Genomic DNA, 72,089 nt, shown 5'->3' on the forward strand with positions numbered 1-72,089 from the left:
TAAATTCATAAAAAATCCTACAATGTGATTTTCTGGATTGTTTTTTCTTCTCATTTTGTCTGTCATAGTTGAAGTGTACCTATGATGATGGTGGCTGACTAAATACTTTAAAACCCCACTGTAAATACATCATGTATGTAAAAAAAATGGGTGGCCGTTGGTGGAGTGCTGCAGAGATGGTTTTCCTTCTGGAAGGTTCTCCCATCTTCACAGAGGAACTCTAGAGCTCTCTGAGTGACCATCGGGTTCATTGTCACCTCTCTGACCAAGGCCCTTCTCCCCTGATTGCTCAGTTTGGCCGTGTGGCCAGCTCTAGGAAGAGTCTTGGTGGTTCCTAACTTCTTACATTGGGGTATTGTGTGTAGATTGCTGAGGATGTTTTTTTACATTTATTGAATCCATTTTAGAATAAGGCTATAAGGTAACACACTGGGTAACAAGTCAAGAGGTCTGAATACTTCCTGAAGACAATGTGTAGCGTATGTTTTTTTTTAACACATTGATGGGTTCATTTCAATCCTGATCTTTATTCTGTAATGATATCTACTGTCTTTCACTTTGTTTTTCCATTCCACACGACCTCCCTCTAGGTGGCTGACGTTGGCCTGAGTAAGATGAGTGTTGAGGGGGACCAGGGGATGGAAGGAGACACCAGTCTGACCAGACAGCACTTCTCCTCTACGTGTGGCTCTGACTTCTACATGGCTCCAGAGGTGTGGGGCGGCCTCAGCTACATGGCCCAGGCAGACATCTTCTCCCTGGGGGTGATGTTCTGGGCCGTCCTGGAGAGACACCTTACGATACGTATTGCCATTCAATACTATGATTTTTTTATTTATTGCGATTCGATGTTCCAAACCTTCTGCAATGTGGACAAAACATTAAGAACTCCTTTCTAATATTGAGTTAAACCACCCCCTTTTGTCCTCAGAAACGCCTCAAATTCTTCGGGGCATGGGACTCTACAAGGTGTCGAAAGCGTTCCACAGGGATGCTGGCCCACGTTGACTCCAATGCTTCTCACAGTTGTGTCAAGTTGGCTGGATGTCCTTTGGGTGGTGGACCGTTCATGATACACACAGGAAACTGTTGAGCTTTTTTTTTTTTTTTGTCTGTGGATGATGAAGCTGTTTAATACAGCCTGCTTTAATACAGACTGCTTTAATACAGACTGCTTTAATACAGACTGCTTTAATACAGACTGCTTTAATACAGACTGCTTTAATACAGACTGCTTTAATACAGACTGCTTTAATACAGACTGCTTTAATACAGACTGCTTTAATACAGACTGCTTTAATACAGACTGCTTTAATACAGACTGCTTTAATACAGACTGCTTTAATACAGACTGCTTTAATACAGACTGCTTTAATACAGACTGCTTTAATACAGACTGCTTTAATTCCGAGTAGCTCTGTTGGACGGAACCACTCTGCTACATAAAATACCTTCCTTCCCCGACCTCGTTTGTTTGTTTCTTTTCATTTTTATGAACCTGAATTGAAACGGCTCTGATACCGGAAGGGAATACTGGATTTGAATATTAAGATGGGGGCTCCATCTTGTTACTCCATGGTCTGGTAGGTGACTTACGGAAGGAGGGAGGGACACTTCCCAGGCTGTTGAAGTAGTGGCTCATTACTCCCCTGCTTCCTGTCGTTTTGTCTTCCCAGAGCCCATGGATGGATGGACGATAGTAATTAATACAGTCGATCATGGTCTCCTGGTTGAAGGATCAACTGATTGTAGGTCGACATACAAAGACTGTCGTCTCACAGACAGTAATACTGATATCTGTGCCTGTCTCCCTACAGATTGTCGTCTCACAGACAGTAATACTGATATCTGTGCCTGTCTCCCTACAGATTGTCGTCTCACAGACAGTAATACTGATATCTGTGCCTGTCTCCCTACAGGTGCGTATGTGTGATACCCCTGGGCGAGGCGTTGTGTGAGAGCCCAGACCTCTAGGTGTGTATCCCCTGGTCTAAAGTAGTGCACTATGTAGGGAATAGGGTGGTTATGGGTCCTGGTCTAAAGTAGTGCACTATGTAGGGAATAGGGTGGTTATGGGTCTTAACCACCCTATTTCCTACAGATTGTCGTCTCACAGACAGTAATACTGATATCTGTGCCTGTCTCCCTACAGGTGCGTATGTGTGATACCCCTGGGCGAGGCGTTGTGTGAGAGCCCAGACCTCTAGGTGTGTATCCCCTGGTCTAAAGTAGTGCACTATGTAGGGAATAGGGTGGTTATGGGTCCTGGTCTAAAGTAGTGCACTATGTAGGGAATAGGGTGGTTATGGGTCTTAACCACCCTATTTCCTACAGATTGTCGTCTCACAGACAGTAATACTGATATCTGTGCCTGTCTCCCTACAGGTGCGTATGTGTGATACCCCTGGGCGAGGCGTTGTGTGAGAGCCCAGACCTCTAGGTGTGTATCCCCTGGTCTAAAGTAGTGCACTATGTAGGGAATAGGGTGGTTATGGGTCCTGGTCTAAAGTAGTGCACTATGTAGGGAAATAGGGTGGTTATGGGTCTTAACCACCCTACTCCCTACATGGTGCACTACTTTGACCAGGGCCCATAACCACCCTATTCCCTGCATAGTGCACTACTTTAGACCAGGGCCCATAACCACCCTATTCCCTACCTAGTGCACTACTTTAGACCAGAGCCCCCATGGTATTTTTGTCAAAAGTAGTTAATTGTATTTGTATTTATTAGGGATCCCCATTAGCTGTTGCCAAGGCAGCAGCTACTCTTCCTGGGGTTAGTTCCCCATTAGTTCCTGCCGAGGCAACAGCTACTCTTCCTGGGGTTTATTATGGATCCCCATTAGTTCCTGTCGAGGTAGCAGCTACTCTTCCTGGGGTTTATTATGGATCCCCATTAGTTCCTGTCAAGACAGCAGCTACTCTTCCTGGGGTTTATTATGGATCCCCATTAGTTCCTGTCAAGGCAGCAGCTACTCTTCCTGGGGTTTATTATGGATCCCCATTAGTTCCTGTCAAGGCAGCAGCTACTCTTCCTGGGGTTTATTATGGATCCCCATTAGTTCCTGTCAAGGCAGCAGCTACTCTTCCTGGGGTTTATTATGGATCCCCATTAGTTCCTGTCAAGGCAGCAGCTACTCTTCCTGGGGTTTATTATGGATCCCCATTAGTTCCTGTCAAGGCAGCAGCTACTCTTCCTGGGGTTTATTATGGATCCCCATTAGTTCCTGTCAAGGCAGCAGCTACTCTTCCTGGGGTTTATTATGGATCCCCATTAGTTCATGTCAAGGCAGCAGCTACTCTTCCTGGGGTTTATTATGGATCCCCATTAGTTCCTGTCAAGGCAGCAGCTACTCTTCCTGGGGTTTATTATGGATCCCCATTAGTTCCTGTCAAGACAGCAGCTACTCTTCCTGGGGTTTATTATGGATCCCCATTAGTTCCTGCCGAGGCAGCAGCTACTCTTCCTGGGGTTTATTATGGATCCCCATTAGTTCCTGTCAAGGCAGCAGCTACTCTTCCTGGGGTTTATTATGGATCCCCATTAGTTCCTGTCAAGGCAGCAGCTATTCTTCCTGGGGTTTATTATGGATCCCCATTAGTTCCTGTCAAGGCAGCAGCTACTCTTCCTGGGGTTTATTATGGATCCCCATTAGTTCCTGTCAAGGCAGCAGCTACTCTTCCTGGGGTTTATTATGGATCCCCATTAGTTCCTGCCGAGGCAGCAGCTACTCTTCCTGGGGTTTATTATGGATCCCCATTAGTTCCTGCCGAGGCAGCAGCTAAAACAGTGAACTGTGTTTGTACTGAATGAGCTAAAGAATTAAGAGTACATCATATAACGTCTCTACACCACCACACATCCACAACACAACATGTTCAATACCACCATACAACAATATCACCATGCGTGCCTATGCATATGTCTGTACCTCTGTGTGTGTGTCTCTTCACAGTCCCCATTGTTCCATAAGGGGTAGGGAATGAGGGGTGGCATTTTGGGATACAACGATGGCGACAGGGCATCTATATCCAAAGCTACTCATATCCAATCTTATCTACTAGCTGTGGGAAGAACCATGAGGGAGTTGAACCCACAACCTTGGGTTGGTGTTGCCATGCTAACTAACGGTGGCTCTTTTTGTCTTTTTCAATATATTCAGTCGTACGTGGCCCTTTCGGGAGTTGAACCCACAACCTTGGTGACCGATGCCCTTGTCGTCTAATAGTCAAAAGAAACACTCATGCATTTGCACCAAGTCATCAACAACAGACAGTACTGTACTAGTCTCCTGACTGAGGGGAAACTACTGTTGTTTTAGGCACGCCATTTATTTATTTTTACCTTTATTTTACTAGGCAAGTCAGTTAAGAACAAATTCTTATTTTCAATGACGGCCTAGGAACAGTGGGTTAACTGCCTGTTCAAGGGCAGAACGACAGATTTTGTACCTTGTCAGCTCGGGGATTTGAACTTGTAACCTTTCGGTTACTAGTCCAATGCTCTAACCACTAGGCTACACTGCCGCCCCTGACCTAATGTATCAGGGAGTCCGTGGACTTCTGTCCTCCATGACACAAACGGTATGTATGCTTTTACTGTCTAGCTTATAGGTTTACGTTGTGGTCAAAAAATTAAATCTAAATCTGCACAACAAATATTTAATCTTTCATCAACTATTTAATTAATCATGGCGTACATGTATAAAACTGTAACATTCTATTTTAAGGCAACGTGATTTAAGAAATACATATTTATGGAGCTTGACTGTCAGTCATTTTAATCAATATGATCCTCAGCTCGTTCTTGCATTCAAAATATTTAGAATGGTTTTATTATGTCAATTGAGCAGGTGAGATTTTTTTTTTTTTTGTCTTTTTCAATGTATCAGTTTAGATCGAGTACATTGTCGGTCCTGTCATGAACTCTTGTTGCTCAGCAACAACCCAGACATTGTGAGAGTCCACCAGCGTTTCATGGGATATTGCGATTGGCCGAATCATAGAAACTAAAGCCTGGAGGGTTCTGATGGCAGCCAGCTCCAGAGGACATTGTGTGCAATAATCACCCAGATGTTATCACCACCAATTTACACAAATCCTCAACTCATCCAAACCAAAAGGATGAAAAGGATGTTTTCTCTCTCTGTTTGATTTGTGTGTGTGTGTGTGTGTGTGTGTGTGTGTGTGTCTCCAATGTACTGTACTGCAGTGGTTCACTGGCTGTATTTTAAAAAGCATTCCATCATCAACAGGAAATGAAACCCATCCATTCGTCTGGATGATATATCCGTTGTGTGTCTAAAGATGTTTCTAATGGACATCAGTCTAGTCGTGAACAGAGCAGAGATGAACATCAAGCAAACACTAATTAGTAAAATAAATAAATAAATATATATATATATATATATACAGTACCAGTCAAAAGTTTGGACACACCTACTCAAGGGATTTTCTTTATTTTCTACATTGCAGAATAGTAGTGAAGACATCAAAACTATGAAATAACACATGGAATCATGTAGTAAGCAAAAAAGTGTTATATATTTGAGATTCCTTTACATTGATGACAGCTTTGCACACTCTTGGTATTCTCTCAACCAGCTTCATGAGGTAGTCACCTGGAATGCATTTCAATTAACAGGTGTGCCTTGTTAAAAGTTCATATGTGTAATTTCTTTCCTTCAAAATGCGTTTGAGCCAATCAGTTGTGTTGTGTCAAGGTAGGGGTGGTTTACAGAAGGTAGCCCTATTTGGTAAAAGACCAAGTCCAAATTATAGCAAGAACAGCTCAAATAAACAAAGAGAAACAACAGTCCATCATTACTTTAAGACATGAAGGTTAGTCAATACGGAAAAATTCAAGGACTTTAAAAGTTTCTTCAAGTGCAGTCGCAAAAACCATCAAGCGCTATGATGAAACTGGCTCTCATGAGGACCGCCACAGGAAAGGAAGACCCAGAGTTACCTCTGCTGCAGAGGATAAGATCATTAGAGTTAACTGCACCTCAGATTGCAGCCCAAATAAATGCTTCACAGAGTTCAAGTAACAGACACATCTCAACATCAACTGTTCAGAGCGGACTGCATGAGTCAGGCCTTCATGGTCGAATTGCTGCAAAGAAACCACTACTAAAGGACACCAATAATAAGAAGAGACTTGCCTGGACCAAGAAACATGAACAATGGACATCAGACCAGTGGAAATCTGTCCTACCACAGCATTCTGCAGCGATATGCCATCCCATCTGATTTGCGCTTATTGGGACTATCATTTGTTTTTCAACAGGACAATGATCCAAAACACACCTCCAGATTGTGTAAGGGCTATTTGATGGAGTGCTGCATCAGGTCACCTGCCCTCCACAATCACCTGACCTCAACTTTGGTATGAGCTGAACTCCAGAGTGAAGGAAAATCAGCCAACAAGTGCTCAGCATATGTGGGAACTCCTTCAATACTGTTGGAAAAGCATTCCAGGTGAAACTGGTTGAGAGAATGCCAAGAGTGTGCAAAGCTGTCATCATGGCAAAGCGTGGCTACTTTGAACAATCTGAAATATGACATATTTTGAATTGTTTAACACTTTTTTGGTTACTACATGACTCCATATGTGTTATTTCATAGTTATGTCTTCACTACTATTCTACAATGTAGAAAATAGTACAAATAAAGAAAACCCCTTCAATGATGAGGTGTGTCCAAACTTTTAACAGGCACGGTATATGTTTTATCGTCAAATACACCAGATCGGTGCAGTGAAATGTGTTTTACAGGGTCAGCCTTAGTAGTACAGTGTCCCTGGAGCAAATTAGGGTTAAGTGCCTTGCTCAAGGACAGCTCAGGTATTCGTACCAGCAACCTTTCGGTTATTGACCCAATGCTCTGCGTGCCACCACACTTGGTGACATTTACAGTAAATGATTTACTGAATTGAATTTACTGTAAAAATACCAGTAACATCTTTTCTAAACGTATTTTGCCTAGAATTCCTTACAATCAAATGCCGACCGTATTATCTACCAAGAGAATTGTCTTTGATTATAATCACAGTCGTGTATATCCCTCCACCCCAAGCAGACACCTCGACGGCCCTGAAAGAACTTCACTGGACTCTATGTAAACTGGAAACCATATATCCTGAGGCTGCATTCGTTGTAGCTGGGGATTTTAATAAAAAGGCTCATCTGAAAACAAGGCTCCCTAAATTTTGTCAGCATATCGAATGTGCGACTGGGGCTGGCAAAATTCTGGATCATTGCTACTCTTAATTCCGCAACGCATACGAAGCCCCCCCTCGCCCTCCTTTAGGCAAATCTGACCACGACTCCATTTTGTTGCTCCCAGCCTATAGACAGAAACTAAAACAGGAAACGCCCATGCTCAGGGTCTATTCAACGCTGGTCCGACCAATCTGATTCCATGTTTCAAGATTGCTTCGATCACATTGACTGGGATATGTTCCGGATAGAATCAGACAACAACATTGATGTATAGGCTGATTCGGTGAGCGAGTTAATTAGCAAGTGCATCGGTGATGTTGTACCCATGGTGACTACCAACCAGAAACCGTGGATTGATGGCAGCATTTGCGCAAAACTGAAAGCGCAAACCACTGCTTTTAATCATGGCAACGCGACTGGAAACATGACCGAATACAAACAGTGTAGCTATTCCCTCCGCAAGGCAATCAAACAAGCTAAGCGTCAGTATAGAGACAAAGTAGAGTCGCAATTCAATGTCTCAGACACAAGATGTGTGTGGCAGGGTCTACAGTCAATCACGGACTACAAGAAGAAAACAAGCCCTGTCATGGACACCGACGTCTTGCTCCCAGACAAACTAAACAACTTCTTTGCTTGCTTTGAGGACAATACAGTGCCACCGACACGGCCCACTACCAAAACCTGCGGGCTCTCCTTCACCGCTGCCAAAGTGAGTAAAACATTTAAACGTGTTAACCCTCGCAAGGCTGCAGGCCCAGACGGCATCCCCAGCCGGGTCCTCAGAGCATGCGCAGACCAGTGTTTATGGACATATTCAATCAACCCTTATCCCAGTCTGCTGTTCCCACATGCTTCAAGAGGGTCACCATTGTTCCTGTTCCCAAGAAAGCTAAGGTAACTGAGATAAGGTAACTGAGACTAGTCAAGGATCATATCACCTCCACCCTACCTGACACCCTAGACCCACTCCAATTTGCTTACCGCCCCAATAGGTCCTCAGACGACGCAATCGCAATCACGCTGCACACTGCCCTATCCCATCTGGACAAGAGGAATACCTATGTAAGAATGCTGTTCATCGATTACAGCTCAGCATTCAACACCATAGTACACTCCAAACTCGTGATTAAGCTCGAGACCCTGGGTCTCGACCCCACCCTGTGAAACTGGGTCCTGGACTTTCTGACGGGCCGCCCCCAGGTGGTGAGGGTAGGTAACAACATCTCCACCCCGCTGATCCTCAACACTGGGGCCCCACAAGGGTGCATTCTCAGCCCTCTCCTGTACTCCCTGTTCACCCATGACTGCGCGGCCATGCACGCCTCCAACTCAATCATCAAGTTTGCAGACGACACTACAGTGTTAGACTTGATTACCAACAGCGACGAGACGGCCTACAGGGAGGAGGTGAGGGCCCTCGGAGTGTGGTGTCAGGAAAATAACCTCACACTTAACGTCAACAAAACAAAGGAGTTGATCGTGGACTTCAGGTAACAGTAGAGGAAACACCCCCCCCCCCCCTCCACACGTGAAAAGGTGGAAAGTTTTAAGTTCCTCACCGTTCACATCACGGACAAACTGAAATGGTCCACCCACACAGACAGAGTGGTGAATAAGGCGCAGCAGCGCCTCTTCAACCTCAGGAGGCTGAAGAAATTTGGCTTGTCACCAAAAACACTCACAAACTTTTACAGATCCACAATCGAGAACATCCTCTCTGGCTGTATCACAGGCTGATACTGTAACTGCTCCGCCCACAACCGTAAGGCTCTCCAGAGGTCTAAACAACGCATCACCGGGGGCAAACTACCTGCCCTCCAGGACACCTACACCACCCAATGTCACAGGAAGGCCAAAAACATCATCAAGGACAACAACCACCCGAGCCACTGCCTGTTCACCCCGCTATCATCCAGAAGGCGAGGTCAGTACAGGTGCATCAAAGCTGGGACCGAGAGACTGAAAAACAGCTTCTATCTCAAGGCCATCAGACTGTTAAACAGCCATCGCTAACATTGAGTGTCTGCTGCCAATAGACTGACTCAATCTCTAGCCACTTTAGTAATTAAAAATTGGATGCAATAACCCTGGTCCCTGTCCCTGGTCCTGGTAAATACATCACTAGCCACTTTAAACAATGCTACTTAATATCATGTTTACATACCCTACATTACTCATCGCATATGTATATACTGTACTCTATACCATCTATTGCATCTTGTCTTTCGGCCATCGCTCATCTATATATTTATATGTACATATTCTTATTCATTCCTTTACACTTGTGTGTATAAGGTAGTTGTTGTGGAATTGTTAGATTACTTGTTAGATATTACTGTACGGTCGGAACTAGAAGCACAAGCATTTCGCTACACTCACATTAACATCTGCTAACCATGTGTATGTGACAAATAAAATGTTATTTTATCTGAGTTTCATATTCCTTGCTAGAATCTTTCCATTCACTGTGAATTTGTGAATGTTGTTTGAATCCCCATTAGCTAACGCTGTAACGTTAGCTAATCTTCCTGGGATCCAACACCAATTAACAAGTAGACAATACAGACAATTAAAATATCTGACAGGAAACGCATTTAACATTCAGTTGATGCTTTCTGTGCTTTCAGACACAGTAAATACAGTTCCTAATGCCTTATCAATGAGGAATATGACTTGGACTTCTCCAAGTCTCCAGTAGCATGTTATGTCTAAATGACTTGGGCCATTCTCCAAGTCTCCAGTAGCATGTTGTTCAGTCTAAATGACTTGGGCCATTCTCCAAATCTCCAGTATCATGTTGTTATGTCTCAGGAACTATATCACTATACTCATAATCCAAGCTGACTAATATTTCTAGCCTGGTCCCAGATCTGTTTATGCTGTCATTCCACTCTTTGTCATGCCATGATGGCACAAACTGACTGGTACTGTACCCAGGATATAATTTCCAATGTATTTTATGGCAAATGTACTTGAGACTCAGCCCAGCTGGAGATGACCCTCGTAAAAACGTACAGAGTTCAGAAATCTGGAACCCTGAAATATGTTTTGCCCTTCGTGCACACTCCCATACCCTATAATTCTGTATTTCTTTCTGACTAATTTGTATACAGCTAGACCAGAAAAGCAACATCTCTGATTGGCAGATGAATGGCAACCCTGATTAGAAGCACCTGCTGCTCATCTGTTGTTCTTTACAAATGCTGTGTTGAATTCAAATTAAATTGTACCTACACATTGAAGAAGGCTGTAAAGCTGAAATGTTTGTGTACGCTCTTCCCTGATGCAGTAAAATAATGAAGTAAGCTTTATGCGACATCTTTTTGAGTGCGAACCAATTACACCTCTTAGTTCCCCTGAAATAGGGCCTCATTAACCAGAGGAGTCAGAGGAGGCTGGTGGGATGAGCTATAGGAGGATGGGTTCATTGTAATGGATGGAATGGAATTCGCGGAACGGTATTAAACACCTGGAAACCACATGTTTGACTCCATTCCATTGATTCCATTCCAGCCATTACAATGAGCCCATCCTCCTATAGCTCCTCCCACCAGCCTCCACTGGTCTGCATCCAAAAATCACTGAAGCTGGAGACTTATATTTCCCTCACTAACTTTAAACATCAGCTGTACATAGCCCATCTGTAAATAGCCCATCCAATCTACCTACCTCATCCCCATACTGGTTTGATTTACTTTTCTTCTCTTTTGCACACCAGTATCTCTACTTGCACGTCATCATCTGCTCATCTATCACTCCAGTGTTAATCTGCTCAATTGTAACTACTTCGCTACTATGGCCTATTTATTGCCTTACCTACCTTACCTACCTTACCTACCTCTTACCTCATTTGCACACGCTGTATATAGACTTTTCTATTGTGTTATTGACTGTACGCTTGTTTATTCCATGTGTAACTCTGTGTTCTTGTTTGTGTCGCACTGCTATGCTTTATCTTGGCCAGGTCACAGTTGTAAATGAGAACTTATTCTCAACTAGCCTACCTGGTTAAATAAAGGTGAATTAAAAAAATATAATATAAAATCCCATAGTGCACTATTTTTGACCATAGCCCATTGAGACCTGGTCCAATGTAGTGCACTAAATAGGGTATTATTTGGAATACAGGACAGCCAGTAGCTGAGAGTGGAGAGAGGATGGAGAGAGACTAATGGCAGGGGACAGGGACCAGGGACCAGGGACAGCCAGTAGCTGAGAGTGGAGAGAGGATGGAGAGAGACTAATGGCAGGGGACAGGGACCAGGGACCAGGGACAGCCAGTAGCTGAGAGTGGAGAGAGGATGGAGAGAGACTAATGGCAGGGGCAGGGACAGGGACCAGGGACCAGGGGCAGGGACCAGGGACCAGGGGCAGGGACAGGGACCAGGGACAGGGACCAGGGGCAGGGACCAGGGACCAGGGGCAGGGGCAGGGACAGGGACCAGGGGCAGGGACAGGGACCAGGGGCAGGGACAGGGACAGGGACCAGGGACCAGGGGCAGGGACAGCCAGTAGCTGAGAGTGGAGAGAGACTAATGGCAGGGACCAGGGACAGGAACCAGGGACAGGAACCAGGGACCAGGGACCAGGGGGTGAAAGAGAGCAAGCTTTGCGTTAACGCTGACCCGTTACCCACTGAATTCTGTGCATTAATTTAAATTGAAAAACTTGAAGTGTTGAATGTTGCATTGTTTTGTACGTCAGCTCATGCACCTCGTTCCATGGAATAGATACATGTTCAAATCTGTTGTCAGTGTTACCAAAGCCCGATGTGTAACGTAGACGCTGGGAGTCAGGAAGTGATGAGTTCAACAACAAACTAATCATGGCACAATAAACAAAACAAGAGTCACGTACAAAACAAAACAAGAGTCACGTACAAAACAAAACAACATCAATACCGCCTGGGGAATTAACCTAAGGGAGTGCCAGATATAGGGGAGGTCATGAGAGAGGAAATGGAGTCCAGGTGTGACTCATCATGAGGAGCAGGTGCGCGTAATGATTGATGCCAGGTGCGCGTAATGATTGATGCCAGGTGCGCGTAATGATGGTTGCCAGGACTGGCGGTCTAGTAAACCGTCAACGTCGAACACAGGAGAGGGGGAGCAGGAGCAGACGTGACACAATGCCAGCTGTGGATACGTGTGGTTGCCTTTTGTAATTATCATACTTCAATCGTATGGTCTTTTGTTCTGATGATGCCACAGTTAAATTAGCATTGGACTTGGCCCTTCCACTGTATTGTAAATCCCATAATTTTTGTGTCCAACCACTCTCCACTGTTAATAGTGTTGATCCCAGGGCAGCCTAAAACATTATTCTAGTCAAGTCTAGATTATAATACATCACATTTTGTGTTGTGGGCATGTGGTGGTGTGACAGTGTTATATGATGTACTGTGTTATCTCTTGTTTTATATGTAATGGAAGTGTCTTAATGTGTTTGGACCCCAGGAAGAGCAGCTGCTGCCTTGTCAGAAACTAATGGGGGTCCATAATAAACCACAGGAAGAGTAGCTGCTGCCTTGGCAGGAACTAATGGGGATCCATAATAAATACAAATACAAATAAGCTCAGTGATTAATAACATAAATAAATCACACATTTTCCAGTCATGAATAATTCAAGTATTAGATTGCATGTAGCACATGATTGGCCGTTTTCCCAGACACAGATATTCCTTCTCAATAAAGATTCTAAAACCAGTCAGAGACATAGTATTTATTGTAATGTACTGTATTTTTTAGTGGGGACAAAACAGCATAATAATAATAATACCTTATTAATAATCCCTTTATTATTTCTAAATGTCACACTTCAAGAAGCACGTCAGTCTGGTGTGTTGGTGGGCTGCGGTGAGTAGGGGTTCTGATTCTAATCAATAGTCAGTCTGGTGTGTTGGTGGGCTGCGGTGAGTAGGGGTTCTGATTCTAATCAATAGTCAGTCTGGTGTGTTGGTGGGCTGCGGTGAGTAGGGGTTCTGATTCTAATCAATAGTCAGTCTGGTGTGTTGGTGGGCTGCGGTGAGTAGGGGTTCTGATTCTAATCAATAGTCAGTCTGGTGTGTTGGTGGGCTGCGGTGAGTAGGGGTTCTGATTCTAATCAATAGTCAGTCTGGTGTGTTGGTGGGCTGCGGTGAGTAGGGGTTCTGATTCTAATCAATAGTCAGTCTGGTGTGTTGGTGGGCTGCGGTGAGTAGGGGTTCTGATTCTAATCAATAGTCAGTCTGGTGTGTTGGTGGGCTGCGGTGAGTAGGGGTTCTGATTCTAATCAATAGTCAGTCTGGTGTGTTGGTGGGCTGCGGTGAGTAGGGGTTCTGATTCTAATCAATAGTCAGTCTGGTGTGTTGGTGGGCTGCGGTGAGTAGGGGTTCTGATTCTAATCAATAGTCAGTCTGGTGTGTTGGTGGGCTGCGGTGAGTAGGGGTTCTGATTCTAATCAATAGTCAGTCTGGTGTGTTGGTGGGCTGCGGTGAGTAGGGGTTCTGATTCTAATCAATAGTCAGTCTGGTGTATTGGTGGGCTGCGGTGAGTAGGGGTTCTGATTCTAATCAATAGTCAGTCTGGTGTGTTGGTGGGCTGCGGTGAGTAGGGGTTCTGATTCTAATCAATAGTCAGTCTGGTGTGTTGGTGGGCTGCGGTGAGTAGGGGTTCTGATTCTAATCAATAGTCAGTCTGGTGTGTTGGTGGGCTGCGGTGAGTAGGGGTTCTGATTCAAATGAATAGTCAGTCTGGTGTGTTGGTGGGCTGCGGTGAGTAGGGGTTCTGATTCAAATGAATAGTCAGTCTGGTGTGTTGGTGGGCTGCGGTGAGTAGGGGTTCTGATTCAAATGAATAGTCAGTCTGGTGTGTTGGTGGGCTGCGGTGAGTAGGGGTTCTGATTCTAATCAATAGTCAGTCTGGTGTGTTGGTGGGCTGCGGTGAGTAGGGGTTCTGATTCTAATCAATAGTCAGTCTGGTGTGTTGGTGGGCTGCGGTGAGTAGGGGTTCTGATTCTAATCAATAGTCAGTCTGGTGTGTTGGTGGGCTGCGGTGAGTAGGGGTTCTGATTCTAATCAATAGTCAGTCTGGTGTGTTGGTGGGCTGCGGTGAGTAGGGGTTCTGATTCTAATCAATAGTCAGTCTGGTGTGTTGGTGGGCTGCGGTGAGTAGGGGTTCTGATTCAAATGAATAGTCAGTCTGGTGTGTTGGTGGGCTGCGGTGAGTAGGGGTTCTGATTCAAATGAATAGTCAGTCTGGTGTGTTGGTGGGCTGCGGTGAGTAGGGGTTCTGATTCTAATCAATAGTCAGTCTGGTGTGTTGGTGGGCTGCGGTGAGTAGGGGTTCTGATTCTAATCAATAGTCAGTCTGGTGTGTTGGTGGGCTGCGGTGAGTAGGGGTTCTGATTCTAATCAATAGTCAGTCTGGTGTGTTGGTGGGCTGCGGTGAGTAGGGGTTCTGATTCAAATGAATAGTCAGTCTGGTGTGTTGGTGGGCTGCGGTGAGTAGGGGTTCTGATTCTAATCAATAGTCAGTCTGGTGTGTTGGTGGGCTGCGGTGAGTAGGGGTTCTGATTCAAATCAATAGTCAGTCTGGTGTGTTGGTGGGCTGCGGTGAGTAGGGGTTCTGATTCTAATCAATAGTCAGTCTGGTGTGTTGGTGGGCTGCGGTGAGTAGGGGTTCTGATTCAAATCAATAGTCAGTCTGGTGTGTTGGTGGGCTGCGGTGAGTAGGGGTTCTGATTCAAATGAATAGTCAGTCTGGTGTGTTGGTGGGCTGCGGTGAGTAGGGGTTCTGATTCTAATCAATAGTCAGTCTGGTGTGTTGGTGGGCTGCGGTGAGTAGGGGTTCTGATTCTAATCAATAGTCAGTCTGGTGTGTTGGTGGGCTGCGGTGAGTAGGGGTTCTGATTCTAATCAATAGTCAGTCTGGTGTGTTGGTGGGCTGCGGTGAGTAGGGGTTCTGATTCAAATGAATAGTCAGTCTGGTGTGTAGGTGGGCTGCGGTGAGTAGGGGTTCTGATTCTAATCAATAGTCAGTCTGGTGTGTTGGTGGGCTGCGGTGAGTAGGGGTTCTGATTCTAATCAATAGTCAGTCTGGTGTGTTGGTGGGCTGCGGTGAGTAGGGGTTCTGATTCTAATCAATAGTCAGTCTGGTGTGTTGGTGGGCTGCGGTGAGTAGGGTTCTATTGTTGTAGAAGCAGCACCAACATTCTATTGTTGTAGAAGAAGCACCAGCATTCTATTGTTGTAGAAGCAGCACCAACATTCTATTGTTGTAGATGCAGCACCAACATTCTATTGTTGTAGAAGCAGCACCAACATTCTATTGTTGTAGAAGAAGCACCAGCATTCTATTGTTGTAGAAGCAGCACCAACATTCTATTGTTGTAGATGCAGCACCAACATTCTATTGTTGTAGAAGCAGCACCAACATTCTATTGTTGTAGAAGCAGTAGCACATAATAGATTGAGTGTGTGTGTGTGTGTGTGTGTGTTTGATAAGAGTAAATTTTGTGTGTGTGCGTGTGCGTGTGTGTCTGGGCATGTGTGTGAGACAATGCACAGAGATGTTTGTGATCTGTAGCACTTCTAAGCAAGCCTCTGATCGCGAATACAGTTAACTACCTGCATAAGATGAGTTCTGTCACACTTCACTAGTATTTATCTATCAGGAAAGGCCCACCAAGGCCCACCATGTTCCATGTTCACATCCCATTGATAGAGACACTACGTGATCAGAAGTATGTGGACACCTGCTCCTTTGCTGCTATAACAGCCTCATCAGGATGGCTTTCTACTAGATATCTGCATTCACATACAGTGGAATAATACTGGGTATTATTAATATCAGTACATAGTAGCTAGGATTTATTGTCATGACTTTTGGTCACCACTGGAGTGGGCGAAAATTCAGTCCCCCAAAGACACGTGTGTGTGTCTGTGTGTGTGTGTGTGCGTGTGTGCGTCTACAGTACCAGTCAAAAGTTTGGATACACCTACTCATTGAAGGGTTTTGTGTAGAATAATAGTGAGGACATCAGAACTATGAAATAACACACATATGGAATCATGTAGTAACCAAAAAAGTGTTAAACTAATCAAAATATATTTTAGATTAGCCACCCTTTGCCTTGATGACAGCTTTGCACACTCTTGGCATTCTCTCAACCAGCTTGACCTGGAATGCTTTCCCAATGTTCTTGAAGGAGTTCCCACATATGCTGAGCCCTTGTTGGCTGCTTTTCCTTTACTCTGCGGTCCAACTCATCCCAAACCATCTCAATTTGGTTGTGGTTGGGTGATTGTGGAGGCCAGGTCGTCTAATGCAGCACTCCATCACTCTCCTTCTTGGTCAAATAGTCCTTACACAGCCTGGAGGTGTGTTGGGTCATTTTCCTGTTGGAAAACAAATTATAGTCCCACTAAGCACAAACCAGATTAGATGGCGTATCGCTGTAGAATGCTGTGGTAGCCATGCTGGTTTAGTGTGCCTTGAATTCTAAATAAATCACAGACAGTGTCACCACCAAAGCACTATCACACCTCCTCCTCCATGCTTCACGGTGGGAACCACACATGCGGAGATCATCCGTTCACCTACTCTGCATCTCACAATGGCACGGCAGTTGGAACCAAAAATCTCAGATTTGGACTCCTCAGTCCAAAGGACAGATTTCCACCGGTCTAATGTCCATTGTTCGTGTTTCTTGGCCAAAGCAAGTCTCTTCTTATTATTGGTGTCCTTTAGTAGTGGTTTCTTTGCAGCAATTCGACCACTTGAACTCTGTGAAGCATTTATTTGGGCAGCAATTTCTGAAGCTGGTAACTCTAATGAACGTATCCTCTGCTGCAGAGGTAACTCTGGGTCTTCCTTTCCTGTGATAGTCCTCATGAGAGACAGATTCATCACTGCGCTTGATGGTTTTTGCGACTGCACTTGAAGAAACTTTTAAAGTTCTTGAAATTTTCCGATTGACTGACCTTCGTGTGTCACAAACCGTCTCAAAGCCCGTAACAAAAGGTAGACAACGTGGAGATAAGGAGTAACAAAATATATTTTTATTAAATAAGTAACTAAGTATAATATACAATGGTGTGTGTAATCAGTAGTGTGAGTGAGTGTTTTGCATGAATGTGATAATGCAGGGTGTTGAAAGGTGCCAAAGCAAACAACCAAAAAAACACCAAGAAACACAACAAAATCTATAAAGGTGTCTGCATGGAGAGAGTCTCCTCTATGAATGGGGAAGAGGTCTATTTATCCTGGGAGACACCGGGCCCAGGTGTGTCTGCATGGAGAGAGTCTCCTCCATGAATGGGGAAGTGGTGTATTTGTCCTGGGAGACACCGGGCCCAGGTGTGTCTGCATGGAGAGAGTCTCCTCCATGAATGTGGAAGTGGTGTATTTATCCTGGGAGACACCGGGCCCAGGTGTGTCTGCATGGAGAGAGTCTCCTCCATGAATGGGGAAGAGGTCTATTTATCCTGGGAGACACCGGGCCCAGGTGTGTCTGCATGGAGAGAGTCTCCTCCATGAATGGGGAAGTGGTGTATTTGTCCTGGGAGACACCGGGCCCAGGTGTGTATCTGCATGGAGAGAGTCTCCTCCATGAATGGGGAAGTGGTGTATTTGTCCTGGGAGACACCGGGCCCAGGTGTGTCTGCATGGAGAGAGTCTCCTCCATGAATGGGGAAGTAGTGTATTTGTCCTGGGAGACACCGGGCCCAGGTGTGTCTGCATGGAGAGAGTCTCCTCCATGAATGGGGAAGTAGTGTATTTGTCCTGGGAGACACCGGGCCCAGGTGTGTCTGCATGGAGAGAGTCTCCTCCATGAATGGGGAAGTGGTGTATTTATCCTGGGAGACACCGGGCCCAGGTGTTTCCCATGTAGCTGACGACCCTCCCAACTCCGCCCACCGGCATCCTAATAAGGAAACAAGAACAAAGAGAGGATACAGCAGACAGAGTGGGAGGGTCATCACACATGTCTTAAAATAATGATGGACTGTCATTTCTATTTGCTTATTTGAGCTGTTCTTGTCATAATATGGACTTGGTCTTTTACCAAATAGGGCTATCTTCTGTATACCCACCCTACCCTGTCACAACACAACTGATTGGCTCAAACGCAGTAAGAATGAAAGAAACTCCACAAATGAACTTTTTTAACAAGGTACACCTGTTAATTGAAATGCCTTCCAGGTGACTACCTCATGAAGTTGGTTGAGAGAATACCAAGTGTGCAAAGCTGTCATCAATATAAAGGGTGGCTACTTTGAAGAGTCTCAAATATAAAATATATTTTGATTTGTTTAACACTTTTTTTGGTTACTACATGATTCCATGTGTTGTTTCATAGTTTTGTGATGTCTTCACTATTATTGTACAATGTAGAAAATAGTAAAAATAAAGAAAAACCCTGGAATGAGTAGATGTGTCCAAACTTTTGACCGGTACTGTGTGTGTGTGTGTGTGTGTGTGTGTGTGTGTGTGTGTGTGTGTGTGTGTGTGTGTGTGTGTGTGTTAGATAGGAGGATGCTAATGATGTAATGACCCTCCAATAAGAGTTACGGCTTTAATCACCTCTTCTGTTTTTTAACTGAATGGTGTTTCTGTGAGGTTGCTGTTCCGTTGCTAATTATCAAAACGGCTCTTGTAATTATCTCTGATTGGGGTCAGAGCCTCTCGTTTAGTTGCAAAGTCTGTGAGTCAGAACCTCTCACAGAGAGAGAGAGACATTCTCCACAGCGTTTCAGTTCTTTCTCCATTTAATAAATAGCAGACTCTTTTCATGAATCATTATTTGTTTGTGGACTGGAGCTGAGCTTCATTTGAAGTCCAAAGCGTTCTTTTTTCTCCCCCCCCCCCCCCCCCCCCCCCCCCTTCCTTATCTTTTAAAGCTTAGCAAACAGGAAAGAGGCTGACATATCGATACATCGGTCTCCTGGGCTGACCTATGTTCAGTCCACAGTCAGTTTCTTCATGCTTTTTATTGTATCAACAAGGAGCTATTTAAAGGAGTGTGTGTGTGTGTGTGTGTGTGTGTGTGTGTGTGTGTGTGTGTGTGTGTGTGTGTGTGTGTGTGTGTGTGTGTGTGTGTGTGTGTGTGTGTGTGTGTGTGATTGTTTGTGTGTGTGTTTGTGTGTGTTTGTGTGTGTGTGTGTGATTGTTTGTGTGTGTGTGTGTGTGTTTGTGTGTGTGATTGTTTGTGTGTGTGTTTGTGTGTGTGTGTGTGTGATTGTTTGTGTGTGTGTGTGTGTGTGTGTGTGTATGTGTGTGTGTGTGTGTGTGTGTGTATGTGTATGTGTATGTGTGTGTGTATGTGTGTGTGTATGTGTGTGTGTGTGTGTGTGTGTGTGTGTGTGTGTGTGTGTGTGTGTGTGTGTGTGTGTGTGTGTGTGTGTGTGTGTGTGGTAGATGTAAGACAGGCTGGAAGTGAGGATGAGGGTGAGGGCGGGGGTGAGGGAGGTGATAGGACATTGGGAAAGCTCGCTGAGTTTAATGAGTCCATCATAAAAGTGAACAGACCGTAAGGTTAGGCCACTCTGTTGAATATCTTTGTAATTTGTCCATTTGTCATTGGAATCCTATCTAAAAGTCAACTAAAACTACTGCATTTCTCTTCACATTTGTTCCTATGTATTATTTCCATAGGACTTTATGTGTGACTGTGTGACGTCAGAGAGTTCCATCGGGTTCTTATGAGGTGAATTAGAACGCAGTGTTCATTCTCATAGTGCCTCCGGGAGAATTACATATCCACTGACATAGATTATTAGATAGTGTAGTCTGTGAAGTTTTGTTTGTGTTATTGGGTCGGATGGGTTGGATGTTGGGTGGAAAGCAATTACACGTTGAAGGTTTGCTTATTTGTGTTCCTTCATAATTCTAATTTAGCAAAGATTCATAAGATCATAAATCATGAAAACTCGTTTTTTCAACCACTCCACAAATTTCTCGTTAACAAACTATAGTTTTGGGACATCCACTTTGTGCATGACACAAGTCATTTTTCAACAATTGTTTACAGACAGATTATTTCACTTATAATTCACTGTATTACAATTCCAGTGGGTCAGAACCCTATATACACTAAGTTGACTGTGCCTTTAAATAGCTTGGAAAATTCCAGAAAATTATGTCATGCCTTTAGAAGATTCTGAGAGCCTAATTAACATAATTTGAGTCAATTGGAGGTGTACCTGTGGATGTATTTCAAGGCCTACCTTCAAACTCAGGGCCTCTTTGCTTGACATCATGGGAAAATCAAAAGAAATCAGCCAAGACCTCAGAAAAGAAATTGTAGACCTCCACAAGTCTGGTTCATCCTTGGGAGCAATTTCCAAACAACTGAAGGTACCACATTCATCTGTACAAACAACAGTATGCAAGTATGAACACCATGGGACCTCGAGATGAACGTATTTTGGTGCGGAAAGTGCAAATCAATCCCAGAACAACAGCAAAGGACCTTGTAAAGATGCTGGAGGAAACAGGTACAAAACTATCTTTATTCACAGTAAAACAAGTCCTATATCGACATAACCTGAAAGGTCGCTCAGCAAGGAAGAAGCCACTGCTCCAAAACTGCCATAAAAAAGCCTGACTATGGTTTGCCACAAAGATCGTTCTTTTTGGCGAAATGTCCTCTGGTCTGATGAAAAAAAAGTAGAACTGTTTGGCCACAATGACCATTGTTATGTTTGGAGGTAAAAGGGGGAGGCTTGCAAGCCGAAGAACAGGAGGGACTGGTCCACTTCAGAAAATAGATGGCATCATGAGGGTGGAAAATTATGTGGATATATTGAAGCAACATCTCAAGACATCAGTCAGGAAGTTAAAGCTTGGTCGCAAATGGGTCTTCCAAATGGACAATGACCCCAAGCATACTTCAAAAGTTGTGGCAAAATGACTTAAGGACAACAAAGTTAAGGTATTGGAGTGGCCATCTCAAAGCCCTGACCTCAATCCTATAGAAAGTTTATGGGCAGAACTGAAAAAGCATGTGCGAGCAAGGAGCCCTACAAACCTGACTCAGTTACACCAGCTCTGTCAGGAGGAATGGGCCAAAATTCACCCAACTTATTGTGGGATGCTTGTGGGAGGCTACCCGAAATGTTTGACCCAAGTTAAACAATTTAAAGGTAATGCTACCAAATACTAATTGAGTGTATGCAAACTTCTGACCCACTGGGAATGTGATGAAAGAAATAAAAGCTGAAATAAATCAATCATTCTCTCTACTATTATTCTGACATTTCACATTCTTAAAATAAAGTGGTGATCCTAACTGACTTAAGACAGGGAATTTTTTACTAGGATTTAATGTCAGGAATTGTGAAAAACTGAGTTTAAATGTATTTGGCTAAGGAATATGTAAACTTCTGACTTCAACTGTATCTATCTCGCTCTCTCTCAGAGATAGAAGTGAGCAGAGAGCAGAGATGACACAGGTAGCAGAGAGCAGAGATATTCGAGAGTAGAGATAGTAGAGAACAGAAATAGCAGAGATGGCAGAGATAGAAGAGAGCAGAGATAGTAGAATGCAGGGATAGCAGAGAACAGAGATAGTAGAATGCAGAGATAGCAGAGAGCAGAGATAGAGAATGCAGAGATAGCAGAGAGTAGAGTTGGCAGATAGGGGAAAGGGGGATACCTTGTCAGTTGTCAAACAATGTATTCAACTGAAATGTTGAATACAGATAGCAGAGAGCATAAATATAGATAACAGAAAGAATATATAGCAGAGAGCAGAGATGGCAGAATGCAGAGATAGCAAAGAGCAGAGATAACAGAGAGCAGAGAGGAGAGATAGCAGAGAGCTGATATAGTAGAGAGCAAAGATAGCAGAGATAGTAGAGAGCAGATATATCAGAGATAGCAGAGAGCAGAGATAGTGTAGAGCACATATAGCAGAGAGAACAGATAGCAATGAGGAGAGATAGTAGAGAGCATATGCTAGAGATAGTGGCGAACAGAGAGACCATATATCAGAGTGTAGAGATAGAAGAGATAGCGGATAGCAGAGATAGCAGAGATGGAATAGAGTAGAGATAGTATATTACAGAAATAGCAGATAGCAGAGATAGCATAGCAGAGATAGCAGATAGCAGAGATAACATGGATAGCACAGCGCTTATATATTAGAGTGTAGATAGTAGAGATAGCAGAGATAGTGGAGATAGCATAATGTGGAGTGCAGAGATAGTAGAGAGCAGAGATATCAAAGAGAGCAGAGATAGCGGATCGCAGCGATAATGTAGAGACAGAGATAGCAGACAATAGATATAGCACATAGCAGAGTAGAGATAGCAGGGACCAGAGATAGCAGAGAGTAGAGATAGTAGAGAGCAGAGATAGCAGAGAGTAGAGATACTGATAGCTGAGAGTTGATATAACAGAGATAGCAGAGAGTAGAGATACTGAAAGCTGAGAGCAGATATAACAGAGATGGCAAAGAGTAGAGATACTGAAAGCTGAGAGCACATATAACAGAGATAGCAGAGAGTATAGATACTGAAAGCTGAGAGCACATATAACAGAGATGGCAGAGATTAGAGATAGCAGAGAGTAGAGATACTGAAAGTTGATATAACAGAGATAGCAGAGAGTAGAGATACTGAAAGCTGATATAACAGAGATAGTAGAGAGTAGAGATACTGAAAGCGGATATAACAGAGATAGCAGAGAGTAGAGATACTGAAAGCTGATATAACAGAGATAGTAGAGAGTAGAGATACTGAAAGCTGATATAACAGAGATAGTAGAGAGTAGAGATACTGAAAGCTGATATAACAGAGATAGTAGAGGTCTCCTAAACTAATGTTTCCACTGCACTGGCTCTTATCTGAGCTGTCCCAGAGCTACCCCAAATGTGTGTGTGTGTGTGTGTGTGTGTGTCAAGTTGGGAGACAGAGGACAACTCTTCATTCTGTATCAGACCACACAGAAACCCTTCACGAGTTATTCAGGACCAGTCTCCACTAGGGTTGCAAAATTCTGGTATTTTCCCCAAACTTCTCAGGTTCCTTATTTTTTATTTATTCGTTATTTTACCAGGTAAGTTGACTGAGAACACGTTCTCATTTACAGCAACGACCTGGGGAATAGGCGCTGCTGCGCCTTCTTCACGACGCTGTCTGTGTGGGTGGACATATTCAGTTTGTCAGTGATGTGTACGCCAAGGAACTTAAAACTTACTACCCTCTCCACTACGGTCCCATCAATGTGGATAGGGGGGTGCTCCCTCTGCTGTTTCCTGAAGTCCACAATCATCTCCTTTGTTTTGTTAACGTTGACTGTGAGGTTATTTTCCTGACACCACACTCCGAGGGCCCTCCCCTTCTCCCTGTAGGCCGTCTCGTCGTTGTTGGTAATCAAGCCTAACACTGTAGTGTCGTCCGCAAACTTGATGATTGAAACTTGATGAGTGCAGGGCCACGCAGTCATGGGTGAACAGGGAGTACAGGAGAGGGCTCAGAACGCACCCTTGTGGGGCCCCAGTGTTGAGGATCAGCGGGGTGGAGATGTTGTTACCTACCCTCACCACTTGGGGCGGCCCGTCAGGAAGTCCAGTACCCAGTTGCACAGGGCGGGGTCGAGATCCATGGTCTCGAGCTTGATGACGAGTTTGGAGGGTACTATGGTGTTAAATGCTGAGCTGTAGTCGATGAACAGCATTCTCACATTCCTATTCCTCTTGTCCAGATGGGTTAGGGCAGTGTGCAGCGTGGTTGAGATTGCATTGTCTGTGGACCTATTTGGGTGGTAAGCAAATTGGAGTGGGTCTAGGGTGTCAGGTAGGGTGGAGGTGATATGGTCCTTGACTAGTCTCTCAAACCACTTCATGATGACGGAAGTGAGTGCTACGGGGTAGTAGTCGTTTATCTCAGTTACCTTAGCTTTCTTGGGAACAGGGACAATGGTGGCCCCCTTAAAGAATGTGGGAACAGCAGACTGGGATAAGGATTGATTGAATATGTCCGTAAACATACCAGCCAGCTGGTCTGCACATGCTCTGAGGACGCGGCTGGGGATGCCGTCTGGGCCTGCAGCCTTGCGAAGGTTAACACGTTTAAATGTTTTCCTCACGTAGGCTGCAGTGAAGGAGAGTCCGCAGGTTTTGGTTGCGGGCCGTGTCAGGGGCACTGTATTGTCCTTAAAGCGGGCAATCAGCCCGTGACGGGGCTGGTTTTCTTTTTGTAATCCGTGATTGATTGTAGGCCCTGCCACATACCTCTTGTGTCTGAGCCGTTGAATTGTGACTCTACTTTGTCTCTATACTGATGCTTAGCTTGTTTGATTGCCTTGCGGAGGGAATAGCTACACTGTTTGTATTCGGTCATGTTTCCGGTCACCTTTCCCTGGTTAAAAGCAATGGTTCGAGCTTTCAGTTTCACGGGAATGCTGCCATCAATCCACGGTTTCTGATTTGGGAATGTTTTAATCGTTGCTATGGGAACGACATCATCAATACACTTTCTAATGAACTCGCTCACCGAATCAGCGTATTCGTCAATGTTGTTGGACGCAATGCGGAACATACAGTATCCCAATCCACGTGATCGAAGCAGTCTTGAAGCGTAGAATCAGATTGTTCGGACCACCGTTGAACAGACCTGAGCGCGGGAGCTTCTTGTTTTAGTTTCTGTCTGTAGGCAGGAAGCAACTAAATGGAGTCGTGGTCAGCTTTTCCGAAAGGAGGGCGGGCGAGGGCCTTATATGCATCGCGGAAGTTAGAATAGCAATGGTCCAAGGTTTTACCAGCCCTGGTTGCCCAATCGATATGCTGATACAATTTAGGGAGCCTTGTTTTCAGATTAGCCTTGTTAAAATCCCCAGCTACAATGAATGCAGCCTCAGGATATGTGGTTTCCAGTTTGCAAAGAGTCAAATAAAGTTTGTTCAGGGCCATCGATGTGTCTGCTTGGGGGGGAATATATACGGCTGTGATTATAATCGAAGATAATTCCCTTGGTAGATAATGCGGACAACATTTGATTGTGAGGAATTCTAAATCAGGTGAACAGAAGGACTTGAGGCATACGGCATAAGGCATACGCCCCCGGCCCTCTTCTTACCAGAAAGATGTTTGTTTCTGTCGGCGCGATGCGTGGAGAAACCAGCTGGCTGCACCGACTCCGATAGAGTCTCTCGAGTGAGCCATGTTTCTGTGAAGCAAAGAACATTACAGTCTCTGAATGCTACCCGTGCTCAGATTTCATCAACCTTGTTGTCAAGAGACTGGACATTGGCGAGTAGTATGCTAGGGAGTGGTGCACGATGTGCCCGTCTCCGGAGTCTGACCAGAAGACCGCTACGTTTCCCTCTTTTACTACGTCTTTGTTTTGGGTCGCAGGCTGGGATCCATTCCGTTGTCCTGGGTGAAAGGCAGAACACAGGATCCGCTTCGGGAAAGTCATATTCCTGGTCGTAATGATGGTGAGTTGACGTTGCTCTTATATTCAGTAGTTCTTTTCTGTATGTAATGAAACCTAAGATGACCTGGGGTACCAATTTAAGAAATAACACGTAAAAAAACAAAAAACTGCATAGTTTCCTAGGAATGCGAAGCGAGGCGGCCATCTCTGTGGGCGCCGGAAGCTCTCTCCCAGCAGCATCTGGTCTCCCATCCAGGAACTGACCAGGACCAACCCTGCTTAGCTTCAGAAGCAAGCCAGCAGTGGAATGCAGGGTGGTATGCTGCCGGCTGCCTTGTTTTTTTTTTACCAGAATTTTGTAACCCTAGTCTCCACAAAATGTGATTATCAAACTTCATACAATAGTAGCTTCCGTAATTAAAAAAGGTCTAATGATTCAAACATTCATCACCATAACAACAGCTTCTCTGCTCTTCTCCCCTCCCATCTGGTGAGGTGAGGCGAGGTGCCTTAGCAACTTTTGCACCAGAGTCCTCTGAGGTGCCACTGTGCCTCAGGGGGACTTAGTGGTGTTTTTCTTTCCAGAGTTGAAATGACTCTGGTTTTCTGGCTCTACATTGTCTTTGTCTAGCAAAGTATTAAGGATATATATATATATATTTTTTTTTAATTTCACCTTTATTTAACCAGGTAGGCTAGTTGAGAACACCTTTATTTAACCAGGTAGGCTAGTTGAGAACACCTTTATTTAACCAGGTAGGCTAGTTGAGAACACCTTTATTTAACCAGGTAGGCTAGTTGAGAACACCTTTATTTAACCAGGTAGGCTAGTTGAGAACACCTTTATTTAACCAGGTAGGCTAGTTGAGAACACCTTTATTTAACCAGGTAGGCTAGTTGAGAACACCTTTATTTAACCAGGTAGGCTAGTTGAGAACACCTTTATTTAACCAGGTAGGCTAGTTGAGAACACCTTTATTTAACCAGGTAGGCTAGTTGAGAACACCTTTATTTAACCAGGTAGGCTAGTTGAGAACACCTTTATTTAACCAGGTAGGCTAGTTGAGAACACCTTTATTTAACCAGGTAGGCTAGTTGAGAACACCTTTATTTAACCAGGTAGGCTAGTTGAGAACACCTTTATTTAACCAGGTAGGCTGGTTGAGAACACCTTTATTTAACCAGGTAGGCTGGTTGAGAACACCTTTATTTAACCAGGTAGGCTAGTTGAGAACACCTTTATTTAACCAGGTAGGCTAGTTGAGAACACCTTTATTTAACCAGGTAGGCTAGTTGAGAACACCTTTATTTAACCAGGTAGGCTAGTTGAGAACACCTTTATTTAACCAGGTAGGCTAGTTGAGAACACCTTTATTTAACCAGGTAGGCTAGTTGAGAACACCTTTATTTAACCAGGTAGGCTAGTTGAGAACACCTTTATTTAACCAGGTAGGCTAGTTGAGAACACCTTTATTTAACCAGGTAGGCTAGTTGAGAACACCTTTATTTAACCAGGTAGGCTAGTTGAGAACACCTTTATTTAACCAGGTAGGCTAGTTGAGAACACCTTTATTTAACCAGGTAGGCTAGTTGAGAACACCTTTATTTAACCAGGTAGGCTAGTTGAGAACACCTTTATTTAACCAGGTAGGCTAGTTGAGAACACCTTTATTTAACCAGGTAGGCTGGTTGAGAACACCTTTATTTAACCAGGTAGGCTAGTTGAGAACACCTTTATTTAACCAGGTAGGCTAGTTGAGAACACCTTTATTTAACCAGGTAGGCTAGTTGAGAACACCTTTATTTAACCAGGTAGGCTAGTTGAGAACACCTTTATTTAACCAGGTAGGCTAGTTGAGAACACCTTTATTTAACCAGGTAGGCTAGTTGAGAACACCTTTATTTAACCAGGTAGGCTAGTTGAGAACACCTTTATTTAACCAGGTAGGCTAGTTGAGAACACCTTTATTTAACCAGGTAGGCTAGTTGAGAACACCTTTATTTAACCAGGTAGGCTAGTTGAGAACACCTTTATTTAACCAGGTAGGCTAGTTGAGAACACCTTTATTTAACCAGGTAGGCTGGTTGAGAACACCTTTATTTAACCAGGTAGGCTAGTTGAGAACACCTTTATTTAACCAGGTAGGCTAGTTGAGAACACCTTTATTTAACCAGGTAGGCTAGTTGAGAACACCTTTATTTAACCAGGTAGGCTAGTTGAGAACACCTTTATTTAACCAGGTAGGCTAGTTGAGAACACCTTTATTTAACCAGGTAGGCTAGTTGAGAACACCTTTATTTAACCAGGTAGGCTAGTTGAGAACACCTTTATTTAACCAGGTAGGCTAGTTGAGAACACCTTTATTTAACCAGGTAGGCTAGTTGAGAACACCTTTATTTAACCAGGTAGGCTAGTTGAGAACACCTTTATTTAACCAGGTAGGCTAGTTGAGAACACCTTTATTTAACCAGGTAGGCTAGTTGAGAACACCTTTATTTAACCAGGTAGGCTAGTTGAGAACACCTTTATTTAACCAGGTAGGCTAGTTGAGAACACCTTTATTTAACCAGGTAGGCTAGTTGAGAACACCTTTATTTAACCAGGTAGGCTAGTTGAGAACACCTTTATTTAACCAGGTAGGCTAGTTGAGAACACCTTTATTTAACCAGGTAGGCTAGTTGAGAACACCTTTATTTAACCAGGTAGGCTAGTTGAGAACACCTTTATTTAACCAGGTAGGCTAGTTGAGAACACCTTTATTTAACCAGGTAGGCTAGTTGAGAACACCTTTATTTAACCAGGTAGGCTAGTTGAGAACACCTTTATTTAACCAGGTAGGCTAGTTGAGAACACCTTTATTTAACCAGGTAGGCTAGTTGAGAACACCTTTATTTAACCAGGTAGGCTAGTTGAGAACACCTTTATTTAACCAGGTAGGCTAGTTGAGAACACCTTTATTTAACCAGGTAGGCTAGTTGAGAACACCTTTATTTAACCAGGTAGGCTAGTTGAGAACACCTTTATTTAACCAGGTAGGCTAGTTGAGAACACCTTATTTAACCAGGTAGGCTAGTTGAGAACACCTTTATTTAACCAGGTAGGCTAGTTGAGAACACCTTTATTTAACCAGGTAGGCTAGTTGAGAACACCTTTATTAACCAGGTAGGCTGGTGAGAACACCTTTATTTAACCAGGTAGGCTGGTTGAGAACACCTTTATTTAACCAGGTAGGCTAGTTGAGAACACCTTTATTTAACCAGGTAGGCTAGTTGAGAACACCTTTATTTAACCAGGTAGGCTAGTTGAGAACACCTTTATTTAACCAGGTAGGCTAGTTGAGAACACCTTTATTTAACCAGGTAGGCTAGTTGAGAACACCTTTATTTAACCAGGTAGGCTAGTTGAGAACACCTTTATTTAACCAGGTAGGCTAGTTGAGAACACCTTTATTTAACCAGGTAGGCTAGTTGAGAACACCTTTATTTAACCAGGTAGGCTAGTTGAGAACACCTTTATTTAACCAGGTAGGCTAGTTGAGAACACCTTTATTTAACCAGGTAGGCTAGTTGAGAACACCTTTATTTAACCAGGTAGGCTAGTTGAGAACACCTTTATTTAACCAGGTAGGCTAGTTGAGAACACCTTTATTTAACCAGGTAGGCTGGTTGAGAACACCTTTATTTAACCAGGTAGGCTGGTTGAGAACACCTTTATTTAACCAGGTAGGCTAGTTGAGAACACCTTTATTTAACCAGGTAGGCTAGTTGAGAACACCTTTATTTAACCAGGTAGGCTAGTTGAGAACACCTTTATTTAACCAGGTAGGCTAGTTGAGAACACCTTTATTTAACCAGGTAGGCTAGTTGAGAACACCTTTAATTTAACCAGGTAGGCTAGTTGAGAACACCTTTATTTAACCAGGTAGGCTAGTTGAGAACACCTTTATTTAACCAGGTAGGCTAGTTGAGAACACCTTTATTTAACCAGGTAGGCTAGTTGAGAACACCTTTATTTAACCAGGTAGGCTAGTTGAGAACACCTTTATTTAACCAGGTAGGCTAGTTGAGAACACCTTTATTTAACCAGGTAGGCTGGTTGAGAACACCTTTATTTAACCAGGTAGGCTGGTTGAGAACACCTTTATTTAACCAGGTAGGCTAGTTGAGAACACCTTTATTTAACCAGGTAGGCTAGTTGAGAACACCTTTATTTAACCAGGTAGGCTAGTTGAGAACACCTTTATTTAACCAGGTAGGCTAGTTGAGAACAACTTTATTTAACCAGGTAGGCTAGTTGAGAACAACTTTATTTAACCAGGTAGGCTAGTTGAGAACACCTTTATTTAACCAGGTAGGCTAGTTGAGAACACCTTTATTTAACCAGGTAGGCTAGTTGAGAACACCTTTATTTAACCAGGTAGGCTAGTTGAGAACACCTTTATTTAACCAGGTAGGCTAGTTGAGAACAAGTTCTCATTTGCAACTGCGACCTGGCCAAGATAAAGCATAGCAGTGTGAGCAGACAACAAAGAGTTACACATGGAGTAAACAATTAACAAGTCAATAACACAGTAGAAAACAAAGGGGGGGGTCTATATACAATGTGTGCAAAAGGCATGAGGAGGTAGGCAAATCATTACAATTTTGCAGATTAACACTGGAGTGATAAATGATCAGATGGTCATGTACAGGTAGAGATATTGGTGTGCAGAAGAGCAGAAAAGTAAATAAATAAATAAATATATATATATATATTTCAAACCACGACCAAGTCTATTGATCACTGATTTTTATTTTATTTAACCTTTATTTAACCAGGCAAGTCAGTTAAGAACACATTCTTATTTTCAATGACGGCCTGGGAACAGTGGGTTAACTGCCTGTTCAGTGGCAGAACGACAGATTTGTACCTTGTCAGCTCGGGGGTTTGAACTCGCAACCTTCCGGTTACTAGTCCAACGCTCTAACCACTAGGCTACGCTGCCGCCCCAGCAGCGGGGCGGCTTGTACTTCCTAATTTGCATCTTCAGAATATATGTTGCTTTGTTTGCCTTAGATTGTGGTTTTAGTAGTTATGGAAACCATATACAGTTGGGCAAAAAGTATTTAGTCAGCCCCCAATTGTGCAAGTTCTCCCACTTAAAAAGACGAGAGAGGCCTGTAATTTTCATCATAGGTACACTTCAACTATGACAGACAAAATTTGGAGAAAAAAATCCAGAAAATCACATTGTAGGATTTTTAATGAATTTATTTGCAAATTATGGTGGAAAATAAGTATTTGGTCACCTACAAACAAGCAAGATTTCTGGCTCTCACAGACCTGTAACTTCTTCTTTAAGAGGCTCCTCTGTCCTCCACTCGTTACCTGTATTAATGGCACCTGTTTGAACTTGTTATCAGTATAAAAGACACCGTCCACAACCTCAAACAGTCACACTCCAAACTCCACTATGGCCAAGACCAAAGAGCTGTCAAAGGACACCAGAAACAAAATTGTAGACCTGCACCAGGCTGGGAAGACGGAATCTGCAATAGGTAAGAAGCTTGGTTTGAAGAAATCAACTGTGGGAGCAATTATTAGGAAATGGAAGACATACAAGACCACTGATAATCTCCCTCGATCTGGGGCTCCACGCAAGATCTCACCCCGTGGGGTCAAAATGATCACAAGAACGGTGAGCAAAAATCCCAGAACCACACGGGGGGACCTAGTGAATGATCTGCAGAGAGCTGGGACCAAAGTAACAAAGCCTACCATCAGTAACACACTACGCCGCCAGAGACTCAAATCCTGCAGTGCCAGACGTGTCCCCCTGCTTAAGCCAGTACATGTCCAGGCCCGTCTGAAGTTTGCTAGAGAGCATTTGGATGATCCAGAAGAAGATTGTGAGAATGTCATATGGTCAGATGAAAGCAAAATATAACTTTTTGGTAAAAACTCAACTCGTCGTGTTTGGAGGACAAAGAATGCTGAGTTGCATCCAAAGAACGCCATACCTACTGTGAAGCATGGGGGTGGAAACATCATGCTTTGGGGCTGTTTTTCTGCAAATGGACCAGGACGACTGATCCGTGTAAAGGAAAGAATGAATGGGGCCATGTATCATAAGATTTTGAGTGAAAACCTCCTTCCATCAACAAGGGCATTGAAGATGAAACGTGGCTGGGTCTTTCAGCATGACAATGATCCCAAACACACCGCACGGGCAACGAAGGAGTGGCTTCGTAAGAAGCATTTCAAGGTCCTGGAGTGGCCTAGCCAGTCTCCAGATCTCAACCCCATAGAAAATCTTTGGAGGGAGTTCGTGTTGCCCAGCAACAGCCCCAAACATCACTGCTCTAGAGGAGATCTGCAAGGAGGAATGGGCCAAAATACCAGCAACAGTGTGTGAAAACCTTGTGAAGACTTACAGAAAAGGTTTGACCTCTGTCATTGCCAACAAAGGGTATATAACAAAGTATTGAGTTAAACTTTTGTTATTGACCAAATACTTACTTTCCACCATAATTTGCAAATAAATTCATAAAAAATCCTACAATGGGATTTTCTGGATATTGTTTTTCTCATTTTGTCTGTCATAGTTGAAGTGTACCTATGATGAAAATTACAGGCCTCTTTTTAAGTGGGAGAACTTGCACAATCGGTGGCTGACTAAATACTTTTTTGCCCCACTGTACATACAGTCTGTAGATATATTTTATATCCCATTAGTTTGTTTCTAGAGGACTAGAGATAGTAAGTGACTTAGACCATGCCTCATAAATTGCGTCAGCGTTGATCACGGAATGAGTGTATGGGTAGCTCCACTTTGTGCGTAACAGGGCATACCCCCACCTGCCTCGCTCTCTCCCCGCCGCGGGCTATGTGAATGGTGAGTGAGGGGAAGGCGGGCGGGGTGGGTCGTTGTGCGAGGAGGAAAAGGGGGGTGTCTCGCTATAAGAAGCCAAAAGAGACCGATGCAGTCAGTTGGTTCTGTCAAACTCTCCAAGCGTTAATAAGGATAAGACCTAACTACTGTCTACCACTCTGCATCTACAAGAGACTGAGATACGGTTTTATAAGCCACACATACGGGTAAGTGAGAGACTTCTCCGCTAGCACATACTGTTCTGAGAACCATATGTTTCTTAGGGCTTGGTGAGAGTGTGGTCGTCCTATGGTTATTATGTATACAACCTTCCCGACAATGTTCCGGGAATGGTGCAGGATGGGTGCTTGGCTTTGGAACATTATTATTAAATAATGTAATTTTCCTGATATTTCATGACTTCAACAGTGTTTATTTTGTTATTTTCTAAAAGTTCACACAGGGTTACATTCTAGGAACGTTCTTCGGCTGGTTTGGCATTGGGAATGTTGTCAAATAGTTTGGAAAATGTTAAGAAACAACTGTCTCCTGTGAGAAATTCAGTTCTTCAACATAACGTGTCCTACAGGTTTCCTCGTGGTTCTATTTAAAGTCAAGTTTTCAGCTCGTTCAGAGAACACAACAAGATAAAGGAGAGAGAGAGCGTTTTGTTGCTGCTGAGAACGGTATACGTTTTTAAATAAAACTCTTATGAAGTTGTTCTAGTGTTTTTTTATGCAAAGTTTTCATAAGGTTTTCAAGAGGTTTAATATTCTCGGGGAAAAAAACAATTTGAGAACATGACATTAAATAAAACCACGAGAAAACCTGTAGGAAATATTATTCTCAAGTACTGAAATTCTCACAGAAGAACATTTGTTTCTAAACGCTCTTGGAACAAACAGAAGAAAAAAAGCTCTGACGAAAGGCGGTGAGGCCGATACATGAAGCTTATTATTGTATCAGTGATACTATCAAGAGCAGTGTGCGGTTTCCTTTTTCATTCATCTTGTTCAACTGTTGCCTTGCACCTGCAAAAAAAAAAATCTTGCTCAGATGTGCGAGTGCCTTTTGAATTTTGAAGAACCCTAAATAGAACCATGAGGAAACCTGTAGGAAACGTTATGTTGAAGTACTGAAATTACCCACAGAAAAATGTCAAACCAATTGGAGAATATTCCCTAGAACGTTACGATAATGTATAACTTTTAGGAAACGTTTTTGTTAAAGTAATAAAATACCAAGAAAATAACGTTATTTTGTCCAAGTTCCTTAAATGTGCTGAGGATGTTCTGAAAACCAAGCAACTATCCCGCACCATTTCCAGAAAGTTTTGGCAAGGTTGTATGCAAAATAGCCAGAGGACAATCACACGCTCACCAATCTCTAAGAATGTTAATATCAGTTTAACGCCTTTACCTGGCATTACCCTGTTCACTTAATCATGATGGCGATGGTGATGGTAGTAGTTATGAATATGCATAATCTCTTCTACTGATCGGGAGAGAGAAAACTCTAATATAGATTGAACTAAATCAGCAATAAGCTAAGTAACGGCTGGCTAGAGTTGATCAAACGTTTAAACAATGCGCACAACATGTTACATTTATACTAACGCAACAGTAATATTTCTAGTTGGTTTATTAGGTCAAAATAGTAACTAGAAATCCACATAGAAATCCATGTCCGCAAGTAGGAATCTGGTGAACAGGAGTACCGTTTGTAGGGTATTAGGGTGATATTGTGAGTGTGTAATGTGCCCAATCAATGATGTAAGCGTGCAGAATTTATTTGCTCACCATAAGCCCTTACAGAAGGTAAACGCTAGCTTTAATTAGTTACTGCTAGCAGTGTCATTACCGGATTACCGGGGGGGGGGGGGGGGGGGGGGGGGTGTATCGTAGTGTTTTAATTTACATGCACTGGACCATGTACTTTACGAAGTTTGTAACAAGTGTTCTCTGAATGACGTACACATTTTATGCAGTGTTTTATGTAGTGTTTTATGTAGTGTTTTATGTAGTGTTTATGTAGTGTTTTAAGTAGTGTTTAAGTAGTGTTTTATGTAGTGTTTTATGTAGTGTTTTATGTAGTGTTTTATGTAGTGTTTTATGTCGTTTTATGTAGTGTTTTATGTGGTGTTTTAAGTGTACAACTGTGCACTCCATTATGTAGTTTTATGCCGATAGGTCTAGGTTCATTAAGTTAGCTAGCTCTAACAGAGGGGTTATTAAGGTAGCTAGCTCTAACAGAGGGGTTATTAAGGTAGCTAGCTCTAACAGAGGGGTTATTAAGGTAGCTAGCTCTAACAGAGGAGTTATTAAGGTAGCTAGCTCTAACAGAGGAGTTATTAAGTTAACGAGCTCTAACAGAGAGGTTATTAAGGTAGCTAGCTCTAACAGAGGGGTTATTAAGTTAACGAGCTCTAACAGAGGGGTTATTAAGGTAGCTAGCTCTAACAGAGGGGTTATTAAGTTAGCTAGCTCTAACAGAGGGGTTATTAAGTTAGCTAGCTCTAACAGAGGGGTTATTAAGTTAACGAGCTCTAACAGAGGGGTTATTAAGGTAGCTAGCTCTAACAGAGGGGTTATTAAGGTAGCTAGCTCTAACAGAGGGGTTATTAAGGTAGCTAGCTCTAACAGAGGGGTTATTAAGTTAACAAGCTCTAACAGAGGGGTTATTAAGGTAGCTAGCTCTAACAGAGGGGTTATTAAGGTAGCTAGCTCTAACAGAGGGGTTATTAAGGTAGCTAGCTCTAACAGAGGGGTTATTAAGTTAGCTAGCTCTAACAGAGGGGTTATTAAGGTAGCTAGCTCTAACAGAGGGGTTATTAAGTTAGCTAGCTCTAACAGAGGGGTTATTAAGTTAACGAGCTCTAACAGAGAGGTTATTAAGGTAGCTAGCTCTAACAGAGGAGTTATTAAGGTAGCTAGCTCTAACAGAGGAGTTATTAAGGTAGCTAGCTCTAACAGAGGGGTTATTAAGTTAGCTAGCTCTAACAGAGGAGTTATTAAGGTAGCTAGCTCTAACAGAGGAGTTATTAAGGTAGCTAGCTCTAACAGAGGAGTTATTAAGGTAGCTAGCTCTAACAGAGGAGTTATTAAGGTAGCTAGCTCTAACAGAGGGGAGTGCCCCCACACTGTCTATCTGTCCATCTGCAACCTTATGAGATCTCTGTGTCATAATGTCATATCAGAAATAGTTACGACAGTTATAGACATGCTAATTAAGGAACCAATTGAGGGTTCAACAAGCTAGCCATTCAAAAGAGCATGTTAAACACTCTTTTTGAACACAGAGTGAGTCCATGCAACTTATTATGTGATGTGTTAAGCACCATTTTTTAAATTCCTGAACATATTAAGGCTTGCCATAGCAAAGGGGTTCAATACTTATTGATTCAAAGCATTTAATCTTTTCTGTTTTTTTTTATACATTTTTTGATAAATTTGCAATAATTTAGAAAAACATCATTCCACTTTATTGGGTGTGTTGTGTCAGTAACACAAAATAAACTCTCAATTTAATCCAGTTCAAATTCAGTCTGTAACACACCAACATGTGGAAACAGTCAAGGGGTGTGAATACTTTCTGAAGGCCCTGTACATACCTATCCCTTATCCCTAGCGTCTGCTCTGTGACCCTGAATGACCTGCTTTCTGATGGCACTGCACATACCTATCCCTTATCCCCAGCCTCTGCTCTGTGACCCTGAATGACCTGCTGCTGTGTGATACCACAGCTGTGTGGATCCACACTGCAGGATGTGATACCACAGCTGTGTGGATCCACACTGCAGGATGTGATACCACAGATGTGTGGATCCACACTGCATGATGTGATACCACAGCTGTGTGGATCCACACTGCCGGATGTGATACCATAGCTGTGTGGATCCACACTGCAGGATGTGATACCACAGCTGTGTGGATCCACACTGCAGGATGTGATACCACAGCTGTGTGGATCCACACTGCAGGATGTGACACCACAGCTGTGTGGATCCACACTGCCGGATGTGATACCATAGCTGTGTGGATCCACACTGCAGGATGTGATACCACAGCTGTGTGGATCCACACTGCAGGATGTGATACCACAGCTGTGTGGATCCACACTGCAGGATGTGACACCACAGCTGTGTGGATCCACACTGCAGGATTATGGTGTATGTATGTGGTGTTTTTTGTTTAACTCTCCTTGTGGTGACCATGAAGTCTTTACAAGGATAGTAAAACAAGAAATATTTGGGGACATTTTCCCAGTCCCCCACAAGGAGAAATGTTATTTTAGGCTTTGGGATTGGGCTTAGGGTTAGGGTTACAATTAGAGTAAGGGGTCACGTTTAGAGTTAGGTTAAAGGCTGTCTGGCCCTTCGGCCTTGTGAATGTTGACCTGTTTAAAGGCCTTACTCACATCGGCTGCGGAGAGCGTGATCACAGTCTTCCGGAACAGCTGGTGCTCTCATGCGTGTTTCAGTGTAATTTGCCTCGATGCGAGCATAGAAGTAGTTTAGCTCGTCTGGAAGGCTTGTGTCACTGGGCAGCTCTTGGCTGTGTCTACAGCTTATCATGATATACTCTACCTCAGGCGAACAAAACCTAGAGACTTCCTTAGATATCGTACACCAGCTGTTATTTACAAAAATACAAAAAATACATAGTCTGCCGCCCCAGAGAGCTGTATTTTGGTAATGTCGTTGTTTGGCCACAACTCTGTGAAGCATAAGATATTGCAGTTTTGAATGTCCCGTTGGTAGTTTAATCTTCCGCGTAGGTCATTGATTTTATTTTCCAAAGATTGCACGTTTGCTAGCAGAATGGAAGGAAGTGGGGGTTTATACAATCGCCTACGAATTCTCAGAAGGCAGCCCGCCCTCCGGACCCTTTTTCTCCGCCTTCTCTTCATGCAAATGACCGGGATCTGTGCATGTTCCCGGGAAAGCAGTATATCATTCACGTCTGTCTCGTCAGAATCGTTAAAGGAAAAAAAAGGATTCTATCAGTCCGTGGTGAGTAATCACAGTCCTGATGTCCAGAAGTTATTTTCGGTCATAAGAGACAGTAGCAGAAACATTATGTAAGTTTAAAACAAGTTAAAAAGTTAAAAACAACGCAAAAAAAACAAAAAAAAAAACACAATTGGTTAGGAATACATAAAATGTCAGCCTTGTTCTCTGGCGCCATCTTAGTCAGATGATAAGAATGGAGACTTGAGTGGGATGATGATGCACCGGCAGCTGACCCAATCAGATTGTTATCTCCACCCTGGGAGGTGGAAACAATACAGACATCTAATAGGATTCATTTTCATAATTTCCTCCTCCAGGATCACCGCTAAAAGACACTTTCACTTCCACCCTGGGAGGTGGAAACAATACAGACATCTAATAGGATTCATTTTCATAATTTCCTCCTCCAGGATCACCGCTGAAAGACACTTTCACTTCCACCCTGGGAGGTGGAAACAATACAGACATCTAATAGGATTCATTTTCATAATTTCCCCCTCCAGGATCACCGCTGAAAGACACTTTCACTCAGACTTTCTCTGGTCTGTTATTTAATTGCCACTAACAGACTTGTTCTACTTTTACTGCTACTTTTTTCACGGGCCTTGGTGTCCGATAGGAACAAGACCATTGTAGTGAATTAGTTTCATGGGCCTTGGTGCCCGATAGTAACAAGACCATTGTAGTGAATTAGTTTCATGGGCCTTGTTGGAAACAAGACCATTGTAGAAAATTTGTTTCATGGGCCTTGTTGGAAACAAGACCATTGTATTGAATTAGTTTCATGGGCCTTGTTGGAAACAAGACCATTGTATTGAATTAGTTTCATGGGCCTTGTTGGAAACAAGACCCTTGTATTGAATTAGTTTCATGGGCCTTGTTGGAAACAAGACCATTGTAGAAAATTAGTTTCATGGGCCTTGTTGGAAACAAGACCATTGTAGAAAATCTGTTTCATGGGCCTTGTTGGAAACAAGACCATTGTATTGAATTAGTTTCATGGGCCTTGGTTTGAACAAGACCATTGTATTGAATTAGTTTCATGGGTCTTGGTGGAAACAAGACCATTGTATTGAATTAGTTTCATGGGTCTTGGTGGAAACAAGACCATTGTATTGAATTAGTTTCATGGGTCTTGGTGGAAACAAGACCATTGTAGTGAATTAGTTTCATGGGTCTTGGTTTGAACAAGACCATTGTATTGAATTAGTTTCATGGGCCTTGGTTTGAACAAGACCATTGTATTGAATTAGTTTCATGGGCCTTGGTTTGAACAAGACCATTGTATTGAATTAGTTTCATGGGCCTTGTTGGAAATAAGACCATTGTATTGAATTAGTTTCATGGGTCTTGGTTTGAACAAGACCATTGTATTGAATTAGTTTCATGGGCCTTGTTGGAAACAAGACCATTGTAGAAAATTTGTTTCATGGGCCTTGTTGGAAACAAGACCATTGTATTGAATTAGTTTCATGGGCCTTGGTTTGAACAAGACCATTGTATTGAATTAGTTTCATGGGCCTTGTTGGAAACAAGACCATTGTATTTAATTAGTTTCATGGGCCTTGTTGGAAACAAGACCATTGTATTGAATTAGTTTCATGGTCCTTGTTGGAAACAAGACCATTGTATTGAATTAGTTTCATGGGCCTTGTTGGAAACAAGACCATTGTAGAAAATTAGTTTCATGGGCCTTGTTGGAAACAAGACCATTGTAGTGAATTAGTTTCATGGGCCTTGGTTTGAACAAGACCATTGTATTGAATTAGTTTCATGGGTCTTGGTGGAAACAAGACCATTGTATTGAATTAGTTTCATGGGTCTTGGTGGAAACAAGACCATTGTAGTGAATTAGTTTAATGGGTCTTGGTTTGAACAAGACCATTGTATTGAATTAGTTTCATGGGCCTTGGTTTGAACAAGACCATTGTATTGAATTAGTTTCATGGGCCTTGGTTTGAACAAGACCATTGTATTGAATTAGTTTCATGGGTCTTGGTTTGAACAAGACCATTGTATTGAATTAATTTCATGGGCCTTGTTGGAAACAAGATCATTGTAGAAAATTAGTTTCATGGGCCTTGTTGGAAACAAGACCATTGTATTGAATTAGTTTCATGGGCCTTGGTTTGAACAAGACCATTGTATTGAATTAGTTTCATGAGTCTTGGTGGAAACAAGACCATTGTATTGAATTAGTTTCATGGGCCTTGGTTTGAACAAGACCATTGTATTGAATTAGTTTCATGGGTCTTGGTGGAAACAAGACCATTGTATTGAATTAGTTTCATGGGTCTTGTTGGAAACAAGACCATTGTAGTGAATTAGTTTCATGGGTCTTGGTGGAAACAAGACCATTGTATTGAATTAGTTTCATGGGTCTTGGTGCCCGATAGGAACAAGACCATTGTAGTGAATTAGTTTCATGGGCCTTGGTGGAAACAAGACCATTGTATTGAATTAGTTTCATGGGACTTGGTGCCCGATAGGAACAAGACCATTGTAGTGAATTAGGGACAGGATAGGCTAAATGGTGGAAACAAGACCATTGTAGTGAATTAGGGACAGGATAGGCTAAATGGTGGAAACAAGACCATTGTAGTGAATTAGGGACAGGATAGGCTAAATGGTGGAAACAAGACCATTGTAGTGAATTAGGGACAGGATAGGCTAAATGGTGGAAACAAGACCATTGTAGTGAATTAGGGACAGGATAGGCTAAATGGTGGAAACAAGACCATTGTAGTGAATTAGGGACAGGATAGGCTAAATGGTGGAAACAAGACCATTGTAGTGAATTAGGGACAGGATAGGCTAAATGGTGGAAACAAGACCATTGTAGTGAATTAGGGACAGGATAGGCTAAATGGTGGAAACAAGACCATTGTAGTGAATTGGGGACAGGATAGGCAAAACGGTGGAAACAAGACCATTGTAGTGAATTAGGGACAGGATAGGCTAAATGGTGGAAACAAGACCATTGTAGTGAATTAGGGACAGGATAGGCTAAATGGTGGAAACAAGACCATTGTATTGAATTAGGGCTAAAGGCTAAATGGTGGAAACAAGACCATTGTAGTGAATTAGGGACAGGATAGGCTAAATGGTGGAAACAAGACCATTGTAGTGAATTAGGGACAGGATAGGCTAAATGGTGGAAACAAGACCATTGTAGTGAATTAGGGACAGGATAGGCTAAATGGTGGAAACAAGACCATTGTAGTGAATTAGGGACAGGATAGGCTAAATGGTGGAAACAAGACCATTGTAGTGAATTAGGGACAGGATAGGCTAAATGGTGGAAACAAGACCATTGTAGTGAATTAGGGACAGGATAGGCTAAATGGTGGAAACAAGACCATTGTTTTGAATTAGGGACAGGATAGGCTAAATGGTGGAAACAAGACCATTGTAGTGAATTAGGGACAGGATAGGCTAAATGGTGGAAACAAGACCATTGTAGTGAATTAGGGACAGGATAGGCTAAATGGTGGAAACACGACCATTGTAGTGAATTAGGGACAGGATAGGCTAAATGGTGGAAACAAGACCATTGTAGTGAATTAGGGACAGGATAGGCTAACTGGTGGAAACAAGACCATTGTAGTGAATTAGGGACAGGATAGGCTAAATGGTGGAAACAAGACCATTGTAGTGAATTAGGGACAGGATAGGCTAAATGGTGGAAACAAGACCATTGTATTGAATTAGGGACAGGATAGGCTAAATGGTGGAAACAAGACCATTGTAGTGAATTAGGGACAGGATAGGCTAAATGGTGGAAACAAGACCATTGTAGTGAATTAGGGACAGGATAGGCTAAATGGTGGAAACAAGACCATTGTAGTGAATTAGGGACAGGATAGGCTAAATGGTGGAAACAAGACCATTGTAGTGAATTAGGGACAGGATAGGCTAAATGGTGGAAACAAGACCATTGTAGTGAATTTGGGACAGGATAGGCTAAATGGTGGAAACAAGACCATTGTAGTGAATTAGGGACAGGATAGGCTAAATGGTGGAAACAAGACCATTGTAGTGAATTAGGGACAGGATAGGCTAAATGGTGGAAACAAGACCATTGTAGTGAATTAGGGACAGGATAGGCTAAATGGTGGAAACAAGACCATTGTAGTGAATTAGGGACAGGATAGGCTAAATGGTGGAAACAAGACCATTGTAGTGAATTAGGGACAGGATAGGCTAAATGGTGGAAACAAGACCATTGTAGTGAATTAGGGACAGGATAGGCTAAATGGTGGAAACAAGACCATTGTAGTGAATTAGGGACAGGATAGGCTAAATGGTGGAAACAAGACCATTGTAGTGAATTAGGGACAGGATAGGCTAAATGGTGGAAACAAGACCATTGTAGTGAATTAGGGACAGGATAGGCTAAATGGTGGAAACAAGACCATTGTAGTGAATTAGGGACAGGATAGGCTAAATGGTGGAAACAAGACCATTGTAGTGAATTAGGGACAGGATAGGCTAAATGGTGGAAACAAGACCATTGTAGTGAATTAGGGACAGGATAGGCTAAATGGTGGAAACAATTCTTCCCTCTGTAATGTCTTGGAGTGTGTCTGAAATGGCACCCTATTCCCTACATAGTGCACTACTATAGACCAGAGCCCTATTTCCTACATAGTGCACTACTATAGACCAGAGCCCTATTCCCTACATAGTGCACTACTATAGACCAGAGCCCTATTCCCTACATAGTGCACTACTATAGACCAGAGCCCATTTCCTTACATAGTGCACTACTATAGACCAGAGCCCTATTCCCTACATAGTGCACTACTATAGACCAGAGCCCTATTCCCTACATAGTACACTACTATAGACCAGAGCCCTATTCCCTACATAGTGCACTACTATAGACCAGAGCCCTATTCCCTACATAGTGCACTACTATAGACCAGAGCCCATTTCCCTACATAGTTCACTACTATAGACCAGAGCCCTATTCCCTACATAGTGCACTACTATAGACCAGAGCCCTATTCCCTACATAGTGCACTACTATAGACCAGAGCCCTATTCCCTACATAGTGCACTACTATAGACCAGAGCCCTATTCCCTACATAGTGCACTACTATAGACCAGAGCCCAATTCCCTACATAGTGCACTACTTTAGACCAGAGCCCTATTCCCTACATAGTGCACTACTATAGACCAGAGCCCTATTCCCTACATAGTACACTACTATAGACCAGAGCCCTATTCCCTACATAGTACACTACTATAGACCAGAGCCCTATTCCCTACATAGTGCACTACTATAGACCAGAGCCCTATTCCCTACATAGTGCACTACTATAGACCAGAGCCCATTTCCCTACATAGTGCACTACTATAGACCAGAGCCCTATTCCCTACATAGTGCACTACTATAGACCAGAGCCCTATTCCCTACATAGTGCACTACTATAGACCAGAGCCCTATTCCCTACATAGTGCACTACTATAGACCAGAGCCCTATTCCCTACATAGTGCACTACTATAGACCAGAGCCCATTTCCCTACATAGTGCACTACTATAGACCAGAGCCCTATTCCCTACATAGTGCACTACTATAGACCAGAGCCCTATTCCCTACATAGTGCACTACTATAGACCAGAGCCCTATTCCCTACATAGTGCACTACTTTAGACCAGAGCCCTATTCCCTACATAGTGCACTACTATAGACCAGAGCCCTATTCCCTACATAGTGCACTACTTTAGACCAGAGCCCTATTCCCTACATAGTGCACTACTTTAGACCAGAGCCCTATTCCCTACATAGTGCACTACTATAGACCAGAGCCCTATTCCCTACATAGTGCACTACTTTAGACCAGAGCCCTATTCCCTACATAGTGCACTACTATAGACCAGAGCCCTATTCCCTACATAGTACACTACTATAGACCAGAGCCCTATTCCCTACATAGTACACTACTATAGACCAGAGCCCTATTCCCTACATAGTGCACTACTATAGACCAGAGCCCTATTCCCTACATAGTGCACTACTATAGACCAGAGCCCATTTCCCTACATAGTGCACTACTATAGACCAGAGCCCTATTCCCTACATAGTGCACTACTATAGACCAGAGCCCTATTCCCTACATAGTGCACTACTATAGACCAGAGCCCTATTCCCTACATAGTGCACTACTATAGACCAGAGCCCTATTCCCTACATAGTGCACTACTATAGACCAGAGCCCTATTCCCTACATAGTGCACTACTATAGACCAGAGCCCATTTCCCTACATAGTGCACTACTATAGACCAGAGCCCTATTCCCTACATAGTGCACTACTATAGACCAGAGCCCTATTCCCTACATAGTGCACTACTATAGACCAGAGCCCATTTCCCTACATAGTGCACTACTATAGACCAGAGCCCTATTCCCTACATAGTGCACTACTATAGACCAGAGCCCTATTCCCATCATAGTGCACTACTATAGACCAGAGCCCTATTCCCTACATAGTGCACTACTTTAGACCAGAGCCCTATTCCCTACATAGTGCACTACTATAGACCAGAGCCCTATTCCCTACATAGTGCACTACTTTAGACCAGAGCCCTATTCCCTACATAGTGCACTACTTTAGACCAGAGCCCTATTCCCTACATAGTGCACTACTATAGACCAGAGCCCTATTCCCTACATAGTGCACTACTATAGACCAGAGCCCTATTCCCTACATAGTGCACTACTATAGACCAGAGCCCTATTCCCTACATAGTGCACTACTATAGACCAGAGCCCTATTCCCTACATAGTGCACTACTATAGACCAGAGCCCTATTCCCTACATAGTGCACTACTATAGACCAGAGCCCTATTCCCTACATAGTGCACTACTTTAGACCAGAGCCCTATTCCCTACATAGTGCACTCTATAGACCAGAGCCCTATTCCCTACATAGTGCACTACTATAGACCAGAGCCCATTTCCCTACATAGTGCACTACTATAGACCAGAGCCCTATTCCCTACATAGTGCACTACTATAGACCAGAGCCCTATTCCCTACATAGTGCACTACTATAGACCAGAGCCCTATTCCCTACATAGTGCACTACTTTAGACCAGAGCCCTATTCCCTACATAGTGCACTACTATAGACCAGAGCCCTATTCCCTACATAGTGCACTACTTTAGACCAGAGCCCTATTCCCTACATAGTGCACTACTTTAGACCAGAGCCCTATTCCCTACATAGTGCACTACTATAGACCAGATCCCTATTCCCTACATAGTGCACTACTTTAGACCAGAGCCCTATTCCCTACATAGTGCACTACTATAGACCAGAGCCCTATTCCCTACATAGTGCACTACTATAGACCAGAGCCCTATTCCCTACATAGTGCACTACTATAGACCAGAGCCCATTTCCCTACATAGTGCACTACTATAGACCAGAGCCCTATTCCCTACATAGTGCACTACTATAGACCAGAGCCCTATTCCCTACATAGTGCACTACTATAGACCAGAGCCCTATTCCCTACATAGTGCACTACTATAGACCAGAGCCCTATTCCCTACATAGTGCACTACTATAGACCAGAGCCCATTTCCCTACATAGTGCACTACTATAGACCAGAGCCCTATTCCCTACATAGTGCACTACTATAGACCAGAGCCCTATTCCCTACATAGTGCACTACTATAGACCAGAGCCCTATTCCCTACATAGTGCACTACTTTAGACCAGAGCCCTATTCCCTACATAGTGCACTACTATAGACCAGAGCCCTATTCCCTACATAGTGCACTACTTTAGACCAGAGCCCTATTCCCTACATAGTGCACTACTTTAGACCAGAGCCCTATTCCCTACATAGTGCACTACTATAGACCAGAGCCCTATTCCCTACATAGTGCACTACTTTAGACCAGAGCCCTATTCCCTACATAGTGCACTACTATAGACCAGAGCCCTATTCCCTACATAGTACACTACTATAGACCAGAGCCCTATTCCCTACATAGTACACTACTATAGACCAGAGCCCTATTCCCTACATAGTGCACTACTATAGACCAGAGCCCTATTCCCTACATAGTGCACTACTATAGACCAGAGCCCATTTCCCTACATAGTGCACTACTATAGACCAGAGCCCTATTCCCTACATAGTGCACTACTATAGACCAGAGCCCTATTCCCTACATAGTGCACTACTATAGACCAGAGCCCTATTCCCTACATAGTGCACTACTATAGACCAGAGCCCTATTCCCTACATAGTGCACTACTATAGACCAGAGCCCTATTCCCTACATAGTGCACTACTATAGACCAGAGCCCATTTCCCTACATAGTGCACTACTATAGACCAGAGCCCTATTCCCTACATAGTGCACTACTATAGACCAGAGCCCTATTCCCTACATAGTGCACTACTATAGACCAGAGCCCATTTCCCTACATAGTGCACTACTATAGACCAGAGCCCTATTCCCTACATAGTGCACTACTATAGACCAGAGCCCTATTCCCATCATAGTGCACTACTATAGACCAGAGCCCTATTCCCTACATAGTGCACTACTTTAGACCAGAGCCCTATTCCCTACATAGTGCACTACTATAGACCAGAGCCCTATTCCCTACATAGTGCACTACTTTAGACCAGAGCCCTATTCCCTACATAGTGCACTACTTTAGACCAGAGCCCTATTCCCTACATAGTGCACTACTATAGACCAGAGCCCTATTCCCTACATAGTGCACTACTATAGACCAGAGCCCTATTCCCTACATAGTGCACTACTATAGACCAGAGCCCTATTCCCTACATAGTGCACTACTATAGACCAGAGCCCTATTCCCTACATAGTGCACTACTATAGACCAGAGCCCTATTCCCTACATAGTGCACTACTATAGACCAGAGCCCTATTCCCTACATAGTGCACTACTTTAGACCAGAGCCCTATTCCCTACATAGTGCACTCTATAGACCAGAGCCCTATTCCCTACATAGTGCACTACTATAGACCAGAGCCCATTTCCCTACATAGTGCACTACTATAGACCAGAGCCCTATTCCCTACATAGTGCACTACTATAGACCAGAGCCCTATTCCCTACATAGTGCACTACTATAGACCAGAGCCCTATTCCCTACATAGTGCACTACTTTAGACCAGAGCCCTATTCCCTACATAGTGCACTACTATAGACCAGAGCCCTATTCCCTACATAGTGCACTACTTTAGACCAGAGCCCTATTCCCTACATAGTGCACTACTTTAGACCAGAGCCCTATTCCCTACATAGTGCACTACTATAGACCAGATCCCTATTCCCTACATAGTGCACTACTTTAGACCAGAGCCCTATTCCCTACATAGTGCACTACTATAGACCAGAGCCCTATTCCCTACATAGTGCACTACTTTAGACCAGAGCCCTATTCCCTACATAGTGCGCTACTTTAGACCAGAGCTCTATTGGGTGTAGGGTGTCTTTTCAGAAGCACTTTGGCGTCCTCAACACTATCTTCACTTCACTCTATCAGGTCAAACAAACACATTAAACAGGAAGCAGGAGATCGTTAAAAATCCCTTCTCAAAAAGAAATAATGAAGTATTAATGACGAATTAAGATTTTATAGGTATGAGAAGGACATTTTCTCTTCAAAAAGGCCTGTTATTTAATTACCTCGTCTGACCCAGACTAAACAGAATAGCCCATTCGGGATTCAATCTGCAGGTTAAAAAATAAAATAAAATACGCTAGAAAAGACCGAAGTGACTGTACTATGTGAAATCTTAATGCCTTATCGTCTTCATGATCCGAACATCCCACTTAACGGCCGCACGCAGACAGAGAATGATTCCCAAAATGGCACCCTATTCCCTATATAGTGCACTACGTTTGATGGGTTCTGGTCTAAAGTAGTGCACTACGTTTGATGGGCTCTGGTCTAAAGTAGTGCACTACGTTTGATGGGCTCTGGTCTAAAGTAGTGCACTACGTAGGGAATAGGGTGTCATTCGGGACGCAGGTATAGAGACTGGTCAGTTATTGGGTGTTTATGTCTCTATTGTTCCTGTCAGTCAAAGGGTTTTAAGCTCTTATGTTTTCTCACGAACGCAGGAGGAGAGTCCAGGGACAACATGAGTCAGAGCTTCGTTGGTTTGGACGGATCGTGAGCAAGCCCTGAGTGTTCCTTCCTTCGTGTTCCCCCACTCTCTCTTTTTCTTGTTCCCTCACTTTCATTCATTTCCTCCTCATTTATAAACCACGAGGCAGCTAATTCATACCACAATTACTGAGCCTGATGAGATGGAGTTCTGTTAATGAACTTCACTTTAACTCTGAAATGAAAGTTTTGTATGAAACAGCTGGTGCTGTATGGTTATAGACCAATTGAGAACTTTCTGCTCGTTGACTCTCTGTGCTTTACAAAACAGGCCCTCCAGATCCAGCTATCCTATCTCGAAACACCTATTTAACTTTTCTGTATTGACTTATGCTGTTGTGGTTGTTGTTGCTGTGACGATATCATACATCTGTGAATCTGCTCACTAGTCTGGCTGACCCGACTCACATGGTGTCAGCCGGAATACCTGCTCACCCCTTTGAAATGAACATTTTGAAATGAGCGACTAACCTCCTCCTTCTCTTTCTCCTTCTCCTCCTACTTCTCCTCCTTCTACTTCTTCTCCTTCTCCTCCTCCTCCTCCTTCTACTTCTTCTCCTTCTACTTCTCCTTCTGCTCCTCCTCCTCCTCCTCATCCTTCTCCTCCTTCGCCTCCTTCTTCTCCTTCTCCTCCTCCTTCTACTTCTTCTCCTTCTTCTACTTCTACTTCTTCTCCTCTACTACTTCTCCTCCTCCTCCTCCTACTTCTGCTCTTCCTCCTTCTTCTACTTCTCCCCCTTCTCCTCCTCCTCCTACTTCTCCTCTTCCTCCTCCTCCTTCTACTTCTCCTCCTCCTCCTCCTCCTTCTTTTCATTCTCCTTCTTCTCCTTCTCCTCCTCCTTCTACTTCTCCTTCTCCTCCTTCTTCTCCTCCTCCTTCTACTTCTTCTACTTCTTCTCCTCCTTCTTCTCCTTCTCCTCCTCCTTCTCCTTCTCCTCCTTCTTCTCCTCCTCCTTCTACTTCTTATCCTTCTTCTCCTTCTCCTTCTCCTCCTTCTTCTCCTCCTCCTTCTACTTCTTCTCCTTCTTCTACTTCTCCTTCTTCTCCTTCTCCTTCTCCTTCTCCTTCTCCTTCTTCTCCTTCTTCTCCTCCTCCTTCTACTTCTTCTCCTTCTACTTCTTCTCCTTCTTCTACTCCTCCGTCTCCTCCTCCTCCTCCTTATCCTCTTCCTCCTACTTCTACTTCTCCTCCTTCTACTTCTCCTTCTTCTTCTCCTCCTTCTCATTCTCCTTCTTCTCTTTGTCCTCCTCCTTCTCCTCCTTCTTCTCCTTCTCCTCCTCCTTCTCCTTCTCCTCCTTCTTCTCCTTCTACTTCTCCTCCTCCTTCTCCTTCTTCTCCTCCTCCTTCTACTTCTCCTCCTTCTTCTCATTCTCCTTCTTCTCTTTGTCCTCCTCCTTCTCCTTCTCCTTCTACTTCTCCTCCTCCTTCTCCTCCTCCTCCTCCTCCTTCTCCTCCTTCTTCTCCTTCTCTTCCTCCTTCTCCTCCTCCTTCTTCTTCTTCTTCTTCTAACTCCTTTTCCTCACCTCTATCTCTTCCCAACAGGTTCTGCGCTACACTTGACACCCTAAAACCCTGCCCTACACCCTCAGGCCTCCACCCTCCTCCCGTCCCTATCCTGCATCCCTCTTGTCTGTCCGACTGGGTGTCCCTCTGTAGTGAGTCATGAAGTGGCCTCTGTGGAGCCTGCTGCTGCTGCTGTGCCGGTGTAGCCCAGGACAGAGTGGCTGCCAGGGGGACTGCCTGGCCTGTGGCCTCCTACTATCCAACCCCCAGAGCCAGCAGCAAGTGTTCAATACACTGGTGTGTGTGTGTGTGTGTGTGTGTGTGTGTGTGTGTGTGTGTGTGTGTGTGTGTGTGTGTGTGTGTGTGTGTGTGTGTGTGTGTGTGTGTGTGTGTGTGTGTGTGTGTGTGTGTGTGTGTAGTGCATTGAGAAATTATTCCGACCATTTCATTTGTTACCCATTGTGTTACCTTACAGCCTTATTCTAAAAATGGATTAGATAAGAAAAAAATCCCTCATCAATCGACACACAATACCCCATAACGACAAAGAGAAAACAGGTTTGTAGAAAGTTCTGCAAATGTATTACAAATATAACAAATATTGATTGGACATGATTTGGAAAGGCACAGACCTGTATATTTAAGGTCCCACAGTTGACAGTGCATGTCAGAGACAGAATCCAAGCCTTGAGGTCGAAGGAATTGTCCGTAGAGCTCCGAGACAGGATTGTGTCGAGGCACAGATCTGGGGAAGGTCACCAAAACATTTATGCAGCAATGAAGGTCCCCAAGAACACAGTGGCCTCCATCATTCTTAAATGGAAGAAGTTTGGAACCACCAAGACTCGTCCTAGAGCTGGCCGCCTGGCCAAACTGAACAATTGGGCAGAAGGGCTTTGTCCAAGGAGGTGACCAAGATTTGATTTGTTTTGGATTTAATTTGAAGAGCCTGAAATCCAAGCGTCACGTCTGAAGGAAACCAGGCACCGCTCATAACCTGGCCAATACCATCCCTACGGTGAAGCATGGAGGAGGTGGCAGCATCATGCTGTGGGGATGTTTTTCAGTGGCAGGGACTGGGAGACTAGAATTCACCTTCCAACAGGACAATGCCCCTAAGCAGGCAGCCAAAACAACGCAGGAGAGGCTTCGGGACAAGTCTATGAATGTCCTTGAGTGGCCAAGTCAGAGCCCGGACTTGAACCCAATCGAACATCTCTGGAGAGACCTGAAAATAGCTGTGCAGCGACACTCCCCATCCGACCTGACAGAGCTTGAGAGGATCTGCAGAGAAGAATGGGAGAACCTCCCCAATTACAGGTGTGCCAAGCTTGTAGCGTCATACCCAAGAATATTCGATGTTGTAATCGCTGACAAAGGTGCTTCAAAACTGTACTGAGTAAAGGGTCTGAATACTTATGTTAATGTTATATTATTATAACATTTTTCTTAAAACCTGTTTTTGCTTTGTCATTATGGGGTATTGTGTGTAGATTGAGGGATTAAAATTAGAATCAATTTTAGAATAAGGCTGTAATTTAACAACATTTGGAAAGGTCAAGGGGTCTGAATATTTTCCGAATGTACTGTATGCTTGTGTGTGCATATGCGTGTCCCACATGCAGCATGGGGATGATGGTTGAGTGGATGACGGCTGAGTGGATGACGGTTGTGTGGATGACGGTTGTTGTGGATGACGGTTGTTGTGGATGATGGTTGTTGTGGATGACGGTTGTTGTGGATGACGGTTGTTGTGGATGACGGTTGTTGTGGATGACGGTTGAGTGAATGACGGTTGTTGTGGATGACAGTTGAGTGGATGACGGTTGTGTAGATGACGGTTGTGTAGATTACGGTTGTGTAGATGACGGTTGAGTGGATGACGGTTGTGTGGATGACGGTTGTTGTGGATGACGGTTGTTGTGGATGACGGTTGTTGTGGATGACGGTTGTTGTGGATGACGGTTGTTGTGGATGACGGTTGAGTGGATGACGGTTGAGTGGATGACGGTTGAGTGGATGACGGTTGAGTGGATGACGGTTGTTGTGGATGACAGTTGAGTGGATGACGGTTGTGTAGATGACGGTTGTTGTGGATGACGGTTGAGTGGATGACAGTTGAGTGGATGACGGTTGTTGTGGATGACGGTTGAGTGGATGACGGTTGTGTAGATGACGGTTGTGTAGATGACGGTTGTGTAGATGACGGTTGTGTGGATGACGGTTGTGTGGATGACGGTTGTTGTGGATGACGGTTGTTGTGGATGACGGTTGTTGTGGATGACGGTTGTTGTGGATGACGGTTGAGTGGATGACGGTTGAGTGGATGACGGTTGTGTGGATGACGGTTGTTGTGGATGACGGTTGTTGTGGATGACGGTTGTTGTGGATGACGGTTGAGTGGATGACGGTTGAGTGGATGACGGTTGTTGTGGATGACAGTTGAGTGGATGACGGTTGTGTAGATGACGGTTGTTGTGGATGACGGTTGAGTGGATGACAGTTGAGTGGATGATGGTTGTTGTGGATGACGGTTGAGTGGATGACGGTTGTGTAGATGACGGTTGTGTAGATGACGGTTGTGTAGATGACGGTTGTGTGGATGACGGTTGTGTGGATGACGGTTGTTGTGGATGACGGTTGTTGTGGATGACGGTTGTTGTTGATGACGGTTGTTGTGGATGACGGTTGTTGTGGATGACGGTTGTTGTGGATGACGGTTGAGTGGATGACGGTTGAGTGGATGACAGTTGAGTGGATGACGGTTGTTGTGGATGACAGTTGAGTGGATGACGGTTGTGTAGATGACGGTTGTGTAGATGACGGTTGTGTAGATGACGGTTGTGTAGATGACGGTTGTGTGGTTGACGGTTGAGTGGATGACGGTTGTGTGGATGACAGTTGTGTGGATGAAGGTTGTTGTGGATGACGGTTGTGTAGATGACGGTTGTGTGGTTGACGGTTGAGTGGATGACGGTTGTGTGGATGACGGTTGAGTGGTTGACGGTTGAGTGGATGACGGTTGAGTGAATGGCGAATGTGTTGTTGACGGTTGTGTGGATGACGGTTGTGTGGATGACGGTTGTGTAGATGACGGTTGTGTGGATGACAGTTGTTGTGGATGATGGTTGTGTGGATGACGGTTGTGTAGATGACGGTTGTGTGGATGACGGTTGTTGTGGATGACGGTTGTGTAGATGACGGTTGTGTAGATGACGGTTGTGTGGTTGACGGTTGAGTGGATGACGGTTGTGTGGATGACAGTTGTGTGGATGACGGTTGTTGTGGATGACGATTGTGTAGATGACGGTTGTGTAGATGACGGTTGTGTAGATGACGGTTGTGTGGTTGACGGTTGAGTGGATGACGGTTGTGTGGATGACGGTTGTGTGGATGACGGTTGTTGTGGATGACGGTTGTGTAGATGACAGTTGTGTGGTTGACGGTTGAGTGGATGACGGTTGTGTGGATGACAGTTGTGTGGATGACGGTTGTTGTGGATGACGGTTGTGTAGATGACGGTTGTGTAGATGACGGTTGTGTGGTTGACGGTTGAGTGGATGACGGTTGTGTGGATGACGGTTGAGTGGTTGACGGTTGAGTGGATGACGGTTGTGTGGATGACGGTTGTGTAGATGACGGTTGTGTGGATGACGGTTGTTGTGGATGATGGTTGTGTGGATGACGGTTGTGTGGATGACGATTGTGTAGATGACGGTTGTGTGGATGACGGTTGTTGTGGATAACGGTTGTGTAGATGACGGTTGTGTAGATGACGGTTGTGTAGATGACGGTTGTGTGGTTGACGGTTGAGTGGATGACGGTTGTGTGGATGACAGTTGTGTGGATGACGGTTGTGTAGATGACGGTTGTGTAGATGACGGTTGTGTAGATGACGGTTGTGTGGTTGACGGTTGTGTGGATGACGGTTGTGTAGATGACGGTTGTGTGGATGACGGTTGTTGTGGATGACGGTTGTGTAGATGACGGTTGTGTAGATGACGGTTGTGTAGATGACGGTTGTGTGGTTGACGGTTGAGTGGATGACGGTTGTGTGGATGACGGTTGTGTGGATGACGGTTGTTGTGGATGACAGTTGTGTAGATGACGGTTGTGTAGATGACTTGTGTAGATGACGGTTGTGTGGTTGACGGTTGAGTGTATGACGGTTGAGTGGATGGCGGTTGTGTGGTTGACGGTTGTGTGGATGACGGTTGTGTGGATGACGGTTGTGTAGATGACGGTTGTGTGGATGACGGTTGTTGTGGATGACGGTTGTTGTGGATGACGGTTGTTGTGGATGACGGTTGTGTGGATGACGGTTGTGTAGATGACGGTTGTGTGGATGACAGTTGTTGTGGATGACGGTTGTCGTGGATGACGGTTGTGTGGATGACAGTTGTGTGGATGACGGTTGTGTGGATGACAGTTGTAGTGTGATCGTCATCATTTACTTGAAAAACACTATTAGTTTTTTTTTTACAACATTAGACCTGTAATTGAATATTGTGCCATTCGGGATGACTCATGGGACGTAGCAGTAGCAGTGCTAATGTAGATAATCGTTCTAATGATGCTTCTTTCTGTCTGAGGCAGCTTGAAGTAGAAAACTGCTGTTAAAACACTGTTAGAAATCTTGTCAATATTTTCTATGTTTACTCTTGTCTGGAGTGCCTGCCAGGTTAGGTGATGAGTTTTCAGTTTCGGGACTTAAAACACTGTTAGAAATCTTGTCAATATTTTCTATGTTTACTCTTGTCTGAAGTGCCTGCCAGGTTAGGTGATGAGTTTTCAGTTTCGGGACTATTATTTTTGTTGTTTTTCGGTACTTTGGTACTTTTTGGTACTTTTTCGCTGCAACTCCATACAGACTCGGGAGAGGAGACTACGGTGTTGTTTAAGTGTTCCCTTTATTTTTTTGAGCAGTGTAGTTTCCTCACCACACACTGAGAGAGATCATAAGGCCATTACATTTTTTTTAAAACCTTTATTTAACTAGGCAAGTCAGTTAAGAACAAATTCTTATTTTCAATGACGGCCTAGGAACAGTGGGTTAACTGCCTGTTCAGGGGGCAGAACGACAGATTTGTACTTTGTCACCTCGGGGATATGAACTTGCAACCTTTTGGTTACTAGTTCAATGTTCTAACCACTAGGCTACCCTGCCGCCCCAAGAGTTGGCATGCACCGACTCACACATTCACACACAGACACATTCAGATTGCTGGGAATAGTCCATCAGTCCACCTATTTGCTACGGGTAATGAATTAAAATTTTTAAACCATACAGACAGGTCAAACTACAGGCCTTGTGATGGAGGCGTATTTCAGGCTGAGGTAACAACGCCGGGCTATAGTGGACAACATCTCTACTCTTACTCCTCTGTCTGTTTGTCTGAGAGAGTACAGTATGAGACTGCAGTATGAGACTGCAGTGAGAGACTGCAGTGAGAGAGTACAGTGAGAGACTACAGTGAGAGACTGCAGTGAGAGAGTACAGTATGAGACTGCAGTGAGAGAGTGCAGTGAGAGAGTACAGTATGAGACTGCAGACTGCAGTATGAGACTGCAGTGAGAGAGTACAGTGAGAGACTAGAGTGAGAGACTGCAGTGAGAGAGTACAGTATGAGACTGCAGTATGAGACTGCAGTGAGAGACTACAGTGAGAGAGTACAGTATGAGACTACATTATGAGACTGCGGCTAGAGACTGCAGTGAGAGACTCCAGTATGAGATACAGTATGAGACTGCAGTATGAGATACAGTGAGAGACTGCAGTGAGAGAGTACAGTCTCTTTCATCTCTCTCTGCTCTTCTCTTCTGTCTGTCCACAGGTGTGTCTGTTGGAGTGTGACGGTCACGTCTCCCCTGCCCTCACCTGGGATCTGTGTCAGCGAGCCATGCTACCGCACTACCCCCTCCCACCAGACGATGGCGCTGTGTCTAAGAGAGCAGAGGAAAAACTGTCCTTAAACCATGGCCCCGTTGACCTGGAGTCAGATGGAAAAATGCTCTACTCTGCAGCCATGGGGCGCTACCAGCAGGATGGAGCGTACCAGGAAGACGAGGCCCTGGTGCGACGTGATTCCCAGTACGACTCCTCTCCGCTGGGCTTGACCGCAGAAGGAGACTCGCTGGCGCTGGGTATGGAGAGCAGGGAGGAGGAGGAGGAGGTCAGGAGGAGGAGGAGCGGCCAGGGGGAGGAAGGAGACTCGCTGGCGCTGGGTATGGAGAGCAGGGAGGAGGAGGAGGAGGTCAGGAGGAGGAGGAGCGGCCAGGGGGAGGAGGGAGACGAGGAGGATGCCGTGGTCCAGCTGACCAAGCGTTTCGGGGGCTTCCTGAAAGGTCGTCACAGTTACAGGAAGTTGATTGGCGGCCCGGAGAGGAAGTCGCTGCAGAAACGCCTCGGAGGGTTCATCGGGATCAGGAAGTCGGCCAGGAAGTGGAACAACCAGAAGAGGGTGAGCCAGCTCCTCCGGCAGTACCTGGGGATGACCGGCAGCAGAACCCCTGGTCGCGGTGTTGGGAGGTTCACTAACCCAGCCCAGGGCCTCAGGAGGCTACCCAGCCGGCTGTAGCCTTCCCTTCATCCCCTGGTGCCTCTCTGCTCTTCTCGTCTCCCGTGCCTCCACCCACATGGATCTGCTCTTCTCTTCTCCCGTGCCTCCACCCTCCCAGGTACCTCCTATAGAAATAGAATTACTATAGTTTACTACTTGCTTACTATTATGCTGGTATTCCATCCCCATTGTTACCAGCTACAGCTATGGGTACTGTGAACTCCCTCATTCCTCATCGGCCTTATGAAGAAGAGAAATGACATCATCATTCTGAAACCCATCCACCGTCGTGTGAAGAGTCGTAAGGAATGTTTCCTTCCGACTACTGCTCCCGACTACTGCTCCCGACTACCGCTCCCGACTACCGCTCCCGACTACCGCTCCCAGTTAATGAATAAAAAGTGCAATGTAATATTGTGTGTCGGTATTGTAAGGCCGTACTTCATGATACCATATCCTGGATATAGTACCACCCATGTTATGGTGATGATTGGGTATTTATGACGTATGTACGCACTTGATCTTTTTTTTTCATTTAAATCTTGAGAGAGTGAGGGTTGCAGTCGCTATTTGCACTGGTCTCTGGGTAATTCTACAACTGGTGGGTCTGCATCTTCTCTATTCTGAGTGCACTCTGAACGTTTTCAGAGCCCTTGAATGTTACGTTACAACTTTGTTGTATTAAATTATCCCCCCCCCCATCATTCTGCACACAACACCCCATAATGACAAAGCAAAAACAGAATTTCAGAAATGTTAATAACTACATAACTACCTTATTTACATACAGTACTCTCCAAAATGACTGGCACCCTGCCTGACTGGAAATGCACAAACAATACGTTATCTCTATAATTATATTGTTTATATTTTTTTTAAACTCAAAATACCAAACATGTGAGAAATACTCTACTTTATTAACGTTTCAATGGAACCAACCAAAATCAAGTATTGATTTAATTCAAAATCAATGTTCTCACAATGAATGGCACCCTTACAGATGATTATAAATAGCATCCAACATTAAAGAAGGAATAAATTCCACTTATTTAAGTTTATCTAAGTCTTAAGGAACTACTGTATATTGAGCCATTACATCACTTCCTGTTTCACTAGGGTATAAAAATGAGGTAACACACATGCAATATCCCGCTGTCATCCAACACCACGAGGAAAACAAAAGAACTAGCAGTTCAAAAAGAGACAGATGGTCGTAGACCTTCATAAATCTGGTCATGGCTACAAGAAGATCCACAAACAATTGGATATACCACTGAGCCCTGTCATACCACTGAGCCCTGTCATACCACTGAGCCCTGTCATACCACTGAGCCCTGTCATACCACTGAGCCCTGTCATACCACTGAGCCCTGTCATACCACTGAGCTGTCAGGGCAATTAGTAAAACATTAAAAAGATATAGAACCGTTGAAAACCTCACGGGTAGAGGACGCAAATACATCCCCCCCCCCCCAGGATAGGGAGGAGGATGGTGAGAGAAGCAACAAAATCCCCAAGAATCACTGTGAAAGAATTGCAGACCTTGGTGGCGTCTTGGGGTCACCAGGTTTCAAAAAGCACCATCAGACGCCACCTCCACAACCACAGGCTCTTTGGATGGGTTGCCAGAAAAAAAGCACCATCAGACGCCACCTCCACAACCACAGGCTCTTTGGAAGGGTTGCCAGAAGAAAGCACCATTAGATACCACCTCCACAACCACAGGCTCTTTGGAAGGGTTGCCAGAAGAAAGCACCATCAGACGCCACCTCCACAACCACAGGCTCTTTGGAAGGGTTGCCAGAAGAAAGCACCATCAGACGCCACCTCCACAACCACAGGCTCTTTGGAAGGGTTGCCAGAAGAAAGCCCTTTCTGACCTCCAGACACAGACACAAGCGCTTGAAGTTTACCAAACGTCATTTACATTATGACTGGAAGAAGGCGCTCTGATCAGATGAGACAAACATTGTACGTTTTGGTCAGATTCAGCATCGGCATGTTTGGCGGCGAAACAGAGATGCATACAAGGAGAGGCACATCATACCCACGGTGAAATATGGTGGTGGGTCACTGATGTTTTGGGGCTGTTTTAATTCCAGAGTTCCAGGGGTACTGGTTGAGATTGATGGCATAATGAATTCCACCAAGTATCAGGCAATTTTGTGTCAAAGCACAGATCTGGGGAAGGGTACCAAAACATTTTTGTAGCATTGAAGGTCCCCAAGAACACAGTGGCCTCCATCATTCTTAAATGGAAGAAGTTTGGAACCACCAAGACTCTTCCGACAGCTGGCCGCCCGGCCAAACTGAGCAATCAGGGGAGAAGGGCCTTGATCAGGGAGGTGACCAATAACCTGATGGTCATTCTGACAGAGCTCTAGAGTTCCTCTGTGGAGATGGGAGAACCTTCCAGAAGGACAACCACCTCTGCAGCACTCCACCAATCAGTCCTTTATGGTACAGTGACCAGACGGAAGCCACTCCTAAGTGAAAAGCATATGACAACCCGCTTGGAGTTTTCCAAAAGGCACCTAAAGGACTTTCAGACCATGAGAAACAAGATTCTCTGTTCTGATGAAACCAATATTGAACTCTTTGGCCTGAATGCCAAGCGTCACGTCTGGAGGAAACCTGGCACCATCCTTACGGCAAAGCATGGTGGTGGCAGCATCATGTTGTGGGGATGTTTTTCAGGGGCAGAGACTAGGAAACTAGTCAGGATTGATGGAAAGATGACGGGAGCAAAGTACATAGAGATCCTTGATGAAAACCTGCTCCAGAGCACTCAGAACGTGACTGGGGTGATGGTTCACCTTCCAACATGACAACAACCTTAAGCACACAGCCAAGACAATGCAGGAGTGGTTTCGGAACAAGACTTGAATGTCCTTGAGAGGCCCAGACAGTGCCCAGATTTGAACCCGATCAAACATCTCTGGAGAGACCTGAAAATAGCTGTGCAGCGACGCTCCCCATCCAACCTGACAGAGCTTTCAAGGATCTGCAGAGAAGAATGGGAGAAACTCCCCAAATACAGGTGTTCCAAGCATCATACCCAACAAGACTCGAGGCTGTAATCGCTGCCAAAGGTCCTGAATACTTATGTAAATGTAATAACGTCTTTTATATATATATATATATTTGCAAACATTTCTAAAAACCTGTTTTTGCTTTGTCATTATGGGGTATTGTGATGTCATTATGGGGTATTGTGATGTCATTATGGGGTATTGTGATGTCATTATGGGGTATTGTGATGTCATTATGGGGTATTGTGTGTAGATTGATGAGGGAAATAAGCAATTTAATCCATTTTAGATTAAGGCTGTAACGTAACAACATTTCAAAAAAATCAAGGGGTCTGAATACTTTCCGAATGCCCTGTACACTACATGGCGAAAGTATCTTCCAGTATGTGGATACCCTTTCAAATTAGTGGATTTGGCAATTTTAGCCACACCCATTGCTGACAGGTATATACAATTGAGCACACCGCCATGCAATCTCCACAGACAAACATTGGCAGTAGAATGGCCTGAAGAGCTCAATGACTTTCAACATGGCACCAACATAGTATGCCATCTTCCAATAAGTCAGTTCGTCAATTACCTGCCCTGCTAGACCTGCCCCGGTCAAGTGTAAGTGTTGTTATTGTGAAGTCAAAATGTCTAGGAGCAACAACGGCTCAGCCGCGAAGTGGTAAGCCACACCAGCTCACAGAAGGGGACCGCCAAGTGCTGAAATGCGTAGCCTGTAAAAACGGTCTGTCCTCGGTTGCAACACTCACTACCGAGTTCCAAACTGTCTCTGGAAGCAACGTCAGCACAGTAACTGTTTGTTGGGAGCTTCATGAAATGGGTTTCCATGGCCGAGCAGCCGCACACAAGCCTAAGATCACAATGCGCAATGCCAAGTGTCGGCTGGAGTGATGTAAAACTCGCCGCCATTGGACTCTGGAGCAGTGGAAACACAATCTCTGGAATGATGAATCACACTTCACTATCTGGCAGTTTGTGAACGAATCTGGGTGTTGATAAACCATTTTTACGGCATAGCATCACAGACAGTGGGGCAACACTGCCCCCTGGTGTTAGTAGAGTAGAATCCGCATACTAGACAGTAGGGAAACACTGCCCCCTGGTGTTGGTAGAGTTTAATCAGCATTCCAGACAGTAGGGAAACACTGCCCCCTGGTGTTAGTAGAGTAGAATCAGCATACTAGAGAGTAGGGTAATACTGCCCCCTGGTGTTTGTAGAGTAGAATCAGCATACTAGACAGTAGGGCAACACTGCCCCCTGGTGTTTGTAGAGTAGAATCAGCATACCAGACAGTAGGGCAGCACTGCCCCCTGGTGTTAGTAGAGTATAATCAGCATACCAGACAGTAGGGCAACACTGCCCTCTGGTGTTAGTAGAGTAGAATCAGTATACCAGACAGTAGGGTAATACTGCCCCCTGGTGTTTGTAGACTAGAATCAGCATACTAGACAGTAGGGAAACACTTCCCCCTGGTGTTGGTAGAGTTTAATCAGCATACCAGACAGTAGGGCAACACTGCCCCCTGGTGTTAGTAGAGTAGAATCAGCATACCAGACAGTAGGGTAATACTGCCCCCTGGTGTTAGTAGAGTAGAATCAGCATACTAGAGAGTAAGGTAATACTGCCCCCTGGTGTTTGTAGAGTAGAATCAGCATACTAGACAGTAGGGCAGCACTGCCCCCTGGTGTTAGTAGAGTAGAATCAGCATCCCAGACAGTAGGGCAACACTGCCCCCTGGTGTTTGTAGAGTAGAATCAGCATCCCAGACAGTAGGGCAACACTGCCCCCTGGTGTTAGTAGAGTAGAATCAGCATCCCAGACAGTAGGGCAACACTGCCCCCTGGTGTTTGTAGAGTAGAATCAGCATCCCAGACAGTAGGGCAACACTGCCCCCTGGTGTTTGTAATGTAGATCATGTCCTGTATTTGTCTTCCAGTATACATACCAAACTGAACTTACCAACTGTCTGATTTTCCCCAAAAAAAGAAGCGAGATCTATTGTGTTTGTTATGTTCTTGTTACAGTATGGAATAAAAGTTATTTTTCTTGTCTGAAAACACTCAATAACACAACATTATGTTATGTTTCACCTGTTGGTAATAGAGAGGCCTGGTTTTGTTTTGCAGCACATCCCTTCAGGCAGTATATATACTTTTATATATACTTATACTATATACTTATATATATACTTATACTATATACTTATATATATACTTATACTATATACTTATATATATACTTATACTATATACTTTTATATATACTTTTATATATACTTATACTATATACTTATATATATACTTATACTATATACTTATATATATACTTATACTATATACTTATATATATACTTATACTATATACTTATATATATACTTATACTATATACTTATATATATACTTGTATATATACTTATAATATATACTTATAAATATACTTATAGTGTATACTTATATATATACTTATACTATATACTTATATATATACTTATACTATATACTTATATATATACTTATACTATATACTTATATATATACTTTTATATATACTTATACTATATACTTATATATATACTTATACTATATACTTATATATATACTTATACTATATACTTATATATATACTTATATATATATACTTATACTATATACTTATACTATATACTTATATATATACTTATACTATATACTTATATATATACTTTTATATATACTTATACTATATACTTATATATATACTTATACTATATACTTCAATATATACTTATACTATATACTTATATATATACTTTTATATATACTTATAATATATACTTATATATATACTTATACTATATACTTATATATATACTTATACTATATACTTATATATACTTATATATATACTTATATAGTATACTTTTGACGTATGTAAGACTTTGTGAGTATGTGTTAGGGAGTACATGTCTCTCGTTCATATACAAAAGAACTTTGTGAATACAGTGTACATTTCTAGCCATTTGTTTAAGAGTTAATGGTTAATGGTTAATGAAACCTGTATAGAGAGAAATGTAATAAATGAGTTTGCTATTCCTCTTGCTGATTGTATTTCAGAAAACTATCATTGTCCCGGTATTCTCTGTTTAAAAAAATGTATTTATTATTTACTTTATTTTTAATAACTTTAGACATGTTTCTTCTGTCATGAGAAGGATATTTGTAAAAATGCAGTCTAACGTGGCCTGATCCCTTGGGAGTGGTCCAATACCTCAATCCAGTCAGGACCATAACACTGTCTTATTCAGACAGGACCATAACACTGTCTTATTCAGACAGGACCATAACACTGTCTTATTCAGACAGGACCATAACACTGTCTTATTCAGACAGGACCATAACACTGTCTTATTCAGACAGGACCATAACACTGTCTTATACAGACAGGACCATAACACTGTCTTATTCAGACAGGACCATAACACTGTCTTATTCAGACAGGACCATAACACTGTCTTATTCAGACAGGACCATAACACTGTCTTATTCAGACAGGACCATAACACTGTCTTATTCAGACAGGACCATAACACTGTCTCATACAGACAGGACCATAACACTGTCTTATACAGACCATAACACTGTCTTATACAGACCATAACACTGTCTTATACAGACAGGACCATAACACTGTCTTATACAGACCATAACACTGTCTCATACAGACCATAACACTGTCTTATACAGACCATAACACTGTCTTATACAGACAGGACCATAACACTGTCTTATACAGACCATGACACTGTCTTATACAGACCATAACACTGTCTTATACAGACAGGACCATAACACTGTCTTATACAGACCATGACACTGTCTTATACAGACCATAACACTGTCTTATAGAGACAGGACAATAACACTGTCTTATACAGACCATAACACTGTATTATACAGACAGGACCATGACACTGTCTTATACAGACAGGACCATAACACTGTTCACCAAGACGGGGTAGAGTAAAATACTGTATGGAAGAAACTGACTCGATTCAAACCACAACGAGTCAAACCACAACGAGTCAAACCAAATGTAGCTTATTCGTCATTATCCTTGTAAATACATGTTTAAATAAAATGTGCCAAAACATGACATCAAACTCTTTATATAACAATAAAACACACAAAAATACAAAATAGTCCAAAAGATCTCATAGATAGCACATCACATTGAGGTATAGGTAGTCCATTGCTTCTGTAGACACCATGGGGAAGAATGACGTGTTGGAGGCCACGGGGAAGAATGACGTGTTGGAGGCCACGGGGAAGAATGACGTGTTGGAGGCCACGGGGAAGAATGACGTGTTGGAGGCCACGGGGAAGAATGACGTGTTGGAGGCCACGGGGAAGAATGACGTGTTGGAGGCCACGGGGAAGAATGACGTGTTGGAGGCCACGGGAAGAATGACGTGTTGGAGGCCACGGGGAAGAATGACGTGTTGGAGGAGGAGATTAAAGAAGAAGAGAGCTACAATACTGTGGAAGGTGAGGAGAGACATGTTCTCAGTGGGAGGTGAGGAGACATGTTCTCAGTGGGAGGTGAGGAGACATGTTCTCAGTGGGAGGTGAGGAGATATGTTCTCAGTGGGAGGTGAGGAGAGACATGTTCTCAGTGGGAGGTGAGGAGATATGTTCTCAGTGGGAGGTGAGGAGAGAGACATGTTCTCAGTGGGAGGTGAGGAGCGACATGTTCTCAGTGGGAGGTGAGGAGAGACGTGTTCTCAGTGGGAGGTGAGGAGAGACATGTTCTCAGTGGGAGGTGAGGAGACATGTTCTCAGTGGGAGGTGAGGAGAGACATGTTCTCAGTGGGAGGTGAGGAGACATGTTCTCAGTGGGAGGTGAGGAGAGACATGTTCTCAGTGGGAGGTGAGGAGACATGTTCTCAGTGGGAGGTGAGGAGAGACATGTTCTCAGTGGGAGGTGAGGAGACATGTTCTCAGTGGGAGGTGAGGAGAGACATGTTCTCAGTGGGAGGTGAGGAGACATGTTCTCAGTGGGAGGTGAGGAGACATGTTCTCAGTGGGAGGTGAGGAGAGACGTGTTCTCAGTGGGAGGTGAGGAGACATGTTCTCAGTGGGAGGTGAGGAGAGACGTGTTCTCAGTGGGAGGTGAGAAGACATGTTCTCAGTGGGAGGTGAGGAGAGACGTGTTCTCAGTGGGAGGTGAGGAGAGACATGTTCTCAGTGGGAGGTGAGGAGACATGTTCTCAGTGGGAGGTGAGGAGACATGTTCTCAGTGGGAGGTGAGGAGAGATGTGTATCCTGGGGCCAGATCTGTTTGTGCTGTATAGAAGAAGAAGTTGGAGAACATTTAATAAGGATGAAGCGCCTTGCTCAACCCGGGATGGAAACTAAACCAGCCCGCCAGATCGGGCTAGTACTTTTCAGATCGGGCTAGTACTTTTCAGATCGGGCTAGTACTTTTCAAATCGGGCTAGTACTTTTCAGATCGGGCTAGTAGAAAATGTGCCACACTAGCCCGTCAGGACGGTCTAAAGTTTGTCCTTAGAAATATCGCATGGCACAGACTTTTGAGCCGATTGTTACCCAGGGTTACAAGCCAGTACCCCAAAAAGTTCAGTCCCTGTGTATAACTAACTCCTACGGTCGTTGTCATGCCACACAGCACCAACAGGTCTGGGACCAGGCTAGGAAGGACGAACATTGTAGGCCTACCACGTCATAACATCAACTACTAGCTACTAACATCACACACACTGACTCACTGCTCAGGTCAACGTTTACATTTAAAAAAAATACACAAATCACTTTATTCCTTGAGGGGGGAAAAAACAAGGTAGAAAAAAACAGGAATTTGTTGTTCTTGATGGCTAACAGGCCCTGGTTGTGATCGTGACCTCTCTTTGTTGTTCTTGATGGCTAACAGGCCCTGGTTGTGATCGTGACCTCTCTTTGTTGTTCTTGATGGCTAACAGGCCCTGGTTGTGATTGTGACCTCTCTTTGTTGTTCTTGATGGCTAACAGGCCCTGGTTGTGATCGTGACCTCTCTTTGGTGTTCTTGATGGCTAACAGGCCCTGGTTGTGATCGTGACCTCTCTTTGTTGTTCTTGATGGCTAACAGGCCCTGGTTGTGATCGTGACCTCTCTTTGTTGTTCTTGATGGCTAACAGGCCCTGGTTGTGATTGTGACCTCTCTTTGTTGTTCTTGATGGCTAACAGGCCCTGGTTGTGATCGTGACCTCTCTTTGTTGTTCTTGATGGCTAACAGGCCCTGGTTGTGATCGTGACCTCTCTTTGTTGTTCTTGATGGCTAACAGGCCCTGGTTGTGATTGTGACCTCTCTTTGTTGTTCTTGATGGCTAACAGGCCCTGGTTGTGATTGTGACCTCTCTTTGTTGTTCTTGATGGCTAACAGGCCCTGGTTGTGATTGTGACCTCTCTTTGTTGTTCTTGATGGCTAACAGGCCCTGGTTGTGATCGTGACCTCTCTTTGTTGTTCTTGATGGCTAACAGGCCCTGGTTGTGATCAAGGCCTCTCTTTGTTGTTCTTGATGGCTAACAGGCCCTGGTTGTGATCGTGACCTCTCTTTGTTGTTCTTGATGGCTAACAGGCCCTGGTTGTGATCGTGACCTCTCTTTGTTATTCTTGATGGCTAACAGGCCCTGGTTGTGATTGTGACCTCTCTTTGTTGTTCTTGATGGCTAACAGGCCCTGGTTGTGATTGTGACCTCTCTTTGTTGTTCTTGATGGCTAACAGGCCCTGGTTGTGATTGTGACCTCTCTTTGTTGTTCTTGATGGCTAACAGGCCCTGGTTGTGATTGTGACCTCTCTTTGTTGTTCTTGATGGCTAACAGGCCCTGGTTGTGATCGTGACCTCTCTTTGTTGTTCTTGATGGCTAACAGGCCCTGGTTGTGATTGTGACCTCTCTTTGTTGTTCTTGATGGCTAACAGGCCCTGGTTGTGATCGTGACCTCTCTTTGTTGTTCTTGATGGCTAACAGGCCCTGGTTGTGATTGTGACCTCTCTTTTTTTTCTCCCAAGTCTCTCTTTTTTTCATCATCCGTAGTTCGCGCATTTGTTTAGTCTGTGAAGCGCTGGCAGGCTTTCTTCCAGCGGCAGGCCGTGCACCACTGCTCTTTGTGCTCCACTCCGTAAACCTTACGACACTTCTTAGCCTCCCCTCGTCCCTTCCTACAGGGATGAAACACAAGAAACGTTTCAGCCCCCCCTCTCATCCCTTCCTACAGGGATGATACACAAGAAACGTTTCAGCCCCCCCTCTCGTCCCTTCCTACAGGGATGAAATAGTTGAGACAGGGGGGAGAGGAGAGATAGTTGAGACAGAGGGGAGAGGAGAGATAGTTGAGACAGAGGGGAGAGGAGAGATAGTTGAGACAGGGGGGAGAAGAGAGATAGTTGAGACAGAGAGGAGAGAGAGAAGAGAGGGGAGGCTAAATGGTGCTTAACTAAAGAAGAGTAGCGAGGAGAAGACAAGAGAGAGGGGAGAGAGAAGAGAGGGGAGGCTAAATGGTGCTTAACTAAAGAAGAGTAGCGAGGAGAAGACAAGAGAGAGGGGAGAGAGAAGAGAGGGGAGGCTAAATGGTGCTTAACTAAAGAAGAGTAGCGAGGAGAAGACAAGAGAGAGGAGAGAGGAGAGAAGAGAGGGGAGACTAAATGGTGCTTAACTAAAGAAGAGTAGCGAGGAGAAAACAAGAGAGAAGAGAGAGGAGAGAAGAGAGGGGAGACTAAATGGTGCTTAACTAAAGAAGAGTAGCGAGGAGAAAACAAGAGAGAGGAGAGAGAGAGAAGAGAGGGGAGGCTAGATGGTGCTTAACTAAAGAAGAGTAGCGAGGAGAAAACAAGAGAGAGGAGAGAGAGAGAAGAGAGGGGAGGCTAGATGGTGCTTAACTAAAGAAGAGTAGCGAGGAGAAAACAAGAGAGAGGAGAGAGAAAGAAGAGAGGGGAGGCTAGATGGTGCTTAACTAAAGAAGAGTAGCGAGGAGAAAACAAGAGAGAGGAGAGAGAGAGAAGAGAGGGGAGGCTAGATGGTGCTTAACTAAAGAAGAGTAGCGAGGAGAAGACAAGAGAGAGGAGAGAGAGAGAGGAGAGAGGAGAGAGGAGAGAGGAGAGAGGAGAGAGGGTACACGGTGACTACCTGAAGGAGCATTGAGAGCGTGACGGAGAGGCTGCTCTCATGGTGGTTAGCCTGTTGGTGGCGCTGTTCTGTTGAAGCCACTGTTCTCCCACACTCACAGACCTGCAGCGACCCCTCACCACCTGTAGGGGGCAAAAGATAGGAAGCAGGGGGAGGGGAGAAGAGGAGGGAGGGGGAATGCTTATTTTTAGATAAGTATGGCATCTCTTGTAATAAGAAATCATTAAATAGTCACAATTAATATCACATCCAGCTGTTGTCCTACTGGTGCTCTGCTGGAGATAGGTATCAGGAGATAGATATCAGGAGATAGGTACCAGGGGATAGATATCAGGAGATAGGTATCAGGGGATAGATATCAGGAGATAGGTATCAGGAGATTTTTATTTATTTATTTATTTTTTATTTTACCTTTATTTAACCAGGTAGGCAAGTTGAGAACAAGTTCTCATTTACAATTGCGACCTGGCCAAGATAAAGCAAAGCAGTTCGACAGATAAAACGACACAGAGTTACACATGGAGTAAAAACAAACATACAGTCAATAATGCAGTATAAACAAGTCTATATACAATGTGAGGTGAGAAGGGAGGTAAAGGCAAAAAAGGCCATGATGGCAAAGTAAATACAATATAGCAAGTAAAATACTGGAATGGTAGTTTTGCAATGGAAGAATGTGCAAAGTAGAAATAAAAAATAATGGGGTGCAAAGGAGCAAAATAAATAAATAAATTAAAATTAAATACAGTTGGGAAAGAGGTAGTTGTTTGGGCTAAATTATAGGTGGGCTATGTACAGGTGCAGTAATCTGTGAGCTGCTCTGACAGTTGGTGCTTAAAGCTAGTGAGGGAGATAAGTGTTTCCAGTTTCAGAGATTTTTGTAGTTCGTTCCAGTCATTGGCAGCAGAGAACTGGAAGGAGAGGCGGCCAAAGAAAGAATTGGTTTTGGGGGTGACTAGAGAGATATACCTGCTGGAGCGTGTGCTACAGGTGGGAGATGCTATGGTGACCAGCGAGCTGAGATAAGGGGGGACTTTACCTAGCAGGGTCTTGTAGATGACATGGAGCCAGTGGGTTTGGCGACGAGTATGAAGCGAGGGCCAGCCAACGAGAGTGTACAGGTCGCAATGGTGGGTAGTATATGGGGCTTTGGTGATAAAACGGATTGCACTGTGATAGACTGCATCCAATTTGTTGAGTAGGGTATTGGAGGCTATTTTGTAAATGACATCGCCAAAGTCGAGGATTGGTAGGATGGTCAGTTTTACAAGGGTATGTTTGGCAGCATGAGTGAAGGATGCTTTGTTGCGAAATAGGAAGCCAATTCTAGATTTAACTTTGGATTGGAGATGTTTGATATGGGTCTGGAAGGAGAGTTTACAGTCTAACCAGACACCTAAGTATTTGTAGTTGTCCACGTATTCTAAGTCAGAGCCGTCCAGAGTAGTGATGTTGGACAGGCGGGTAGGTGCAGGTAGCGATCGGTTGAAGAGCATGCATTTAGTTTTACTTGTATTTAAGAGCAATTGGAGGCCACGGAAGGAGAGTTGTATGGCATTGAAGCTTGCCTGGAGGGTTGTTAACACAGTGTCCAAAGAAGGGCCGGAAGTATACAGAATGGTGTCGTCTGCGTAGAGGTGGATCAGGGACTCACCAGCAGCAAGAGCGACCTCATTGATGTATACAGAGAAGAGAGTCGGTCCAAGAATTGAACCCTGTGGCACCCCCATAGAGACTGCCAGAGGTCCGGACAGCAGACCCTCCGATTTGACACACTGAACTCTATCAGAGAAGTAGTTGGTGAACCAGGCGAGGCAATCATTTGAGAAACCAAGGCTGTCGAGTCTGCCGATGAGGATATGGTGATTGACAGAGTCGAAAGCCTTGGCCAGATCAATGAATACGGCTGCACAGTAATGTTTCTTATCGATGGCGGTTAAGATATCGTTTAAGACCTTGAGCGTGGCTGAGGTGCACCCATGACCAGCTCTGAAACCGGATTGCATAGCAGAGAAGGTATGGTGAGATTCGAAATGGTCGGTAATCTGTTTGTTGACTTGGCTTTCGAAGACCTTAGAAAGGCACGGTAGGATAGATATAGGTCTGTAGCAGTTTGGGTCAAGAGTGTCCCCCCCTTTGAAGAGGGGGATGACCGCAGCTGCTTTCCAATCTTTGGGAATCTCAGACGACACGAAAGAGAGGTTGAACAGGCTAGTAATAGGGGTGGCAACAATTTCGGCAGATAATTTTAGGAAGAAAGGGTCCAGATTGTCTAGCCCGGCTGATTTGTAGGGGTCCAGATTTTGCAGCTCTTTCAGAACATCAGCTGAATAGATTTGGGAGAAGGAGAAATGGGGAAGGCTTGGGCGAGTTGCTGTTGGGGGTGCAGTGCTGTTGTCCGGGGTAGGAGTAGCCAGGTGGAAAGCATGGCCAGCCGTAGAAAAATGCTTATTGAAATTCTCAATTATGGTGGATTTATCAGTGGTGACAGTGTTTCCTATCTTCAGTGCAGTGGGCAGCTGGGAGGAGGTGTTCTTATTCTCCATGGACTTTACAGTGTCCCAGAACTTTTTTGAGTTAGTGTTGCAGGAAGCAAATTTCTGCTTGAAAAAGCTAGCCTTGGCTTTTCTAACTGCCTGTGTATAATGATTTCTAGCTTCCCTGAACAGCTGCATATCACGGGGGCTGTTCGATGCTAATGCAGAACGCCATAGGATGTTTTTGTGTTGGTTAAGGGCAGTCAGGTCTGGGGAGAACCAAGGGCTATATCTGTTCCTGGTTCTAAATTCTTAAATGGGGCATGTTTATTTAAGATGGTTAGGAAGGCATTTTTAAAAAATATCCAGGCATCCTCTACTGACGGGATGAGATCAATATCCTTCCAGGATACCCCGGCCAGGTCGATTAGAAAGGCCTGCTCGCAGAAGTGTTTCAGGGAGCGTTTTACAGTGATGAGTGGAGGTCGTTTGACCGCTGACCCATTACGGATGCAGGCAATGAGGCAGTGATCGCTGAGATCTTGGTTGAAGACAGCAGAGGTGTATTTAGAGGGGAAGTTGGTTAGGATGATATCTATGAGGGTGCCCGTGTTTAAGGTTTTGGGGAGGTACCTGGTAGGTTCATTGATTATTTGTGTGAGATTGAGGGCATCAAGTTTAGATTGTAGGATGGCTGGGGTGTTAAGCATGTTCCAGTTTAGGTCGCCTAGCAGCACGAACTCTGAAGATAGATGGGGGGCAATCAGTTCACATATGGTGTCCAGAGCACAGCTGGGGGCAGAGGGTGGTCTATAGCAGGCGGCAACGGTGAGAGACTTGTTTTTAGAGAGGTGGATTTTTAAAAGTAGAAGTTCGAATTGTTTGGGTACAGACCTGGATAGTAGGACAGAACTCTGCAGGCTATCTTTGCAGTAGATTGCAACACCGCCCCCTTTGGCAGTTCTATCTTGTCTGAAAATGTTGTAGTTAGATATCAGATAGATAGATAGATAGATAGATATCAGGAGATAGGTATCAGGAGATAGGTATCAGGAGATATGTATCAGGAGATAGGTATCATGGGATAGATATCAGGAGATAGGTATCAGGAGATAGATATCAGGAGATAGGTATCAGGAGATAGGTATCAGGAGATATGTATCAGGAGATAGGTATCATGGGATAGATATCAGGAGATAGGTATCATGGGATAGATATCAGGAGATAGGTATCAGGGGATAGATATCAGGAGATAGATATCAGGAGATAGGTATCAGGAGATAGGTATCAGGAGATATGTATCAGGAGATAGGTATCATGGGATAGATATCAGGAGATAGGTATCATGGGATAGATATCAGGAGATAGGTATCAGGGGATAGATATCAGGAGATAGATATCAGGAGATAGGTATCAGGAGAAAGATATCAGGAGATAGATATCAGGAACAGATATCAGGAGATAGATACCCACCCATATTCCCGTTCTGGAAAGACCTGGAAGGAACGACTGGGGGTGAGGCTAACGAGGAGGAGGAAAGAGCAGACGTACCTGGGAGTTGTGGTAACTGGGGTTGAGGCTAACGAGGAGGAGGAGAGAGCAGACATACCTGAGAGTTGTGGTGACTGGGGTTGAGGCTAACGAGGAGGAGGAGAGAGCAGACATACCTGAGAGTTGTGATGACTGGGGTTGAGGCTAACGAGGAGGAGGAGAGCAGACGTACCTGAGAGTTGTGGTGACTGGGGTTGAGGCTAACGAAGAGGAGAGCAGACGTACCTGAGAGTTGTGGTGACTGTGCTGGTTAGAGACGGTGAGAGGGGGAGGGGTCCAACAACAGGGGGCGGAGTTGTGACAGGACACCGTCACCTGGAGGGGAGTGCAGGCCTATGCAGAGAGGAAGACAACATCACACCAGACGTCTCTCAAACTCCCTCACATTTCTTTCACAGCCATTCTAGTCAAAACTTCACCCCTTTTCAAGATGCCTTGCTGTAGTTTCTAAACCCATAATAATAGACTTCAACAAGGCAACATCACTGCCTTAAAAGACAAGTTATTTCAAATGTAAAAAAATGTAAAATACGAAACAGAGAAGTACTGAAACTCTGCAGGCCAGGGTCGACCCAGAGGTGCCAATTGTTACTGTGTGGAATATTCCGGTTTAATAAATCAACCTACCTGATACGGGTGGTCTGTCTGCCAAAAGGAACTGGGGGCAGACTGGCTGAGAGGGCTGGGCTGGTCTGGAGCTGACCCTGGGGTTGACCTTGGGCCTGAGCTGGGCCTGGAGCTGCCTGACCCTGGAGCTGACCCTGGGGTTGACCTTGGGCCTGAGCTGGGCCTGGAGCTGCCTGACCCTGGAGCTGACCCTGGGGTTGACCCTGGGCCTGAGCTGGGCCTGGAGCTGCCTGACCCTGAGGGTGAGGACGAGGTAGAGGAGGGGATCTGGAGACAGGAACCTGGACCAGGGTCTGGAGGGGAGCCACAGGATGCCCATGGGACGTGAGAGGACAAGGCCGGGACGTGGGCTGGTGGAACTTTGCAGGAGAACTTAGTGTAGTAGAAATCCTCCTCTCTGTGGGACTGCTCCGATCCGCTGCTGTGTGTGTGTGTGTAGGGTTGTGGTGTGTGTTCGTGCGTGCATAAGTGTGTGTGTAGGGTTGTGGTGTGTGTTTGTGTGTTCGTGCGTGCATACGTGTGTGTGTGTGTAGGGTTG

The 72,089-nt window shown here is 44.2% G+C and overlaps 2 protein-coding genes across 8 annotated transcripts in view; one reads left to right on the top strand and one right to left on the bottom strand.

Moving 5' to 3' along the window:
• The first annotated feature begins 32,451 nt into the window (after nt 1-32,451).
• On the top strand, nt 32,452-57,379 carry LOC109879164 (proenkephalin-A). Its single transcript, XM_031836783.1, has 3 exons — nt 32,452-32,669; nt 49,175-49,432; nt 54,970-57,379. The coding sequence occupies exons 2-3, from the start codon at nt 49,295-49,297 to the stop codon at nt 55,711-55,713; spliced, it is 882 nt and encodes a 293-aa protein (XP_031692643.1). The 5' UTR covers nt 32,452-32,669; nt 49,175-49,294; the 3' UTR covers nt 55,714-57,379.
• A 5,485-nt stretch (nt 57,380-62,864) lies between these two features.
• The window catches only part of LOC109879158 (zinc finger protein 395), a 15,583-nt gene continuing 6,358 nt past the window's right edge, over nt 62,865-72,089 (bottom strand). For 3 of the 7 annotated variants that reach the window (XM_031836787.1, XM_031836788.1, XM_031836784.1), the window contains 4 exons: nt 71,552-71,972; nt 71,150-71,257; nt 66,897-67,018; nt 62,865-65,932 (listed from right to left, as the gene is read on the bottom strand). In XM_031836787.1, coding sequence (XP_031692647.1) covers nt 65,821-65,932; nt 66,897-67,018; nt 71,150-71,257; nt 71,552-71,972 — 763 coding nt within the window. In that variant the 3' untranslated portion in view covers nt 62,865-65,820. The remainder of the gene's footprint in view (nt 65,933-66,896; nt 67,019-71,149; nt 71,258-71,551; nt 71,973-72,089) is intronic. The other 4 variants (XM_031836789.1, XM_031836785.1, XR_004211847.1 and 1 more) reach the window with 3 other exon arrangements.

This window comes from Oncorhynchus kisutch, linkage group LG12, assembly GCF_002021735.2.
Source record: "Oncorhynchus kisutch isolate 150728-3 linkage group LG12, Okis_V2, whole genome shotgun sequence".
NCBI classification, from domain to species: domain Eukaryota; kingdom Metazoa; phylum Chordata; class Actinopteri; order Salmoniformes; family Salmonidae; genus Oncorhynchus; species Oncorhynchus kisutch.

What these genes read in the sequence shown, in the direction of transcription:
- LOC109879164 (XM_031836783.1), top strand. Translation starts at nt 49,295, where the DNA reads ATGAAGTGGCCTCTGTGGAGCCTGCTGCTGCTGCTGTGCCGGTGTAGC. An exon ending in AGCAAGTGTTCAATACACTG is followed by an intron (nt 49,433 to 54,969) that starts GTGTGTGTGTGT and finishes GTCTGTCCACAG; the next exon opens with GTGTGTCTGTTGGAGTGTGA.